Source organism: Pygocentrus nattereri, chromosome 1, assembly GCF_015220715.1.
Source record: "Pygocentrus nattereri isolate fPygNat1 chromosome 1, fPygNat1.pri, whole genome shotgun sequence".
Classification (NCBI taxonomy): Eukaryota; Metazoa; Chordata; class Actinopteri; order Characiformes; family Serrasalmidae; genus Pygocentrus; species Pygocentrus nattereri.
This window is the reverse complement of record NC_051211.1, coordinates 14,279,963-14,352,051: the sequence shown is the minus strand read 5'-3', so window position 1 is coordinate 14,352,051 and position 72,089 is coordinate 14,279,963. Positions and strand designations below refer to the sequence as shown.

The 72,089-nt window shown below is 39.0% G+C and overlaps 2 protein-coding genes across 2 annotated transcripts in view; one reads left to right on the top strand and one right to left on the bottom strand.

Annotated features, from left to right (window-relative positions):
- The first annotated feature begins 17,667 nt into the window (after positions 1-17,667).
- Positions 17,668-61,126, top strand: LOC108441280 (sphingosine kinase 1-like). The gene is made up of 6 exons (XM_017720718.2): positions 17,668-18,150; positions 42,414-42,563; positions 50,253-50,347; positions 51,930-52,045; positions 57,552-57,946; positions 58,327-61,126. Exons 1-6 carry the CDS (start codon positions 17,697-17,699, stop codon positions 58,752-58,754), a joined length of 1,638 nt encoding a protein of 545 aa, XP_017576207.2. The 5' UTR covers positions 17,668-17,696; the 3' UTR covers positions 58,755-61,126.
- Positions 61,127-66,733: 5,607 nt separating this feature from the next.
- The window catches only part of LOC108441279 (envoplakin-like), a 22,621-nt gene continuing 17,265 nt past the window's right edge, over positions 66,734-72,089 (bottom strand). Inside the window, 6 exon segments of the mRNA XM_017720716.2 lie at positions 66,734-68,884; positions 68,886-69,790; positions 69,793-70,504; positions 71,003-71,095; positions 71,177-71,281; positions 71,357-71,440. Coding sequence (XP_017576205.2) covers positions 67,016-68,884; positions 68,886-69,790; positions 69,793-70,504; positions 71,003-71,095; positions 71,177-71,281; positions 71,357-71,440 — 3,768 coding nt within the window. The 3' untranslated portion in view covers positions 66,734-67,015.

Genomic DNA, 72,089 nt, shown 5'->3' with positions numbered 1-72,089 from the left:
TTGGGGCATTTTTCTCACATTGTTTGGCTCCACTTGTCACCTTAAGGCACATATGTTAAACACAAGACCCGCAGGCCAGAACAGGCCTGCAGCACAATCCATCCAATCTGTGAAATTTGTGTAATTTTCTATTAATGTTAGCCCATTTCACAATGCTCCGCACTACACTCTCCATCCTAGTTGCATTTCAGCTGCAGTTCAACAATCATAAACGTTATAAACACTCAGCAGCTCAGAAACTGATCCCAAATAATGAACTTGCAGCAAAGAAAAGATGCCAGGCGTCTAATTCAAGCACATATACATTTTTATGTTGACGTTTTGGCATATTTTGAATAAACAATGGCCAGTTTGAGTAATAGCAAATGAATTAAAAACATATGCGCTCTGTGGCCTGCAGATTTTAACATTTTTTTAATGTGGCCCTTTTAGTGGTTCTCAGGCAAAAGGGTCACCATAACTCAGTACAAAGTTTTTCTGACTAATCACCATGATCCTATAATAAAACAATTCTATCCTGATGGGAGTGGTCTCTCCCAGGATGACAGTACCCCCATCCACAGGGCGTTCTCTGAATGGTATGAAGAGTGACAAGGTAAATCATATGCCATGGCCTTTACAGTCACCAGATCTCTACCCAACCGAAAATCTATGGAACAGTTTGGACAGACGTGTTCAGTGCTTTCCATTAAAAAATAAGGTAACAAAATATCTTTTGGAAAAATAGTGCTACATCCCTCCAGATGCTCATAGAATCTATGCCCAGTCATACTGAAACTGTTCTAACAGCTCATGGTGATCTGATACACTTCATGCTGTATTTTCCTTAATTTGTCACCCGTCTGTGAGTGCACAATTATAAATTGTAGAAGATATATTGTCATGTATAATTTATCTGCCTCCCTTTACCCAGTTCATCATCAGTGGTCAGTTTCTGACCACAGGGCAACTGTTGTACAGATATTTCAGCACAGATGTGACATAGTAATGGCAACCACTGTCAGAATCACTGTCATAGGACTTCTTTGCAAAATCTAGAAGTACGTCAGTTTGATCTGGGGCTCTAGCATTCAATCAGGTTTAAAGAGAACTCATATATATATATATATATATATATATATATATATATGTTCATACAATATTATGTTCCAGTAGATGTGGAGTGTCCTTTACTTACATAAAATATCAAGTGGTGTGTACTCTGACAATGCAGATCCATGCTGGTTGGATGCCCTGCACTTGTATTTGTGACTGTCTTCAATGCTGATATTTTTGATGCTGTAACTTTGACCAGTCCATACTTGTAAATCTTCAGTTCCACATCTCTTAAACCAGGTGTAGCTCTCCACAGGTGGATTTGCATCACTGCTGCAGGTCAGAGTCACTGAACCACCTTCAAGTATTCCATCAGATGGACTGCTAGACACGAAGACCATCTTTGGGCTATCTGCAAAAAATAAAATAATTAATTAATAAAATAAAAATAGAATTTTTACAGTGTTTTATTTACCATTGAATTTAGCTGACTAGCCAGTTTCTCAGGTCCACCTACTTTATGGGTATTATGTATACAGACAGGTAACAAATCAAAGGAAAAGCCTGATTAAATGAGGTAAGAAACGTAACAGGTGCAGATGCTTCCAGACAGATACTACAGACACCAAGACTGCTTTGAGCATCAGCTGCTGTTCTACCTTTCTAACAAAGTTGTTAGTTGCGGATGTGTTTTTATGTTGGCTGTGTGTTATTGTTTATTTTCTAATTCTATGAATGCCACTCAACATTCACCATAGTTTTCAGTCACTGAATTGTAATCAGCATTGTAGTAAATGCTGCATACTCAAGGAGTGATCTGAGGTAGGAAGGCACCCAGTCATGTCTAAATCGAGTGTTTGAAAAAAAGCGCTGCCTACAGAGGTTCCACAATTTGGCCATTACTTGAAAACAACATAGATGTATCCTTTGCTGCCTTAAATATCCCATAAACCTTTGTGACAGCACCAATGTGGTTAGGAAAAAAATACACCAGAACTGAGAGGCTGACAACTTAATTCCTTAACTAGAACTAGGCTGATTTGCTAGCTAACAGAAAGAGTTGGGATGGTATGGAAAATGCAAATAAAAAGAAAAACAGTGATTTCTAATATTTACTTTGACATGTATTTCAGTGCAGACAGTATGAATACAAGATGTTCATGTTTTGACTGATCAACATCATTTAATTTGTAAATATGCATACATTCTCGCCATTCCAGCCTGCAACATGTACCAAAAAGTGTGGGGACCAGGCAGTCTAGGTGAGTAATAAGGTAAAATAATTACATAATAATGTGATTTAAAACAGATGATGTCAACATGTGATTGTAATCACGGTTTGGAACAAAAGCTGCATCCAGGAAAGGCCTAGCCCTTTAGGAGTGAACAAGAGCTGAAGATCGCCAGTCTCATTGATATTAGACAATCTTTGTTATATTTTGGGTAGTCAAAGTTGCAAACTGACTCTTGTTACATCCCTCTCCTAAATACTGTAAAAATTGGCTCAAAAGTCACTGACATTGCAGATTTGGATAGGACTAAAGCCAAATCATGGCATCCTGTAATGATAAAGGCTGGGTGAACCAGTAATGCAGAAAGTTTTGTCAACACTGATCTGACACAGAACATCAAATATAAATAACCAATTATAAGAAGCATAAACAAAGTCAAGCAACAGAGGCCTAGTAAACAAAACAGTAGGCCATGGCAAAATTACAATAGATAAAAATTCCTAGTGTGACTTACTGTTTTGAAAGTCTGCAGCAGTTGGAGTCCTGCAGAGACGACGGCAGTACATAAGTGGGTGGAGAAATAAATACTCTGGTTACAGATACATGCTCCTAAATTATTTTATGTATGTTGGCCTCCTTTGACCATGAGTGAGAACTTCTTAAACTGTGTCAGAAAATTGGGCATTAGTGGAGCTATGGAACACTATAAAACACTTCATTTCCAGTTTTTGATTCACAGTTATAAACAAGAACAAGAACACCAAAAAATGGGGACTGTCCCTGGAAAACAGGTACATCTGGTCACCCTAACAAATAGACAACATAGTGACAATTATAACTGTGGGATGTATTTAACCATGTATCAGCCATATGTGTGATCCACATATTGTACAGTTAATATTACTTATGATTTCCAGAAACTTACATGCTGTCTTCCATTGTGCTGTATTCCATCATGAGCTGAGCTGTTTAAGTGGTCATGTTGGAGAAGACAAGAAAGCAGTTAGCTTACTTAGAACTTACTCTAACCAGTGAGAACACACCATATACGTGTGTCAACGTATACATCTTCTTGCTTTGATATGTCTACTCATATGCTTATGTTTATATATAAAACAGATGAATACATTGTTTTTTCATTGATATTGTTTCAGTAGATACTCACTCAGCATCATGATCAGAAAAAACAGAGAAAGAGGACGAACCATCATCACTGTGGCTTATATCTGTGTAAGGAAAGAAGCAAAAATGTCAGTCATTATTAATGTCAGTCATTAGCATAAACAAAAATACTGGTGTTCACCAGGATGCTGATTGGTTGCTGAGTTTGCTCTGCCTTCATGAAAATCTATATGAGTAGAGTTGAATTTAGTTATACCAATGTAGCTGTTTATATTAGAACTAGGATTGAAACATTCTATATTATTTGACAGTATTGTTGAAGATTTTTTTATTGTCAATATTGTCAACAATATATAATCTTTAACAAATATATTTATTCTTGTCAGTTACATTTTCAAAGTTATGTCCAAACTACAGAGATATGACAACTTAAAGAGCACAGCTGTTCACTTAATACTGTCATACCTCTTTGAGGAGACAGCTAAGGAAAAAGAACAATGGGCTTAATAAGTTAATAATTCATCATTTATACGTTTGTAAGTCTGACTAGGCTTTCCTCAAGAGCTCTGCAACCACTGGAAAAAATACTGAAGCAGCAGAACAGTAAGAAAACAGTAGCTTTCCCTCATTTGACTATGTACAACTAATTATCTTAAAATCCTGGAAATATATTCACACAGCCTTGAACTACCTGTGGCAAGCTAGCATGTTAAAATGTTAAACCATTAAATTATGCTATGCTAGCCTGAAGAGCTTACGTTAATATATAAATTATTGCATCACTTATTTTGTGCATTTCATAGCTTAAAGTGATGGGCAGGCTTAAACAATGTGTTACTTTTTTCCCATGGTAGTAAATTTACTTAGTATTTCAGTTTGTCAGCACATTAGCAAACATTTTATTGTTAGAGCTCTTCACATTTTTTAAGCCACATTTATACAGATTGAATATTAGTCAGTTAATTTCCATGGATGTTGGGCTATTACAATATTAATAAATCTAAACCATTTATAAAACACTACAACAATAACCAATTGAAAATACAAAAATACATTTTGTACACTAAAGATAATTTTGCATAAATTTTGGCTTTTACTGAAACCCTCCAGTTTCACTGCATTTGTTAATTCAGGAAAGAATACTATGACATTGCTGTGACATAAAGGCCTGTAAAATTAACGAATATTTATTATGCACTGTTCTGTGATTCACACCTTAAATGAGCTTGAGTGGAAAACCCCTTTTAACCTCATAATGGATTTCCATGAAAATTAAAAATAAATAAATAAATAAATAAATAGAGCAAAAAAAAAAAACATTTTTTACTTAGGAACCAAATAAAAAAGCTGTGCTCCCAGAAGATTTTAGCTTGGGCTTAAATATTGAGTTTAACTGCTTACAATCTAAAGCAATGCTAGGCTGAAAACAACAACCTGGGTTAACTGGCTACTCACTGCTGTATTATAATACATATTATTTAAGTATTATTAAGAATTGTAACTATTATGATGGGTTGTGACAGTTATCCAACTTTACTGTGGATGCTGGGTTGTTTTATTGTCAGCTGATCTATGTATAATAATGATGGTGATCTTAATGATTGTGACAATGGAAATTATAAATTCTAGCATATGATTTTATTAGTTACACCCTAAAAATGCTGGGGTATTTCTCTCTCTCTCACCCCTTTCCCAGCATTTGGGTTAGTGGTGTGAACCCGTTGTTGTTGTCATTTCTTTCCCACATATTTTTTAACACGCCCGTTGCCAGTAGCTACCTTTGTAGTTGGCTGGTTGTCTGAAAACAACAGCGAAATATATATATACACATGCACACATGTATATTTTGCTGTTGTCGGAGCAAAACCTTGTATCTCCATTATTCTCAATTTTCAGTTTTTGACATAAATTGAAAATGCATTTTGACCTTTATATTGTTTCATTTTCATGAAGCATGGCTTGCTTTACAAAGCTTGAACAAGGTATAATAAAAGATTTTTATTATAGGATTATATCCATTATTAAAAACAAAAAAGACAACAAATAACATTGTAAAAGTAACAAGTAACAGTGGCCTTTAGACAATTTAATATTATGAAACAATGTACAGGCAGAGTTAGGATGAAATGGAATCCACATAATGAAATTAAATATTTGTATTCAAGTTCCATTTTGTTAAGACAGAATTCAGAATATAGTTACCTTTTATTTTGGGCTCCTCTAAGCAGCTGCCTAGCATGGCTGCTGTGGTTGGACAAAGTTTGAGGCATATTTATAAAGCTTTGAAATTTGCACCACTTGGCCTTTCCTAATGATGACTGTGAACAAGCTAAAATCCTGGTATGAGTTATCTTAGGGCTCAAATCTCTTAGGGTGCCCAAACGTTTGCATGACTCTCCTTTCCTTTTTTCACCCTAAAATTGTACCAAACAAAAACAATACACTAATCTTTCTTATAATATTAAAAGAACATTTATTCTTTATGCTTTTTGGAAGTTTTATTCATGTAACTATTAGAAATAGTAACAGAAATATTAACCAGAGGTGTGCAAACATTTGCATGTGACTGTATATTTCTGTTCTATCTATATCCAATAATTGATTTTCTTTTATAATGTGTGCAACGTTTCCTCAAATGGTGCCGAAATCTCATTTGTTCTAATGCAAGTTCTGTAAGTAGCCAGTATCTATATCTGTTCATTAACAAGTGAAAAGTGTAGTGTTTCAAACCAAAATGATGTCTCTTACCTTAGTAAGACAAGTCCGCAACACCTAGATACCAAATCATGAGTTCCTGGAAGTACTATTCTTTGCATGCGTGTGGCTTACACCTTTATTTCTTGAGTCAGTCAGAATTGTACCATAATAGTCATTGTACCATAATAGAACAGTGTATGTCACATTAGGACAGCAGTTTCATATTATATGATAATTACAGCTACAGGCTGTAGCCACCTTTTCCCCTGTTTTCAGTGATCAGGATGGAGCAAGTGGATCATTCTTAGCACTGCAGTGACACTGATATGGTGGTGGCATGTTAGTGTGTGTTGCACTGGTATGAGTGGATCAGACAAAACAGTAATTAAAAAATTGTTAGGGCTAAAGTCATTATCGACAGTACCTACTCACACCCCTGAACTCAACTGATATTTTTTCCACACTAACAAAGCGATATGTAACGTTTGGGAGCGATGATGAGGCGGACGCATGTGCGAAGAGAAGCAAGATTTATTATGGGCCTATCCAAACTCGGGGTCAAAACAGTCCAGGGTCACAGAGCCAACACGGAGAAAAGGAAGGACAGACATAACGCAACGGAACACAGGATCAACAAACAACAGCGACCAGAATAACAAATACCAAACAAATCAAACAATTCAAACAAAGACCAGCGAGAGACTTGGGAAAACACAGGGCTTAAATACAGGGACAGGTAACGAGACACAGGTGGTAAACAAGAGGGTAACAGGTGAAAACAGTCAACGGCAGGGTCTGGAAACAAGGGAGCAGGACCGGCAAGGAAGCAAAATAAAAGCACATGGAGAAGACCAAAACCACATGGAGGACTGGGAGGGGCCAATCGTGACATGTTACATGAAAATGCTTTCTATTTAAACTGTGTGGATAAGAGCAATGCATTCAGAATCAGCCAGGTATCAACTCACTTTTTATTTTTTAGCATTTCTTTATTTGTTATTATTGTGCAGAATAATTAAATGTTGGGTGGCTGCTGTTTTAACAATGCTTTATACATAAAACCAATAAGTGGCACCTTCTTCCGATGCATAAATACAGTTAAATACAGTTGAATTCAATAGCGACTCATCCATATTTCTAATGTCAACTTTCCTCATGTAGCTGCGCCTTATGCTTATTCACTTATTCACTGACAATGTACATGCCAGTTGTGACAGCATATTTAAACTAAACCTACCATTCCCACCTGGAAAAACATGATATTTCTCTGGTAATAAGATGTAACGAGACGTAATGAGTCATGAGAAGTTGTGCATTACAGAGTTGTCAGGTAGCTAACACCAGTAGTGCGGGAGCAGGGAAAACATTGCAACTATGCAGTGCTTGGCCTATGTACTAGCTCCTGATAGAGTAATCAAAGCTTATTAAGGTTACTGTGTATAAAACCCAAGTCTGTACTAAAATGGGTTTCTACATTTATGAGAAGTCCAGTCTTTGTACTCACCATTTTCCATATCGCCCAGTGAACACACACTTTACGGGAATTCTGACTAAACTATGCGAGACTCTGATATTATGTGTTCGCCACTAGCTAAAACTGTTCAGACTAAAATAAACAGTGTGATTTACTCCTCACCCTATCACCCTATCATTTCCACCACTTGTATTTGCGATCTCATTCTTTCGGTCATTACCCATGGCTCATGACCACAGGTGAGGGTTGGCATGTAGACCGACCAATAAATAGAAAGCTTTGCTTTATGACTCCGCTCAGTCTTCACCACTACCGTGCACTACAGTGACCACATTACTGCTGCCGACTGTCCCAGCCTGCGGCCAATCTCACAATCCCTCTTCCCATCACTCATGAGCAAGACTCTGAGATACTTAAACTCCTCTACTTGGGGCAAGTCCTTTCCCCTTACCTGAAGTGGGCATGCCATCCTTTTCCAGGCTTTGAACAGAGCTGGACAAAATTTAATGGGAACAAACAACATGATTAGTTTTTATTCACTTTGCAATAGTCTATTATTTGTACAGTTGTAACAGTTGTATTTCTGCACATTTTTGATGGTAGGGAGCTTTTAAAGATTTTAAAGTGTTAGGGTCTGGGCTTAAGGGTTTTTATTTAGCTTAGTCATTACATATTCAACAGCTATCTAATTTTTGCATCTGTGTTATCAGTTTCTAAGTCACCTCCGGCTTTGTGGTCTGAGACTGTCCAAGATTAGGCAGTTATATACGTATGTATATGTATATGACTGCCCAGCGTCTGGGATAAACACCACACAAGTTTTTATAACTAATTCCACCAAATTCAAGTAGTATATTTTTAGAATTATTAGAAAATAATGACTTGTTTTGTTATTATTATTGTTGCTTAATACTAGTAATAACAATTTTTAGCATTTTAATTAATAGTAATAATTTACCAAAAAATCCTACATCATTTCATTAGTGACAGTGATAACTTGACAAAAATGAAAAATGAGACTATGTTCTGAGTTCTCTCTTGCGAGTGCTGTTTCTTTTGTTTCTGTGCTCGTGTGCTGATTCTCAACCTTCTTACCACTGACCAACAACATCAATTCAAGTGGGCAAAAACAGCAGCAATGAAAGCCGATTACAGCCAACAGTGCAGAACACACTACACACACTGCAGGTAAACATTAACTACCATCCAGCCGCCGACAATGTACATGCCAGTTGTGACAGCATATTTATATATATACTAAACTTACCATTCCCACCTGGAAAAACATGATATTTCTCTGGTAATAAGTTGTAACGAGACGTAATGAGTCATGAGAAGTTGTGCATTACAGAGTTGTCAGGTAGCTAACACCAGTAGTGCGGGAGCAGGGAAAACATTGCAACTGTGCAGTGCTTGGCCTATGTACTAGCTCCTGATAGGGTAATGAAAGCTTATTAAGCTTACTGTGTATAAAACCCAAGTCTGTACTAAACTGGGTTTCTACATTTATGAGAAGTATATTATTCTGCATAAAAAGCAGTTGAACTGGCTTGTTTAAGTGTTGAAATTGTCCCTGCAGAAATACTGGCATCATTTCATGTGTTTTGTGGTTAGGCCACACTCACCGCTCAAACATGAAACACTGAATTTAGAATCTGTCAGTCGGCTTGAGGTTTTTGTTCAAAGCAACTTTCATCTGCCTCCATAATTAACAGTGCCCAGACAAACACATGACAACTGGACAGTGAACTACCAAAAATTCACAATGCAAAAAGAACTGATACACTGACTCATTGATGATACAGAAAGAACCAAAAAAATTTAAGCTTTTAAGGACAGCATTTTCTGAGAAGGTCTAAAATAAATGTACTGGGTAAAGTCTGCTTTTGCAGTGCAGCTACCAAATGTTGCATTATGTCAGTGTCTACATACTAATGAAAGCAAATTTCTTAATTCTACTAGCAAAAGAAAGCATAATTAAGTTGAATAACATAGTGCTTAAAAGTGAGCCCTGTGGAACGCCATATGATAGTGAAAGACGGTTGGACCAAGTGCAACAGTCATGGCCACTTAGATACGATTGGAACCAGTCCAGCATGATTTCTGCAGTCAGTCAAGCAGTACCTCATAGTCAGTTATATCAAGATGCTGTTCTTGCTGACTTGCTGATTTTGATGATCTATGATCATTAAACAAGGTGTATAAAAATTTTAAAAATATATGATTACTGTAAAAGAGCCCTGGCTTTTCCACTAGGTGCTTGACCAGACGACTGAACAATTATGTCTAAACAGCAGGGGTTGAAAAAAATCACTTACATTTTGTATTCCTGGAAATGTAAATACCGTCAACAAAACCCATTGGCTAGTTCCAATATAGTACATACAAAGTGATACACTATCATAAATGCTAAACACACCCAGGTACTGAGAAACAGACAGACAATCAGCCTTACTTGCTGCCCCTGCAAAGGCTCAAGAGTGTTATGCAAATGAACTAGAGACCATACAGGGCAGAAACATATCAAAGGAAGAAGGTGTGAGGAAGAGGACAGAAAAAGAACAGCACAGATGTGGACAGACGTGCACGGACTGCAAATTATGTTATGGTGCAGAAATTAAGAATCTCATTGAATACAAGTCAGAAATTACAAATCTGAAAACAGCAAACATTACATGCATATTGTTAAGTTCTCATTTTAAGTCCAGTTTGCTTCTAATATCTACATTTCTGCTCTAATATCTGTCTCTGAGTAGTTACTTCCATCCAAAATTAAAACTCCCATTTAAACATGGCAGCTTTTGTGTCATTATTTCATTATATATATTTATATATATATATAAAGAATATAGTTAAGGTGTTCAGGACCACTGCTGCTTGTACTTATACAAATATGTTCAACAAATAAGGCAACAGTTTACTTGAACCCTGAAACATAACACTGACATAAACCTAGCAGATGTCATATGTTACCATCAGCTTTCATGATAGATTTTGTTCAGTTATATAACAGTGTACAGTGGGGAAAAAAGTGTTTAGTCAGTCACCAATTGTGCAAGTTCTCCCACTTAAAAAGATGAGAGGCCTGTAATTGACATCATAGGTAGACCTCAACTTTGAGAGACAAAATGAGGAAAAAAATTTTTGATTTTTAAAGAATTTATTTGCAAATAATGGTGGAAAATAAGAATTTGGTCACCTACAAACAAGCAAGATTTCTGGCTGTCACAGACCTGTAACTTCTTTAAGAGGCTTCTTTCTCCTCCACTCATTACCTGTATTAATGACACCTGTTTGACCTCGTTATCTGTATAAAAGACACCTGCCCACAACCTCAAACAGTCACACTCCAAACTCCACTATGGTGAAGACCAAAGAGCTGTTGAAGGACACCAGAAACAAGATTGTAGACCTGCACCAGGCTGGGAAGACTGAATCTGCAATAGGCAAGCAGCTTGGTGTGAAGAAATCTACTGTGGGAGCAATAATCAGAAAATGGAAGACTTACCAGACCACTGCTAATCTCCCTCGATTAGGGGCTACACGCAAGATCTCAGCCCATGGGGTCAAAATGATCACAAGAACGGTGAGCAGAAATCCCAGAACCACACGGGGGGGCCTAGTGAATGACCTGCAGAAAGCTGGGACCAACGTTACAAAGGCTACTGTCAGTAACACACTACGCCGCCAGGGACTCAGATCTTGCAGTGCCAGACGGGCACTTCAAACTTCAGACGAGCGTGTCTGAAGTTTGCAAGAGAGCATTTGGATGTTCCGGAAGAGTATTGGGAGAATGTCATACGGTCAGATGAAACCAAAGTAGAACTGTTTGGTACAAACACAACTCGTCGTGTTTGGAGGAGAGTGAAGGCTGAGTTGCATCCAAAGACCACCATACCAACTGTGAAGCATGTTTTTTTTTTTTTCCCTCATTTTGTCTCATAGTTGAGGTCTACCTATGATGTCAATTACAGGCCTCTCTCCTCTTTTTAAGTGGGAGAACTTGTACAATTGGTGACTGACTAAATACTTTTTCCCCCACTGTATAACAGTATAGCAGTTACTGGTTATTGTTAGAACAGATATGTTTGATGTCATGACTTTAACGTGGAGCGAGGAGGCCGACACACATGCTGAGATAAGTGACTTTTATTGAGGGCAAATCCAGGGTCATGGTCATGACAGTCCAGATTCATACAACCAACATGGAGAGATCAATAGGCAGACATGACAAAATACACTCACGAAAACACAAACCCAGACACTTCCAACAGGACATAGAAACAATTCAAACAATCAGTACATCTAACTTCAAACAAAGACCCGTGAAAAACAAAGGGCAAACACAGGGCTTAAATACGACACCAGGAAGACGAGGGACAGGTGAAAATAATCAGGGGTGGTGTCACAAAACAAGGGGGGCAGGACTAGGAATACCAAAACAAAGAAGCACATGGACTATCCAAAGGTAAACAAAAAGCACATGGGGGAGTGGGAGGAGCCAAGCGTGACAATGACAGTTTATTATCACATGATGATTTTTGCTAAGTGTACACTCATTAGGTATCATGACATCAAATATTATGGCATCTGTCATGAAAAAAACTCATGATAATAATGCTAATTTCTGCTAGCGTCTCAAAGGGATTCTAGTCGTTTGTTAGCACTAAGCTAATGGCAGTTCTACATTAAACATAGACTTCTGTTTCTATGGCATTGTAAGTTTCTAAGACATTCCATGTTTTACTTGAAGCTTGTGACAGACATATTAGCATATATTTAGGTTCAAAGTGACCTTTCAGTACACTGTTAGAAAAAAGATTGTGTGCAGGTACATTTTTTGTTCATCAAGTTAAGAGATAATTTTTTAATCCCACAAATGGGGAAATTCCACCTCTGCATTTAACCCATCCATGAAGTGAAACACCACATACACACTAGTGAACACACATACACTAGGGGTCAGTGAGCACACTTTCCCGGAGCAGTGGACAGTCCTATCCACGGCACCCGTGGAGCAATCAGGGGTTAGGTGTCTTGCTCAAGGACACCTCAGTCATGGACTGTCGGCACTGGGGATTGAACCGGCAACCTTCCGGTCACAGGGCCAGTTCCCTAACCTCCAGTCCACCCTAAGTGGTACATCAATGGTTTTAAAGTCCAATTAATGTTAAATAATTTATTTCCAGGTATAAAGAACATATTTTTACTTTTTCATAACCTAATGTTTTAGAACAGAACTATAAAATAAAAAGCCGGGAGATGTGCCAGGGAGTGTGGAGTCAATACAACTTAGAAAATACAATTTCTATGGATTATGGTACAGTTATGTTCCCTGGCTATAAGTAGCCTTGAGGGTACCACCCCAGTGACAGTTTAGTAACTTTTGTCTGAGAGTGTATAGAGGCTGACATAGAGCTGCTGCCACTGTTTTCAATTTTTTAACACCCCTTGTTGAGGCTGCCACTACTGTTCACACTCAGTGACATATATGAGACTTTCAGAAAGTCAAAGGTGATGTTTTTACTATGAAATTGTTCCCATTCTCACAAATCAAAACAGGTTTAGGAGATTTCTCTGTCACTTTGTCAATATAAATCCACAGCTCTCCCTCCACTGGGCTGTCGAGACCATAACCTGGTTCATCTCAACTCATGGTATAAACCCCTGGTTCAGAGACAGGCAGTGATCACAAGGACAGTGAGGAAGTGGTCACCTGAGGCTGTAGAATCACTGAGGGACTGTCTGGAGGATACACAAAGGGATGTCCTGTGTGAATCATATGGTGAGGACATTGATGCAGTAACATCATGCATCACTGACTACATCAATTTCTGTGTGGACTCTCTAGGACTGTCCAATGCTTTCCAAACAACAAACCCTGGGTCACCAGTGACTTAAAGTCTCTGTTGAATCAGAAGAAGAGAGCATTCATGGCAGGAGATAGGAAGTAACTGAAGAGGGTACAAAAGGAGCTTAAAACCTCAATTAAGAAGGCCAAAGAGGAGTAAAAGTCCAAGCTGGAAAACAATCTAGAGCTGAATAACACTCGTGATGTCTGGAGAGGCCTAAAAGACATCACTGGCTTCAACCAACGCAGCCCTATTCCAGCAGAGGGAAAGAGTAAATAGGCAAATGAGTTGAACCAGTTCTTTGTATGGTTTGACAATGGCTCGTCTTCTGCTCCATTGTGTCCTTCTCCTACACAGATTAACACTCCTACATACAAATATCTGGGTGTGCACTTGGACAACAAGCTGGACTGCAGCTGAAACACTCTCGCAGTGTACAAGAGAGGTCAAAGCCGTCTCTTCTTCCTGAGGAGGCTGAGGTGTTTTGGTGTGTGCACTAAGCTCCTGTGGACATTCTACCTGTCTGTTGTAGCTAATGCTCTATTCTATGCTGTTGTGTGCTGGGGCAGCAGCATTAATAAAAGCTCTCGGAACAAAATTAACTAACTTATTAGGAAGACTAACTTATTAGGAAGGCTCTGTTGTAGGAGTCAAGCTGGACTCTTTGGAGGCTGTAGCACAACAGAGGATGCTCAACAAGCTGCTAGCCAACTTGGACAACACCTCACATCCTCTGCATGCTACACTGGATGAACGGAGAAGCACATTCAGTGGCTGTCCGTTACACCTGCGCTGTGTTAAAGAGCGCCGTGTGAGATCTTTCTTACCTACTGCTATAAGGCTCTACAACAATTCTCCTTACTGGAGAGATGGTACGGATCTTTTGCTGTCTGAAATGTGCTGAACCACCTCACTGTATCTCCTCTTTGATTAATACCCACTGTGCAATATGTCACAACTATTACTGTTTTGACACTTTTCACTATGCACCTTTCACTACAATATTGATGCAACTCAGAGTTAGTCATGTCTATAATATGTGCTCTTAGACTACCTCATACCACTCAGTGCCTGCTGTCTTGTAAATACAGCGACTCTGTCTCATATGCCATGTAAATATTTAAATAGATATACTTTTATACTTCATTTTATTTCTCTTGTACTTTAACTTATGTCTAGAGGTATTTCTATTTTGTATTTTTCTGCATAGTTTATGTAAGTGTATGTGCAATTATATGTTTTGCTACTGAAACACTGCAATTTCCCTCCAGGATCAATAAAGTTCTATCTATCTATCTATCTATCTATCTATCTATCTATCTATCTATCTATCTATCTATCTATCTATCTATCTATCTATCTATATGCTGATGGGTAATCTTACTTTAGCACTTCTCTTCAGCTCTTGAAATCCTAATCAATAAGATAGCTCACTTAGTTATCTACCTACATACCACAAAGAAAAACAATTCTTGATTGGCTTGTTTTTCAAGGATGTTTCAAGAATGTAACTTTTTTTTCAATCTAAAATTTATCAATGAAAGAACAGTGCTTTAATGCAGCAAGTTCAAGTGTGGTCCTATTGAACTAAAATTAATGTAAAATATGCATCCATCCATCCATCCATTATCTTCCGCTTGTCCGGGGTTCGGGTCGCGGGGGCAGCATCCTAAGCAATGAAGCCCAGACCTCCCTTTCCCCAGCCACTTCCACCAGCTCTCCAAGGGGGATTCCGAGGCGCTCCCAGGCCAGCTGGGCGATATAGTCGCGCCAGCGTGTCCTGGGTCTTCCCCGGGGTCTCCTCCCAGGTGGACTCGCCTGTGACACCTCCCGAGGGAGGCGTCCAGGAGGCATCCTAACCAGATGCCCGAACCACCTCAGCTGGCTCCTCTCGACGTGAAGAAGCAGCGGCTCTACTCCGAGTCCCTCCCGGATGACTGAACTTCTCACCCTATCTCTAAGGGAGAGTCCAGACACCCTGCGGAGGAAACTCATTTCGGCCGCTTGTATTCGCGATCTTATTCTTTCGGTCATTACCCAAAGCTCATGACCATAGGTGAGGGTGGGAACGTAGATCGACTGGTAAATCGAGAGCCTTGCCTTATGGCTCAGCTCTTTCTTTACCACAACAGACCGGTAAAGAGCCCGCATCACTGCTGACCCAGCACCAATCCGCCTGTCAATCTCCCGCTCCCTTGTACCATCACTCGTGAACAAGACCCCGAGATACTTGAACTCCTCCACTTGAGGCAAGAGCCTATCCCCAACCGAGAGAGGGCTCTCCACCCTTTTCCGCCTGAGAACCATGGTCTCGGATTTAGAGACCAGTAAAATATGCATGCATAAGGAAATATAATAAAAATATACAGTATAAAATATACACATACATGTGTATTTTAGTTCTGAGAAATCATTAAAAGTGTTACCATTATCCTGAGCTATCCGTCTGGGTAGTGGTAACATTTAATTGGTAATTTAGACAGCCAATCAGCAGTCAAGATTGTGGAACAAACATGCTTTTTAGCTTGCTGATGCTGACAAGTCCTAAAGTTGACACTTCTGAGACATTACTTTATTGCTCCTGTTTGAAAGTTCCAGAATTGCCAGTCCTGAACATCAAGATTTCACAGGGCCCCTGGGGACTAGCGTTTTTGGAGGCCCCCACCAAGGCACTCTACAGATCACATATCAAACTCCAGTCCTCACAGGCCAAAACACTGCAGATTTCAGCACAATGCCTCAGTAAACATAGCTGATTCAATTATTGAGCTAATAAGGCCTTCATTAACTGAATTCAGAGTGTAATCTAATCTAATCTCTGCAGCTCTTTGGCCCAGAAGGTCCCCAGTTTGACATGCCTGATGTAGATCATCATTGTGCCTCTACCTACTGTCGACACCTCCCACCCCAAACACTGCATTCACAATGCCCACCCCTTTCATTGACTCTTTACTCTACTGCCATCTGGCAAAAGGAACTGTGTATGTCTGCTTGTCTGTCTGCCCTGCGATGGACTGGTGACCTGCTCAGCGTGTATCCTGCCTTCCACCCAATGACTGCTGGGATAGGCTCCAGCAAGCCCCCCCAACCCCCCCCCCCCCCCCCCAACCCCCGCGACCCTGAGGGAGAAGCGGCTTAGAAAATGTGTGTGTTTACCATTTATGCTGTTTTAGGTTATGTTACCCTTATTAGTCCCACAGCAGGGAGATTTCACCTCTGTACTTTAACACATCCATGCAGTAAAGAACCAACATACACACTAGTGAATACACACGGACTAGGGGTCAGTGAGCTCACTAAATATCACTTATTACATGTGTGGTTTATTTAATATAATGATTTTAATAAGGGTGCCAATAATTCTGGAGTTTATGTTGTCCCTAAGTGTTGCTGTTGTGTTGCACCACTGGTGTTAGGAACTTCTCATTATTTTAAATATAGTGACAGTGTCTGAAGGGCATTTATTTAATTGATTTAGTCTTTACATGTTTCACAGGTATTTGTTCATCTAATTTTTGCATTTGCAGTGGACTGTGTCCAGTCTTTAAGCTGCCTCCAGCCCCAATGCTCTGGCCCCACCAGCCAGACACTAATTCCTCCCTGCCAATGAACCAGAGGCGATACTTTTACTTTGTGTTTGCATCTTTAATAATAATAATAAGAAATTGTATAGGACATTTCATACTTAAATGCAGCTCAAAGTGCTTCACAGACGATTAAAAGCCAAAACAGTGTAAAAGTGTACATTTCAATAAGATCACATGAACATAAAAGTACACTCTTAAAAAAAGGTTCAAGGGTTCTTTAAGAAAGAAAATGGACACCATGAACACTCAAAGGATAATCAAAGGGTTCTTTGCATCATTGATGGAGACCGATGGAGAATGTGCTGTAGTTCAATACAAAACCTTTTTGAAAACGCTTCTTTACAGCACCAAAAACAGTTCTGCTATTGTTACAAGCGTGACATCGTAACAATAGAAGAACCCTTTTGTGTGCTGCATAGAATCCTTTCCAAAAAGGATTTTTCCCTCATGTCCACTCCTGTCCTTTAATTTCCAACCCCAAACTCCAAAAGCCAGTCCAGCAGTGTGCGCCTCTCCAGTGTGTCCTCCTGTGCCTCGGTGCCTTTCCCCAGTTCTGCCACTAGAGGGGGATGTTTCGGCTGTTTAGCCCCCGTCCCACAGCAGCTGCATTCACACTAATACACACACACACACACACACACACACACACACACTCACTTTTACACTCACTCACTCTCACTCTGCACCACCACGCGGGATGGCTGCACGCGCGCCACTGTCCCGCGAGCTGCGCGCGGAGTTCACGGACCCAGCGGACGAAGAGGTCAAGCTGGCCGTGACCTTGACGGACTCGAGCCTCACTGTGAGAAGAATCCCTCCGTCTTCATCCTCCTCATCATCATCACCATCATCATCTTCATCACCGTTATCGCCGTCGCTCGTGCTGAGTCTCGCTGACTGCGTGGGGTGTCGCGCGTACAGCGCGCGCGATGGAGACGGAGAAAACGAAGGCGCGCTCGTGTGCGCGTACTTCTACCCGCGTGCGCGGAGGCGATGGGCAGGAGGCATCGCGCCAGCGGCAGCGCGGCACCGCGTGGAGCAGAGACTCCGTGTCGCGAGCGGCGGAGACGCCGGAGCGGAGTTGCAGGAGGCGGAGCGCTGGGCGCGCGCAGTGACGCACAGAGCCGCGCGCCACACGGCACTTGCGCACGGTAAGGAGAAGCGGAGTAATAAACACGCAGTAAGTAGTTGTGTTTACTCAGTTCCGGGCATGTGAAGGGTTGTAGGCTGATTCTGGGTGTTTCTAAACGAAACAGTGAGAAAAGCAGAAGTTTGTACTTTTACATTCTAATATTCTTCTTATGTTGCACTTTATAAGAGGTAAGTTCATTTTACAGTTAATATTACACACAGCACGCTCGTAACTTCAAAGGGGAACCAGTTTTACAGATTTTCTGCATAAATTACAAAGTTGAGATGTAAACAAATTCATTCAGAGTGGTCTGATGTGAAACGGTTCATTACAGAGAAACTCACCAACTCTGATTTGTGTCCAGTGCTGGTGACAGGAACCATGGGTCAATATTGAGATTGAAAGCAAAAATGCAATTATAGCCATTTCATTTATGAAAATGACCAGTGTGTGTGTGTGTGTTTGTGTGTGTGTGTGTGTGTGTGTGTGTTTTGACGTTTTTTTATTCCAGTACTAAACAAAAACTAAGATGTACAATGAGAACACAGGTACAAATGAATGCTTTCCCCCCTGAACTCCCTCACTCCCTCCACCCCTACCCTCCCATACACCCACTCCCCACTCACCCAACCCCAGTTGGAAAACCGACACAACAAAATTAACACAAAAGATAAACATGATAAATCTATGATATAAATCTACAATGGTTTAGTATATGCATCCATAAACATACATACACACACTTGCCTGCCCTCATAGCCTTACTAACACATAAAAAGACCAGTGTGTTTTTATATGCAATGTTGGTGAGGGATAGTGGTAAAGCCTTCTTTGGTAACTGTTTGTCTTACAGCAATCACTCAAATGTCTGGTTCCTATCACCATCACTGTGAGCAATTCTCGCTTCTTTAGAGCTGGTGTGTTTTGTACATACTGCTTTATTTATATGGAAGTGTTGGAAGTTTGGTAGAATTCTCTTTAAAATAGTCTGTTCAAAGCTTGTAGCAGATAGTTGTATATATTCAGTTTATTCAGTTTACATCAGAGCAATTTTTATGGCTGTACTTTTCTATCTGGTAAAGTGTATAGTTTCCTCTGAGTTGGTGAGGAAACAAATAAGAACAGAAACATAACAGAAAATCTGGGACTAATTATTCAGTCATTAAACTATGATCCTGTAATGTAACCTCTTAAACTGGCTCAGATTGATGGACTTATTATTGATGGATGTATTTTACTCAGTATTTTCACATTTTAAAAAAAACATTTGCTTCTACTCAAATATATTTGTGAAGACAGGAACTTGCTGTGAAGAAACAATTAGTGACCATATAGGAAGCTACTTCAAAGGGACACTCAGGCTAAAATGAAAGCGGTAACTATTAATAGTAGAGATCCACTGTTAGAACTTTTTTCCCTCCAATACAAACTGATATCTGATCCTTAAGTACTGGCCAATAACAAGCACTACTGATGGATAATCTATCTAACCCAGGGGTCAGCAACTGCATGCAACTCTTTTACTGCTCTTTTGCGGCTCCATAGCAGAATTAGAATTTTTAATTCTAAAGAATACAGAATTTTTATGTAAAAATAAAATAATCCTCCTTTGCAGTAAAATAAACTGCTGCTGATCATTCTAACACAGTTTTAACAATAAATGGTCTTAAATGCTGGAGTTAATGCATAACTGCTAATTCACCCATTAACCTTGAAGATTGGCACACAGACATCTCCTCGATCGCCAATTTCTAGTCCGAATATTTCTGTTCTTCCTTAAATGGTGCCTGAGGTGCCAGAACTGTTGCACCATTATTAGGCTAGTGGGCTGTTATGCTAAAGGCTAAATCAGGGCTAAAGTCTACAGTTACAGTGAGAGTCTGGTGGTTGCTTCTGCTCTCTCAGTAACATTATCTAGACTATAAAAGACCACATAGTGGCAAATGAGTGATTACTGAAAGAGGCAAGTCAACCGTTCAAGACAGCGATTCTGTTAGCATGTTTTTCACAGAGAAAACTGCTGTTGCCACATGCAGATGTCAGAAATTTATTCATGGTGTCAGTCATAGCTATTGATAACCCCATCACCAATACCAACACTGCATTTACATGCCAGTATTGGCGCCAATACCGATACAGTATTGATATTGGTGCAAGACTAATTACTACATCTGTTGTAAACATGATTGCTCCAGTGGTGCCACAGTAGTAGAGTGAGATTTTCCCATTTGAAGACTTCATTCTTATGATGTATCTTGAAGTTGGGAAGAACTTTTAAAAACTACAAAGGCTTTGATGCAGATAAATGAGAACAGTTTGAATATTTCTCCTACTAATGCAGACGGAAGCCAGATAATGAAAATTATTGATAGGAAGCTGAATACCAGTTCTGTGATTAACCTCTACATCAGTAGCTACCCTAACTGACAGGATTTCTTTATTGGTGTGAAAAGTTCTCAGGGGTTGTCTGAAGTATGTAAATAATGCATGCTGGGTATTGCAGTGAGAGAACACTGATGGAAGAAAACACAAAAAGGATAAAACAATGAATTCTGTAAAACTGATGAGGCTGAAGGAGGCAACGCTGCTAGAATTTCAAGTACCATTTAGATGGAAGATGTGGACTGCCTTTCTGAATATGTTTAAAAGATAACACTTATGCTGACAGATGTTGGATGTAAAAAGTTTCACTGCAGTTCTATAAGTTACTCAGTACTTGAGGAGTTTTTTGGCTTTCCATTGTTTACTCAAGTTGGTTTTTAATGAGTCATTGTTTGATTGCAGTAACAGTCCTTTTATTGGTGTGTGGATTTATGTCATATTATATCAAATTACATATTAATGACATTTAGTGAACAAAAACTTTCAGAAATAGCCCTGTTTGCTTTGCGGTGTGGGAGCGAGATGGAGTTTGTAACACTGCTGCTGGCTTTTAAATTCTGTCGTGTAAGGGCCTCATTCTGAACTCTTGTGGGGACAGGCAGTCATAACTAATGAATGGACATAGGGAGATCGTTACGTCTTCTTAAAGCAAAAGTTCAACCAGAACACAAAAATATACAAGTTAAGCTTCTTGTCCAAGAAGGTCAAATGTTGAGACTTTACAGCAATTAGCTGTTAAGCAAAGTCAATTGAGAAGGTGACTGGTAGTTTATGCAACCTGTTTCTGAATGTTGTAGTAATGGTGGTGGAGCTTTTCAGCATTCCTCGCAGTTCAGCTTCTGTAAATTAACTTATATCTACAGTTCATTTCACAGGAGTTTTCCATAATGTTATTCCTGTTTCAATAGATACTTGTACGTTTGAAGGCATTTTACATGTTTTGTATTTTGACCATGTTGGGGTTTTTTGTTTAAGATAACTAGTTAAACCTTCAGTGTCACAATTAACAGATATCTGAATACTTACTGTCTTCGTAGTCTTGTAGACTCTTATATGGTACAAGGCTGTGATCCAAGCTTCTTAAACATTATTTTGATCAGAAACAGTAGGATATAAATTGTATTTCACACAGTCAGTGTTCTTTAACTATTGATGTTATTAACAATATGCTCAGAAAAGCACATTGTGATATAATTTTCGCAACATCGATGAAATATTGTCATTCTACCCAGCCCTAACATAACAGTGAGTTTTCAGTCATTTCTAAGTCTGAGACTGAGCAACTCAAAAAAGCGACTCAGCCCACCACCTATTTGGAGTGTTTGTCTATACCTTTACCCGGCCAAACTGAGGGCCTTCAGACAGCTGTGCACATTAAAATACATAAGAGCTGTATGTTACAGTATGAGTACTGTAAATAAACAGTACATTACTGGCTGTTGCTAAAATTGCTAAATTACTATAATTGTACATTTTTGTAATTGTACATTTTTACAGTTTAAATAAGTTGGTCAAATTGATTCCCAAATCCTATGGATTCTTTTTCGTAGACTCTAGACAATGTTTACATTTGAAAATATCTATGCTTTGAGGTTTGCTTCAGAATCATTTGCTCAATCGAATCGTGTTGCTTAAAGAGAAAAATAGAATAAAGTGGAATGGGAGTCAGATTTGTCCAGAAGAATCAGAGGGGTCACAGGTCTAGAGCAGGTCACAGGTCTCGAGCTGCAGGGCAGTCACTCATTGCATGGTCCAGTGAGCTGGAAGCAAAGGTGAATGGGTGGGAGTTCGCATAAGCTACTGCACCAGCGACACTTTCAAAACAGTTCAAACAGTGCCCTGTAAATGCCACTGCACAAGATAATGACATTCATAAGAAATTATATTGACTGAGTTCTGGTCTGGTTGTCAGCTGCACATTTATGTCTTGAATCTCCTGTTCTACCACACCCCAAAGGTGCTCTATTGGATTCAGATCTGACTGAAATACACTGTACACTCTGACATGCTCATGGAAGCAATTTGAGATGACTTGTGCTTTGTAACAAAGTGCATTATCATCCTGGAAGCAGCCATTAGAAGATGAGTAATTTATGGCCATTAAGGTATGTGCATGGTCAGCAATAGTACTCAAATAAGCTGTGGCATTCAAAAATTGCACGTTTGGTATTTGAGGGTTTTGTTGAGCCTGTCCCCAGTGTGGCCTCTGTTTCCTGTTATTGGCTAACAGAAGTGGTCTTCTGCTGTTGTAGCCCATCCACCTTAATATGCTGTGCTTTTAGAGATGCTTTTCTGATCACTGTTATGGTAAAGAATGGTTATTTGAAGTTAGTCTAGTCTAACAAGTCTAGTCATTCTCCTCTGACCTCTCTCATCAACAAGGCATTTTGAGTTACAAAACTGTTTTTTGTTTTTTTTTTCTGCACTGTTTTGTATGAATTCTATGATATTTAAATCACTCCTCAGAAAGACTACTGTTGGCGAATATTTGCTGCTGACTAGGAGGAGCTTTTTTAGGCTGGAACTGTCACTGAAGCGTTTTATTTGTGGCTTACAGCTCTACAGAGTGTGAGGTTCTGGAGTCTGGCCTCTCCTGCACAGCAGTCTGCCTCTGTCACACACACTGCCACCATATGCTTAATTCATAAGCTTGTTTTTTTGCATGCATGATCCGGGGCAGCCAATAATACACTATTTAAGAGCGTAGATGTATTTTAAATGAGTTTGCGTAAGGCAAAGTAAAGAATCTAGCCAGAACGCAATGCATAAATGGCTGTTTGCAGAGAAAGCAGATGGCTTTGGGGCACATGGACTCAGAGTTTCAGCCATATTCAGCGGTACCATCTGCACGGCCTGATGTTTGGGATTTGCTCACTGGCTGTCCACCAGTCACCCTAAAGGTCACTGTGCCCTGCTGTGCCTTCATGTAGCATTAGTTTGATTGGCTGTCTTCGTGCTGGCTTTGGTTCCATCTCTGGGTCAGTTTGCCCCCTGGTCTTCATTTGAGAGGGAAAACATGTATTTCTTCAACAACAACAAACATTAGGTATTGCAGACATGTTTGAAATCACTGGATAAACTAGCTAAATTGGAAAAAGCTCTTCAGTGACAAATCTCTACTCCAAGACAATATAATACAGTAATAAACCTACTTTAAGGGCCCACATAATCAAAAAAACTAATTTCCTTCACTTTTGTAATAAAATCGATTGCTGTAGTATTATTGTTAAAGGTCCATGCAGTCCATTTATAAAAATTAAGCTTTTTAATTGTTAATTTAATTGTTATTTGTGAGGTCACAAAGGCCAAATCATTTAATATATCCGCTGAATCAACCAACAGCATTTTAGCTCTGCCCCTTAGCGTGGACGATATGAGGATTGAGTACAGGGCAGCCAATCAGAACAGAAGTCATTTTGTATGTCTTAAAGGCACAATACCAAAAACAGCCTATTGAATTCTAAGGAATAAAGAAAGGTTGGATAATGGTGTGACAGATTTCAAATATCATTAGTGGGCCACAACGAAAACACCAAAAACATAAAAAATCTAGGATATGGTAACTTTAATGAACTTTTTGTCTGTATTTCCAATGGATTGTTACTTAGGGAACACTATTTTTAGAACTGTTCATAGATAATATGTGATGTACAATGATAATAATAGAGTTAATCAGACCCTGAACATAATGATGTTAAATAAAACAGAAAAGCTCAAATTAGAATGCTCAAAGACTTCTGGAATTCCAGTTCCATTTGGTGTGGAAGCTCAGTGTGAACTTGGAGTGCCTCTGTGGGCTGTTTTTAGAAGCTGGTGCTAAATGAGATGCTGCTTTTTTGCATAGCTGAGCCAGGTTCATCTTTATGGAGGAGGCTGTTGTGCAGCAGGCTGTGCAGATAGCCATCTAGAGTTTTGCTTGGAGAGCTTTGAAGGTGAACTCGAAAGGCCAAACTACTGCTATAAGCACAACACTCTCAGGGGAGGCTACAAGTGACTGTGTGAAAGGGGAGTGTTTGTGTGTTTGTGTGTGTGTGTGTGTGTGTGTGTGTGTGTGTGTGTGTGTGTGTGTGTGTGTGTGTGTGTGTGTGTGTGTGTGTGCGTGTGTGTGTGCGTTCATGGCATTCTGGGTTTACATTCGTCTGGTCTGAAAATTTGCATGTATGTATTGCCCTGAGTGTCTGGACAGTTGAAGGTGGGGTAAGGGTGGGCATCCTCCCAGAAACTGCAGTATTTATGTAAAAAGATAGATTTGCTTTTGATTCCGGAAATGTGATCACATAATTTGATAAAATAAAATACATTTAAATTAATTACATTTTTAATTTATGTTTGAAGTTTGAAAGTTTAAAGTATTGGGCAGTCAGTGAACACGATATGTAATGCTGTTTATGTGGGCAGTATTTATTTTTTTACAAAAAAGATAAGTAATCTACTTAAACGGTAAATGCATAATTACTCAATACAGTACTTAACCCACATTAACATTTGACTTAAATACCTTAATATTAGAACAGACATCAACAAATAAGCAATGCACTATGCTTTTATGTCTGAAAATGGTAACTTAACTTTTCCAAAGCTGTAACCAAACATGTATTCTTCTCACTAAGATAATAATAACTTTTTTTGTCTTGTTATAGTCTTATTTTTACATATATTTATTTTTGTTCTAGTCTATGTAGTATTTTTACAGGCAAAACACACTTACTGACTCATAACTGTCTTTTATTGTTATTTAAGTTCTTCTCTCATGGCCACACATTATGTATGCGCAAAGAATGTGTCTTATAATTTCCCCTTTTGAGGTAAACTGGGTTTTCACAAATCAAATTTTTTGTTCCACTTACACTGCTTTAACAAAACTATATATTTCCCATAGTCTCTCTGAGTCAAAAAAAGCTAGCCACCAAGCAAAAGCTCACCTAATATGCATAACCGAGCTATCAAGCCAGTTTATCTGTTGGTCTGTCTGCCTGTCGTTTGCTTGTTCACTCATTCATACACACACACACACACACACGTCTTCTAAGCCGCTTCTCCTTCTGGGTCACGGGGGTGCTGGAGCCTATCCCAGCTGTCATTGGGCGAAAGGCTCATTCATACATTCATTGTTTTTTTTTATTTGTGTATCTTCATTGGTGTAGCAGACTGAGAGTATTGGTTTGAAGCACGTCAATCAAATGGGGTCATTAGAATACTGGGACCCCTCCCAGACAGTTCTCAGACCTCAGCATTTTTTAAGCAGTATACAGTGCTTGTATACAGTGCTACAGTGTGAAAGTAAAGAAGCAAACTGGGATATGAAGGACACTGGGATATGTCCCAGCTCATCAACTACACTTTGGTTTAAGGAGAAAATTAAATAAAATAGTTATTCGCACCAAACTATTGCTTTGCACAGGTCAGGTAGTGCAGCATTTAGCTGCAGCCATAATGAAAAATAGGGAAATTCCAGAAAGACATAATACAAACTTGTGTGTTTGTGAATTTGTTTTCAAAGCCATTTGAAGGTCACTTGCCGGTCAGTCATTGCATTCGTCCGCTGTAGTGACACACACTGACATTTTATTTCTGACGTTGCTCATGCTTTCGGCTGTGTTAGCTCCTCTCTCAGCCTGCTGGGCTCCACTCCACAGGGACTTATGCTCCTCGGCCTTAAGGGCAACTCTGACAGGCTGACAGGCTTTAGCTCAGACTGCCAAGCAGCTCCCTTATGCTCAATGCTCATACCAATTAATATAGCACTGTAGTGGCCTAGTGCTCCACTGTCATTGGAGTACATACATATTTAGTAATATGTAGTTGAGTTATGATGAGCTAACAGAATGTCAACCAGTAAAATAGGCATTTAGTGAAGCTAGTAATAAAATTGTTTCTCTGTGCATACATTTTTTTTATCACGCTACACATTTATAAACCCCAGACAGGGTACAGTAGCTGGCCTCAGTGGCTGATGTCATTTTTATAAAACATATACCCACACAGCTAATCTGCTGAACCCTTGAAAGTGACACTAAGTACTGTCCACTCACACACATCAGTATTCTGAGCCCCTTATCAGGCATTTGCCCGGCCATGCAATTAACTGCCCAATTATTCAGTTAATGAATGTCCTGAAGATACGCTGCCCTCAGTGTTATGCAGCAGCTCAAGTTACTTCCACAGAATGCAGAAGAGAGCTCCACGGTTCACTCACTGCACACTACACTCTGCTCCGCTCACAAACTGATGAGTCATGTTCATTCAGACATGCAAAGATTTCAATGGATCTTCCGAATGATTTGTTGAAGATGCTGCAACACCCTCTCTGTCTAGCTTATTCACATCCGCCTGTCAAAACAAAGCCTAAATATAACAGTCTGTCTCTCTGTAATGGGAGGATGCTCAATTTTTGTGATTTTTATTTTCTTATTTATCTGACTGCCAACATGCTCATTTACTTAATGTAGATATCTTTTGTTTTTAGGTAAGGATGTGTAATATGTTGGATGTTGGTATATTATGGTACTTCATATATGCATTATAGGACAAACTTGTTGTAAAACCCAGTAAAGTAAAGTGATCATTTATTGGTATCCATATCGACTGCAATAAAGTGTGTTGTTACTTTCTGTTAAAGACCCAGACATTCTATATAGGTGCATCACATATTTTAAGTAAAAGATCAAATTAATTCAGCAAAAGTGATTTTCCCTCCATCATAAAAACTATACACTCGAGTATTATTTGTTTTTTAGTTATCAGTTGTCAAAAGCCTCTAAGGCACACCTGTTAATTAAAAACCTGGAATGTTTTTTTGTAATGTGTTTGAGACCATCAGTTGTGCGGAGGTAGGGTTGGTACACAGTTCTATAAAATGAATAGCCATGTTTAACTACTTTTAGAATCCATATAATGGCAAGAAGCGCTCAACTAAGTAAAGAGAAACAACAGCCCATCATTGTTTTAAGACACAAAGGACTTTGAATGTATTCTCAAAGGCAGTCATGACCCCCCCCCCACCCCCCCCCACCCCTTTTAAATACATTTCAGTCGGTGTGTTCAATATTTATTTATTTTTTGAGTGTGTGTCATTCCACTTTCTTCCATATAAATACTTATTTGTGTATGTATGTATGTATTCATGCATTAAATAAATTAAATTTATTAAATTAAATGAAACACAACAAAGAAACACATTCAGACACCTAACCTGGCTTGGCTGCTTGACTAATAGCTGCATTTGCCACTTTAATGATTCTGTCTTTTTGGACCATTTGAAGGTCAAATTGGCTTACACTGCCACTTTTCTTTCATTCTTGTCCTTCTTTCTGCCATTTCTCATTCAGTTTAACTTATAGTCACTCTTTCTGCCCTCTATGCACCACATACAAATCCTTGACACATGCAGGGGTTTGTATTTTTCCTGTCTGAATGGAGCAGTTAGGGGTTCTGAGTGAATTGGGCACTGAATCTTTTGAACACTTTTACTCTACCGGGCTTAGAGCAATCAGGCAGCGAAGCAGTGGAATTAATTACACAAAGCCTCACTAATCTGACATCAGCGTATGCATCTCAGCTCCAGCAACTACTTCTAGCCACCAGCATGACTGACACTTCTTATCGTGCTCTCTTTGAAGAGGAGGGAGGAGAAGATGAAGATCAGGCTGTGTATTGTGTCTTGTAGGATTTTCTTTGGACAAAATGTCCAGAAATGTACAGAGAATGTGAATCATTTTGATATTGGTACTAAAGATTAGATTTTTGCACTGTATAATTTACCATAGGCATTAAATATCATTGGGAGGTTCAGAAAAACAATGAAAAAATGAAAGATAAAAACCTCTGTGATGTGGATGAAGACAAATTTGTATTTGTCCTTAAAGTAGCCATGACATATTTGGGATCTGAAATTGCCTTTTGTTTTGTTTTACACTACAGCTATCAGGCTAATGTTGCTAAAAAAGTATTCAAAACTTATAGTCAGTAACAGACCAAAAGCAGTCATTGGCATAGTGCAAACCCTTGGTATAAAAATAAACTTGCTTTAGCAATCTGTTAACACCCCTTCCTGCCAAAATGATATCTTGTTGCTGTTCAAAATACCCACATTATCCAATGTGACGCCTCCAAAAAGATCTATCTATGCTTTATCAGTGGGATTTCCAAGCAGGTCAGAGTTGCATTGCAGCTGTATTGAATGCATTGTTTCTACAAAGTGCTACAGAAAATACCCCAACCAGAAACCTTGGATGAACGGTGAAGTTCTGTCCATGCTCCATGCTTGCCATGCTGCATTTCTTTTATGCAACTCTGAAGACTACAAAAGGACCAGATATGATATGCATAGATCTATCAGAGAGGCCCAGAGACAGCACAGGCTGAAGCTGGAGGGCTACTACACCACCGCTGACTCCCAGCACATGTGGCAAGGACTGCAGCACATCACCAACTACCAACAGACGAGCAGGGTGGTCACAACCACTCACACTACACCTCCTGATGAGCTGAATGAGTTCTATGCTTGCTTCGAGGCCCTCAACCCTGGCCAACTGAGAGGCTATGGCCAAGGACAGCACACAGAACACATTGCTCACTGTGACATCAGTGGATGGGTGCAGGACCTTGAAGAGAATAAACCCACGGAGAGCGGCCGACCCAGACAACATCCCCAGGCGTGCAGGGTTTGCTCATCAGAGCTGGCTGACGTGTTTGTGGACATATTCAATCTGCCCCTCGTGCAAGCTTTTGTGCCATCCCGCTTCAAGACCACCACCATTGTGCCACTCCCCGTTGTGACCTGCCTAAATGATTATCTCCCTGTTGCACTCATACCAATCATGATGAAGTGCTTTGAGAGAATAGTCATGACTCATATCCATATGACCATTCTAAACACTATAGATCCTTTCCAGTTTGCATACCATCAGAACCGGTCCACAGACGACACAGTGAACACTGCTCTTCACACAGCCCTCACACACCTGGAGGGAAAGGACACATATGTCAGAATGCTCTTTATTGACTACAGCTAAGCATTTAACATGGTCATCCCATATAAACTCTCCTCATCCCATATAAAGCTCCTCATGCTCGGACTGACACCCGCCCTCTGCAACTGGGTGCTGCACTTTCTAACAGACGGACCCCAGTCAATCAGAGTCAGAGTCCACATCCAGCACAAGAACAGTGGGCACATGGGTCCCCCAGGGCTGTGTTCTGAGCCCCCTTCTGTACACGTTCTTCGCATATGACTGCGTGGCCTCCCAGAACAACACCAGCATCATCAAATTTGCTGATGATACTACAGTCATTGGACTGATTACTTTTGGGGTTGAGAGAGTACAGGAAGGAGCTGGCTGAGCTGGTGGCCTGGTGTCATGACAACAATCTTTCCTTGAATGCAGACAAGACCAAGGAAATGATTGTTGATCCAAGGAGAAAGCGGGAGCTGCACACACCTCTGTACATTGATGAGACTGAGGTGGAGAGGGTGAAAACCTTCAAATTCCTTGGCATCCACATCAGTGAGGATCTCACCTGGGCTCACAACACATACCATCAGGGAAGTTCATCAGGAAGTCCCAGCAGCGACTGTACTTTCTGAGAAGGCTGAGGAAATTTGGCATGCCAGCCAGAATTCTCAGCACCTTCTACAATTACAATTGAGAGTGTTCTTTCCAGCTCCATCACGGTCTGGTATGGAAACTGCACTGCTCAGCACAGGAAGGCTCTCCAGCGTGTGATCAAAACTGCATAGTCCATCTCAGGAGCAGCCTTCCCCTCACTACAGGACATTTATCACACCAGGGTCATCAGGAGGGCCCACAACAATCAGGTGACAGTATACACCCCCAGCACAGACTCTTTACAATCCTAACTTCAGCAAGACGCTACAGGACTACAAGACTGACAAACAGTTTCTGTTCACAGGCCATCTGAACAGGTTTAACTTTTGGCCAGCTTTGCACTCAATAATTGCAACTTACATATACTGTACTGCTGCTGTCAGGACATTACTGTTTACATCTGTTACTTGCACAGAACACTACTGTTTACATCTATTACTTGCAACATGCACTTTATGAACCGTTGCTCTGCATACTTTCAACTTTGCACATAAAACTGTACTTTTTACTATTATTTTACTGTTGTTTTTAGTGTTATTCTTATATTTTCTTTTCTTTTTTTATTCTAAGATTATATTAAGATTATATTTGGTGAATGGAGGAACAGCAAAGTAAGAATTTTGTTGTACAGTGTATCTGCCTGTTTTGTGGGTTCTATATGACGCTCTTACACATGTAAGAACTTTCTGACATCAAACTTTTTTTTTTTGACCCTGACACTGTATGGCATTCTGTTACCTATAAAAATGGACAAAAGTACAAACAAATTTCAGGCATGCAAATGGCTACTACTTCTGTTTTTATACAATATAAGACTACAGCTTGTCATATTCTACTGAATTGCATTGTTATATCATAACAAGCATGGTAGCTTCTGGCTAGTGTGTTAGATTGGGGCCAACATTTTGACTTGAGGACAGAGTGTTAGATCAGAATGTGGAATGCCTGATAAACTGAGAACAGAAACATTAACATATCAACATTAACATATTAACATAAGGTTAATTTTAAGTCTTATTTTGCTGTATTGAAAAACACCAACATCAGATCATATCAAATCATATCAAAATTCTAATTCTGAATTGTGCATCATTATACCCCTTCAGATATCCAATGCAAACTGGTGGCTATAAGCTTCCTTTACTTGGTAGCTACATTAGCTCCAGTGCAAAACTAAATTGCAAAACTTCACACACAAAACATATCTTGGCTGACAGGCTACATTTGGGGTAAGTTGTGTACATTTGATTTTTAGCCAACTGTCACTTTAAGAGAAGTGTTTATGGCTTTTCAACAGATAAAAAGATTTGGTTTGGTCTGTTTACAGCACATCAGTCGCCTTGAAGGCCCCCGAGGTTGCGCACCAGGGGCTTAGTTACATATATCTGTTCACAAACACTGACACACAAAAACTTGTATATATTTATACTTGTACATTCACATAAATCTCTCATATACTGAAAAGTGATAAGTTGAATTTACAAAAATAAATAAACTGAAAGGCTGAATGATGTTGTTGTAATATATTTTAGACAACTGGAAAACATGCATTTAATTCTTTTTTTTTTTTCAGTGTACACTCAGAAGATAAAAGTCACTAAACTGTATCTAGCATTATTATACCATTTTCCATTACATATTTTTTGACTCCATACACATTTGTTTCCAGCCTTTTATTTCTTTGTTTTGTTTTAAAACATTAGGTTATGAAAAAGTACAAATACGTACCTTACCCCTGGGAAAAACTCACAGTTGGATCTTAAAACCATTGTACAACCCTGTTTCCAAAAATGTTGGGATGCAAAATGTAAATAAAAACAGAATGCAATTCTTTGCAAATCATTTAAAACCTTTTATTTATTTAAAAGTAGTATAACAGCAGCATATCAAATGTTAAAACTAAGAAATTTTATTGTTTCAAAAAATATATACCTATTTTAAATTTGATGCCAGCAACATGTTTCACTTTTGGGACAGGGATATGTTTAGTACTGTGTTGCATCACCTTTTCTTTTAACAACGCTGTAAGCATTTGGGAACTGTGAATGATTGCTGTAGTTTGGAAAGTGAAGCATTTCCCTTTATGCTTGATACAGGATTTCAGCTGCTCAACAGTTTGCAGTCTCCTTTGTCATATTTTTGTTTTATAATGTGCCACATGCTTTCAGTCGGTGACATGTCTGAACTTCAGGCAGGCCAGTTCAGCACACAGACTTGTTAACTACGGAGCCATGCTATTGTAATAAGTGCAGAATGTGGTTTGGCATTGCCTTGCTGAAATAAGCAAGGCCTTCCCTGAAAAAGATGTCATCTGGATGGCACCACATGTTGCTCCAAAACCTGTATATATCATTCAGAATTAATGGTGCCTTCACAAATGTGCATCACTCATGACGTGCACAAATGCAACCCCATACCATCATTGATGCTGGCTTTTGAACTGTGCACTGATAACAAAACAGATTTAACAGGTGTAACCTCGCTGCATGCATGGTCTCCAAAAAGAATTTCAAACTTTGACTCGTCAGACCACAGGACATTTTTCCATTTCATTTCAGTCCATTTTACATGAGCTCAGACCCAGAGAAGTTGGCAGTGTTTCTGGATCCTGTTTTTATATGTTTTCTTTGCATGGTACAGTTTTAACTTGCATTTGTGGATGCAGTGATAAACTGTGTTCACAGTCACTGGCTTTCAGAAGTGTTTCTGCGACCGTGCAGTGATTTCCACTACAGAATCATACCTGTTTTTAATGCAGTGCCACCTGAGGGCCCAAACATCACAGCCAGGCAGTATTGGTTTTTGACCTTGTCCCTGCAATACAGAGATTTCTCTGGACTCTCTGGATCTTTTAATGACATTATGTACCTTAGATGATGAAAAGCAAAAGTTCTTTGCTATTTTATGTTGAGAAATGTTATTCTTGAATTGCTGTGCTATTTGATTGTGCAGTCTTTCACAGAGTGGTGAAACCGGCTACATCTGAAATACTCAGCTTCTCTGGGATGCTGATTTTACACCTAGTTAACCTATCCATCCATCCATCCATTTTCTAAGCCGCTTCTCCGTCAGGGTCACGGGGGGGGTGCTGGAGCCTATCCCAGCAGTCTTCGGGCGGAAGGCAGGATACACCCTGGACAGGTCGCCAGTCCCCTAGTTAACCTATGTAGTTGTGAAATGTTCTACCAGGTGTTTTTTAGCATGCCATAACTTTACCCATCTTTTGTTGCCCCTGTCCCAACTTTTTTGAAACATGTTGTTGGCATCAAATCCACAATGGGTATATATTTTTCAAAAAACATTTCAGTTTTAACATTTTTGTATGATGTCTTTATACAATCTCCAATTTAATATAGGATTTAAATTATTTACATTCATTGTATTCAGATTTTATTTGTATTTTGCAGCATCCCAACTTTTTGGAAATGGGGTTGTATTACCTTTACCTAAACGAAAAATGTGCACAGCACCTTTTTTCTGACATACATTAGTGTACATCATGACAATTAGAGTTAAGCTTTCAGTTCAGTTCATTAAGGCTACTTTCTGTTAACACCCCTCAGAGATTCTAGTACTGTGTTAGCATTGTGCTTTGAATCTGATGGTGACAGTTTTGTTCTGGCATGGTTGTTAGGAGTTCCATTGTCTCTGTGTCTTTTAATCACTTAGTTTTGTTTCACTTATTTTCTTTTGACTTTCTCCTTCCGTATATGTGTAGATTAACTGATATCTTCTCAGAAAGATCTCCTGAAAAATGAATACTTTGCATTTATATAAAGGGAAATTAAATTGATATTTCACAATTTTGGCATTATTCAATCACTGAGATGTACATAAAGTGATTCAGAGTGATTTCATGTGAAATGGTTAATAATTGAGAAACTTACTGAATTAGATTTCTTTACAGTGGTGGTGATAGAAACCAGGAGTCATGATGTCTGCAACACAGATATAACCAGTTTATTTACTATCCAAAACAACTGGCAAACCTAGAAACCATTCCTAGACAGAAAAAATGAGTCCAGATTTGAACTCTATGGATAATATTTGGTTTCAGTTTAAAACTTCAAAACTTCAACATTTAAAGACATCAAATGGAAAAGCTATCCTATAACAAATTACTTCATCTATTTGTTTAATGGTTTGTTGTTAAGATCATTAAAAGCTTAATGGTTTGCCTTTTTGAGTCTGGCCTATTTTTTTGCCCAGCAGTGTACACGTCTTCAGAGTTGATGTAACTTTCAAACTTAGTTTTATAAATGTTGATAACGATAAATTATACCTGAAAACACATTTTGGGTACTATTTGGTCTTACAACACTCTGTATATACCCCTGTGTTTTTAACCAATTTTAAAATATATATTAGAAGCTTATCTCAAAAGTATTGTGAAAAATGGTCAGGTAACTTTCTGTGAGGAAGCATTCAGAGGTTAAACTCTTCAGAGGTTTGGTTCCTATGCCCACCACTGTGAACGATTCTGACTGATGCCAGACATTTCAGACATGCACAGTGACCCAGAACTTTTCCAGACGTGACCCGGAAGAGCTGTATGTATGAAAACAAATATCCAAATTGGTTGTACCAGATATTACCCAGACTTTATCCCGCCAGCCCCCTAGTACAAAGTCCGGATAATGTCCGAGTGAACCATAAAATCCCCAGCTGTACCCTACATGGGTGAACTCTAGATTCCCTGGACATTTTCCAGAGTTCATGTGCAAAAACGGCTTGTCTAAGCTTGTTTAAAATGTAACTTTGTTTACATATTAATGATTGAATTATGGCTGTTTTCTAGTAGATTAATAATAAATAAAGGGTTGTCTCTGATTTTTGTACACACTCATATATGCAAAAGTTCACATACACACACATATACACACATTCTGCAGCTGTGAAGTGACTGTGTAGTAATGATGCTGAGCTGGCTTTAAGGTTACACCTGGCTCTCAGCTCAACCTTGCTGGTGTGAAAACACACACATAGGACCTTTAACACTCTCTGCTCATGCACTAAAGTACATACTCAAAAATGCACAAACACAGTAATGCGAGTGAAGCAGAGTAAAAATAGAAAACTAATCCCTCCAGGAATTCATTTGATTCCAAGTCATAAGAGTGTTTGCGACTGGAAGCAGGCTTTGCTGGGAAAACCACTGAGCTGGAATCCAGGTTTATCCCTACAACCAGAGAATCCAGCATATAACATTGGCTTTTGCTGTTTGGATTACCACTTCCAATGCACTGAAATAAAATCAGTGGAGTTTCAACCAGTCAAATTTTGTTTATGTTAAAGTCCAAAAGTATTCAGACATTTTTCTAATTAGTGACTCCTCCTACCTTTAATGTGCACCCATTACTGATAGAGGTGTTCAGTTCCACACACACAGCTTGTGTACGGTCAATAGAAAGGCATTGCTAATAGAATGGGATGCTCTAGAGCAGCTGCACATGAGCCTAAGGTCACCATGTCCAATGCCAATCTGTCAGCTAGAGGGTATAAAACAGCGCGGGGCTGTGGAGCAGTGGAACGGCATTCTCTGGAGTGGCAGAGGGATGAGTTGGAGTGTTGTTATTGTTGTTCGGCAATGATCATACAACTCAATGTTCCCACATCTAGTGTAAATCCTTCCAAGAATATATATATATATATATAAATATATGTGTGTATGTGTGTGTGTGTGTGTGTGTATGTGTGCGTGTGTGTATATACATATATATTATTGCTGTCAGAATAAAACCTTGTATCTCCATTTTTGGATTTTTTCATTTTTCAGTTTGTGACATAATTTGAAAGTATCTGTTACTCTTTACATTGTTTGTAAATTTTAGGATGAATGGCCTAAAAGAAATTACCCAGAATGACATGGGAAAAAGCCTGGTTCAATTGACTTACATTGAAAGTGAAGTATGTTTTTTCCTTCTCCTGTAAAGAGAAGTTTATATATATATATATATATATATATATATATATATATATATATATATATATATATATATATATATATATTATAAATATATATATATATGTGTGTGTGTGTATGTGTGTGTATATATGAGGTTCTTTTTTCTTTGTTTTTATTAGATCACTTTGCTTTGTTGTTGATACACAGTATCAAGTGCATCTTGTTCTAGAACTGTGCCGTTCATTTGCTTCCTTGCACACACTGTAGTTAAAATGCAGTGATATTTAAGGTGAGAGGAAACTTGCAAATTAATTGCTAATTAGAGTTCGTTAGCGCTGACTAGGCTTTTGTTGCAGTGCTGGAGTACACACGTCCATAGCAGGCTCTAATGAGAGATGCTTGGTGTTCAGGTCTGTTTAGACTCAACTCTGCAAGGCTGCTGCCTTAGAATGAACTTTAATTAGCAGGTTTCTCTGAATGAGAGTAATATGATTACTACTGTGCCTCTCTGAGGTTTCTCTTAATCTGAGTAAAGCATGTTTTAAAGCAATCTTAGTTCATTTGTGTTTTTTTATGCAGTTCACTTCACTGTAAAACAGGCCACTCACATACATAATTTTCAGTTTTCCTTACACAGTGAGCACTATGGATAAAATAATCACATTCATTTATATAAAGATGGTAGAGGTCAGTATTGAAATGATATTGTTTTTCAAAATGTGGTGAATTTTGATGTATATACATAATAGATTTTGATTATTGAAATATTATTAAATATTAAAATGTACTCACATATATTTAGCCTACATATGCATTTCAATATTTGGCAAATATGCAAAGCATTGTCATATGTTTGAACACAGTATACATACCAGTACCATTACTATATCTACAACAAACAGCCTATAGCTTAGCCCAAATACATTACTATAACAGCCTGTTAGCTTGGTCCAAAAAGTATACCTTTATAACAAAATAACAGTCCAAAAACACATAAAATACCCATTACCCAGACCCCAAAACACTGCCACATCAACAACAAAAAAGCCTGTTAGCCTAGTCCGAGGTACCAAAGTTCCATACAGAGCATATTAGATTGACCCAAAATCTCTCAGGTATCTGACTTCTGTTCATAAGAGAAAGATATCCTTGCATCCATTTCAGCTTTGAGCTGTGTCCAGAAATGAGACACACTCATACTCAACCACACAGACACAGACACACACGACTATAATTATCTTCCAGAGGAGTTGTGCCACTCTAGAGAGGAGGCTGTTGATCAATGGCACCTTTTTTCAGTGCCAAAAATCTGTAACTGTGAACTGTAACTGTTCAAACACACTCCCATATACACACACACACACACACACACACACACATACACACACATACACACATATATATATATATATATATATATATATATATATATATATATACATATATATATACACGCAGAGTATCTCACACCCCACACATTTCTGCAAATATTTTATATCTTTTCATGGGACAACACTACAGAAATGAAATTTGGATATAACTTAAAGTAGTCAGTGTACAGCTTGTATAGCAGTATAGATTTACTGTCCTCTGAAAAGAACTCAACACATATATAACACATATATAAATATAACATGTATAAACCAATGTTTGTGAAATCAAGGATATTGATAGTTTGTCAAAAGTATTTACTCTTCACAAAGGATTTGCACTAGATGTGGGAACATTGCTGAGTTGTATGATTAGTGCTAAACAACAATAACAGCACTCCAACTCATCCCTCAGGATGAAGGTGCTTGTCGCTGCAGAGAACGCCGTTCCACTGCTCCACAGCCCAGCGCTGCAGAGTTTTATACCCTCTAGCTGACAGATTGGCATTGGACATGGTGACCTTAGGCTCATGTGCAGCTGCTCTAGAGCATCCCATTCTATTAGCAATGCCTTTCTATTGACCGTACACAAGCTGTGTGTGTGGAACTGAACACCTCTATCAGTAATGGGTGCACATTAAAGGTAGGAGGAGTCACTAATTAGAAAAATGTCTGAATACTTTTGGACATTAACATAAACAAAATTTGACTGGTTGAAACTCCACTGATTTTATTTCAGTGCATTAGAAGTGGTAATCCAAACAGCAAAAGCCAATGTTATATGCTGGATTCTCTGGTTGTAGGGATAAACCTGGATTCCAGCTCAGTGGTTTTCCCAGCAAAGCCTGCTTCCAGTTGCAAACACTCTTATGACTTGGAATCAAATGAATTCCTGGAGGGATTAGTTTTCTATTTTTACTCTGCTTCACTCGCATTACTGTGTTTGTGCATTTTTGAGTATGTACTTTAGTGCATGAGCAGAGAGTGTTAAAGGTCCTATGTGTGTGTTTTCACACCAGCAAGGCTGAGCTGAGAGCCAGGTGTAACCTTAAAGCCAGCTCAGCATCATTACTGCACAGCTTCGTTTGTACCTTCACAGCTGCAGAACATGTGTATGTATGTGAGCTTTTGCATATATGAGTGTGTACAAAAATCAGAGACCAGCCTTTATTTTTTTGGCTAACAGGCTGTTAGTTATAGACATAGTAATGTTTTTGAATGTGAGTTTTTCAAAGCATGGTAATTGTCCACGGTTTTAATAATAAATCAAATTTGAAGCAATAATCCTAACCATTGGGAACCGATAACCATTTCATAGGTGTAGGTGCAGTAACATTTTTGAGCTATTCTAACAGTTTCTTTTGTAGACAAAGTGATAAATACTTATGCAGAAGCATAAAACATTCATAAAACTATATGCATTTTGTTTTACTTTGTGCCTAATGTATATCTGATGTCCTTCTTTGTCTTTAATGGCATTACATGGATTAAAATTGATGGAGTAATCTTTTTTTCCTTAATCTTTGTTTTGTTTTTTTAAGCAGAACATCAGAAACCAGCTCATCTAAACATGCAAATCAGATTAAGTTTTAAAAAAAGAGCATGTTAAGCTCAAATCTGATTTGAGCATTACAGTGGGTAGTCTACAAGCAGCCATAGAGACCACTATCCATGTGCACTAATGGAAGCTGTACCCAGATCAGGTTTCCTGCTCTCAAATTCTACATAAATGCAAGTACAGGACTACATCGTCTTTGGTTTGAAGGAATGCAGGTCAAGAGCTGCTTGTGATTGAAAACAGGGCTTGATACAAGAAGATGGGTTTAGGCCCTTTGTCAAATGACTGTACACTAGACCTTCTTGACAGCGAATCAAAGAAGAGTGAAAAGAAGTGAGAAAGAAGTCAAGGGCCCCTCTGGACCTGCACTTCATCATCCCAAAACAGCACAATTGCTCTCTCTTTAACTCACTGGGTCTCTCTCCTGTCTGATCCCAGCGTCTGATCTGTCTGTTCCATGTCAGTTTGATCTCTAGTGGATGTCTCCACGAGGGGTTTAAGGGTTGAGTTCAGCCTCTGTGCAGCAAAGTGTTACCTGTCATCGAGTGGCCAGGTCCCACAGCTAAATATGTCTACAGGAAACAAGACTGTCTCTCCTGCCGTATTCGCAGGTTGTCTACTTTTCAGTTGATGTTTTCTTATGTGTCAGGGAAGAAGCAAACTTAAGGGCTCATTTCAAAAAGCAGGAATTGGGAATTGTCCAGCAAGGATGTCCCGCAGGGGTGTCCTACTATTGACCTTGCTTATCTTTTGGTTTAAAGGAATACATTTGCATTTACTTGATGTACAGTTCTGTGCAAAAGTCAGAGACCACCTTTTTTTGCTTTCCAGTCAAAACCATTAAGTACAAGTTAATAATTTTTCAGTGTTAGAAAAAAACAAGAAACATATGTTTAACAGAAAAATACACAGAAGCTAAACTAAATATAACTAAACATAATGATTTTTTTAGTATTTAGTGCATCTACGCTTTGCCTTTAAAACAGCTTCTATTCTTTTTAGGAGACTTCCTTTCAGTCTTTCAAAGAAATTTATACCAGTATTTCTCACAATCCAAATAATCAAACACATTCAGGGATGTCGAGGTCTGGACTTCAGAAAAACAGCGGCTTCTTTCTTTGATTTGCATCTTTTTCTTTTCTATCTGTTTCCTTTTCTCTGTAAGGGCTTGATAGACACATCCATTCAGACTCATAGTGTTGAGTTGTCTTCTCACAGAGGAAAGATGGACAAAAACATCTGTGGATTGATTCAGATCTGAAGTAAGAGTGGAGCTTAGTTTTCTTTTTCTCTCTCAAAGATGAAAGCTTTAAATAATGTTTATTTGCTGGTGACAGTGTTGGTGGTCGACCAAGTCCTGCACAGTTGTTAGGATATTTTTATTGTGTCTTTAAAATTTTTAGTAACAGGAAACTATTGTTTGTAAAATAAGTCCAAGGGTAGATTTGTTTTCCACAAATTTATGGTGATTAGTTACCAGTGGATAGTACAAAGTCTTAGGGAAAGCAAAAGTAAGCAGAACTGCTTGTTTACTATGTTTAAAAGTTGGAAAAAACTTTATAAGAACAGCTTTTGTATGTCATTCTGTTATATCTGTCTCATCCTGACACCTGTACCGCTTTGGGGCAGTTGTGGGCTGGAGGTTAGGGATCTGGCCCTGTGACCGGAAAGTTGCCGGTTTGATCCCCAGGGCCGACAGTCCATGACTGAGGTGTCCTTGAGCAAGACGCCTAACCCCCAACTGCTCCCCGGGCGCCGTGGATAGGGCTGCCCACCGCTCCAGGCAAGTGTGCTCACTGCCCCCTAGTGTGTGTGTTCACTAGTGTGTATGTGGTGTTTCACTTCACGGATGGGTTAAATGCGGAGGTGGAATTTCCCTGGTTGTGGGATCAAAAAAGTATCACTTAAGCGTAATGGTTTTGAATTTGCATTCTTTTATTTTTAAACAGTTATGCATGTAATTTGGTAATAGATCAATGGCCTTTGAGTCATAAAGTTTCAAGTCATCATGTTTTCTGTTATGTACTGGAAAAATGGATTGTTAATCACCTGTACAATACAGATGCCATAGAATGAGATCAGGACTTAAAAAACACTGGTATATTCCTTTTATTTTTTTGGATAACTGAGAAATGTATACCCCCCCCCCCCCCCCCCCCCCCAACCACCCACCACCACCAATTCCACTGAAGGGAAGAGTGCTTTTGTTTCAATACTACTTACCCACAAAACTTTCCTGGCAGATATATGAGAATGTACACGTATCAGTGTGAGAGCTGTGTTATTTAAATATCTACTCACCACGGTTCTTTTTTCACTCTTCATTGAAGTGTGATCCGCACCTTCCACGTCGCCAGCCTCCATCTGTCCATACACTGCAGGAGCTTGTTGAAAGAGAGGGATTCCGCTGGGCAAGAGGGAATAAAAAGATGTTCTTGAAGTCTCCTTAAAAAATTCTCACAGACTCGTTAACAGATTCAGAGAGGAAGATGGTGGAAAATTACTTTGAGTTAACAGACCAAAAAAGGACTAATGACATAAGTGTCTCTCTCTTTCTCTCTCTCTCTATCTCTCTCTCTCTCTCTCTCTCTTTTGCTCTCTCTGTTAACTGAACTCAAGTGAAAAACACTTTAGTGGTATGACTATATTACATTACAATAGTAAGTTATAACCTATAGTTTTGTCAAACATATATCAGCCTATTAATCACACACACACACACACACACACGCGCGCGCGCACACACACACACACACACACACATACACACACACACACACACACACACTGTGGTCTCTGATTTTGCACAGTAAACTATTTGCCATACTGTTACATGTTCACTGTTACTTGTGCTATTGCTGGTGGAGGTGGCATCATTCAGATTCCACTTCTCTATGTAGGGTGGTTGTCCGTGGAAAAGTGGAGGTGTGAAAAAGAATGAACTTTACCAAATCCTGTAACAAATCTAGCTTGAAACTCACATTTGTGATCGTAGCATGATAATCTACTTTTAGATGTTTGTATTATGTGAATTATTTCATTTTATTGCTTAGTAGTTTTCAAAAAGATCGATATCAATATCGATACTCAAGGTTTCAATATTGGTATCAAATAGTGGCATCACTGTTTTTATTGTCATTCCAGTGGAGTGAAATTACATTCCCCATGGAACAAGGTGCAACATGGAACAAAATAGACGGTACAAAATGTGAACATGCAGACATAAGTGTGCAAAAAATGTAAACTAGAAACAATACAATAAATACAGAAAGATATTGGTCAGCCAATGCAGCATTTCAGCCTTATTTTCAATTCTCTGTTACGTAAAATTCAGCAGGGATTTTTCTATGAACGTATCTCTCCTTTCTGTCAGAAAGGAGAAAGTGAATCTCTTGTCTTCACCTACTTTCTCTAACTCTCACTTTGTGTCTGTTTCTCTTGCCATCTGCTCATCCTCAGGTGGACAGTACAGTCAGGTGTGTAGAGCGCGACGGTTGATGGTGCTGGTGAATCCTCTGAGTGGGAAGGGTCAGGCTATGGCTCTTTACACTGGACCTATACAGCGCATGCTGACTGAGGCTGCTGTCCCACACACACTGATCACCACAGGTCAGTCGTTCTCTCTCACATATACACACAAACCATACCAACACAAATTTTGCTGTGTATGTCAGGCGTGTAAGGGGATTCCCAGATGTCTGACTTTTAAAGAACTCTCCAATGGCAGTGATTACAAAATGTGGCTGTTATGAAAAAAGGCACACAAGACTGATTAAACTTTCCTTTGATTAGCATTTTCACTGGACGCTATAGCCATGGTAACATCTGTGTGTGTGCTGCTGCCAGTCAAGCAAAAAGGCGCAAAAGGATGCTTTTTTATGTAAAGACGTTTTAACATTTGCATTCCTCCACTGATTCTGCTGATGGTGAGAATGTAGTTGAGCTGGTTCCAGTTCCTATAAGCTATTTTTCAAGGTAAAGATAGTACAAGGAACAGGACACCTCTTAGGCACCAGAATGTAACTTCTGTACCATTTAAGGTGGAACAGAAGATGGGCAAATAAGAAGCCAGCTGTAGTTTTGCCCATGGTATGCTGGTATGCCTATGGTATACGTTGTTGTAGTCATGAATGTTAGGTGGTCAAATCTAAAATAAGTAAATGTGTGCTGTTTTTAATATTCAAAAGAGTCCCTCTGATTGTGGCAATGGGTGTGTAATTTCTAAAGCCGTAACCAGGCCCCCCATAAAAGGAAACTCTGGCTGCTCCACTGGTGTACATGATAGATAACTGGAGCTGGTTGCTCACCTGTCTGCTAAAATGAGCTATACTGCTTGTTTCTGAGTCTTTATTTAAAAAGCCCAGTCTGAATAGGGCAGTCATTTCTTATTTTTGGAGATGGGTTTGACAGCTAATTGTAAACAGGAGGTAAGCGAGCACCTACATTGCTTAAGCTACCTGAAGTTATTTATTTACTCAATTAGGGACGCCCTGAAGTGGAGAAAACAAACACACCCCAGATCTGTCAGGAAGCAGTGAGCATGCACTGCAGGAGAACACTCTCTTCACCATCAACAGTCGGAGGCTCACAGGGAGTTATATATAGAAGCAGTATTTTTAGGCCTTTGCCTCTTTTAGATCTCGCAATATTTGGGAACACGGCCATAGAAAGTTAGGGAATGTGAATCAGAGAGATTTCTCTGTTGGCATGGCACTGACAAAAAACGAAGGGCTTGTTTGTCTTACAAAGTAGAAAGATGTTGACATTAATTGCAACTGCATTTTAGGTTGATGACTCTATGTTGAGTGTACTCCATATGGAAAAGCATGGCATACATAAGCAATTTGTTTCTTATAGTGTGTCATCCACACTTAGCAAAACATGAACTGGATTGTTGTTATATGGACAATTTATTGGATTATTTAAACCTTAGAAGTACAGCAATATTATAGTTTTTTATTATATACTTATTTAAATTATATACCTTTTTCAACTGAAATATTTGATTAATTCAGGTTTGGGTTCATGTCTTTCAATGTAAAAAAAAGCAAAAACATACAATTTTTTTCTTTCCACAAAACAAGACTGAATGAAAAATATTAACTTTTTTATCAAATCCAAAAAATACATGCAAAGTACCTATTTTTCTATTTAGGAACACATGCAGTATTGAAACTGCACTTTCAAAAGAATTGATCTTGTTGTTCAAAAGGGCTATGAGTGAACAACACAAAACAAAATGTAAGAAGATGTTCTTCGCCGTGGTGACATATAGGATGACTGATGTGCTGATTAATGTGTTATACTGGGGTGTACGTCCCAGCTGCTTGATGTGTTACTAGCCAAGTGCTAATCAAGACATTTGGCAGTATCTGAATATTAGAGTCCCGCGACCCTGAGGGTGAATCGGCTTAGAAAATGTGTGTGTGTGTGTTTGTGTGTGAATATTAGAGTTAGCAGTGTAAAATCAGGGTTGGGGCTAAATTGGAGAAGAGCACAGGAGCATGGCTGGGAGCTTCAGACCTGACAAGAACAGTTATTTTGAGTGAGATAAAGCGCTCATCTAGACATGATTTATAGTGAAATAAATTCAGCATCGATTATCGTCATGAAGGAGGCGTTGAGGCAGGATGTAAACTCGAGTTTATTTCAGTGAAACTAAGCACTGGGAGTAACAATGAAACAAACAAACAGATTAAATGAAAACAGCACAGCAAACACAAGACCTGACAAAGAAACACTGCAGTAGGAGGGTTATACACACAAGCAGACAAGACTAGAAACAGCCAGAAACAGTAACTAGTGAAATAGTGGCAAACCATGACCTTCAATTTGGGTCATAAATGTCAAAACTCAGTTAAAACCCTTCACTATTATAATGCTAACCTCTAGCAGTATTGTTATGGAATTCTAGTAGTATGTTAGCGTTAAGGTAACAGCAAATTGCATAACCATTTTTAGTAGTTCTAAATTAAACACAGATATTTGAAGCTTCCGTATTCTGCTTGAAGTTTTACTTTGTGACAGTTTCACACTGACTCTTTCAGTAGAGAGGCCTGCTACAGAGCTGCTGACACTGTTTTTCTTTCCTAACAACCCACTGATGAGGCTGACACTGGTATTCAGAGTCACTGATGTATCTAGAACTCCCAGAAGTCCTAGAATAAATTTTTTTCTCACAAAATACTTATATATATTATATATAAAATAGTTAATCCTAAACAGTTTTAGGACTTTGTTTATGTAATGAAGTTGTCCTAACAAATACAAAGCTTCCTTGGCTATAGCTACTGATACCACAGAAAAAAAACAGTTCCTGATTGGCCAAGTTCTGTATGATGCATTACTTTAAAAACAGGGACTTTTAATTAAGGTAATAAGTGTTTTTTTTAATGAATGGAATTAATAATTTGTTGCTGTTTTGCATATGTGTGAATTTGACTCGCTAAGATGTTGCCATGAGATTCAATGTCCAACTGTACGTCTTTTTTTGTGCAGTAATGAATCATGCTTGGCTCCTCCCATTCCCCCATGTGCTTTTTGTTTACCTTTTGATCTTCCATGTGTGTTTGTTTTGGTTCAGTCCAACCCCCTTGTTGTCTGACATCTCCCATGATTGTTACCACCTGTTTCCCACCTGTCCCTCATCTTGCCTCTGTTATATAAGCCCTGTGTTTGCCCTGGTCTGTGTTGGTCTTTGTTTGATATGTTTGATTATGTTGGTCTTTGGTCATGTCTGTTCCTCCTGCTCTCTGTATCGGCTGTTTGAACCTGGACCGTTTTGACCATGACTCTGGATTTACACATAATAAATCTCGCTTGTCTCTGCACATGCATCCACCTCAACATCGTTACATAATGGTTATGGAATATGTTTAAATGGACATGATTTACAAATCATAAACAGACAGGATTTTCATCTACACATGTGACCAAACATGTCAGCATTTTTAACTGTGTTTAATTTTACTGATTTTGGATATCAAGAATGCTGCCGTATTGCTGCTTGTTTTCTTTCGGTACAGCCATGTTTGTAAAAAGATGTAAGTTGTTTTCATAGCAGGGGGCTCTTACTCCTTTCCATTCACCCCTTATCGCTCATTAGTAGCTCAACACAGAATCACAAAGCGACTACAATCTATATTCCTGGAACATCCCCACTGGTATCCTATTGAACCACAGGAGTAAATGTAATGAGATTAAAAGTGATTTTGGACTATTTCTATTGGTGCCTTCCACATGAGATTCTGACACAATGTGAAGGACAGTTGTTGTGGTCAAATAATACAGAAAAAAAAAATTGGAAAAATGGAGATGCATGTTTTCTTTGGACAACAACAATGTATTATTACTTTCCAGCCATACTGAACAGACAGTATTCCAGAAATAAGAGTGTGGTGATACTGTGCCAAGAGCAGAATCTGTACCAGTCTTTACCAGGAGTTTTTGAAGGTGATACTGTTTGTTGTTCCCTCGGCTGCAGGGTGCGGTGCTGCCATTATGGCATTAGATCATGAGCAGAGGAATGCAGAGGAGCAGTCTTTTTCGCTCTCTTCCTCTTTCGCTCTCTGTTCCATCTTTCTGTGTGTGTGTGTGTGGTCTAAGGTGCAGTCAGCCAGCCCCAGTGGAGAAGTTTGGAGATGGGAGCTTATTTTTATGATAGAGAGAGGCAATATATCTGAAGACATTTAGGGGTGTGTCTTGTTGGGTGTGTGTGATATATGAGATGGACTCATTGTCTATCACACAGAGAGAATGCTGACTCAGCTCGCTCCTTCTGTAGCTGAAACTGCAGATCCATCTCTCTCTCGTGCTCTCTATCTATTACCCTCTCTCTGCCTCACCTCACTCTAAGGTCACCACCCTGTCTTCAGAGGCACACCGCTGTGAGGAGCCAAAGGGGTGTCTATGGTATGTGTGCAGCACTTAATGTAGACGCTGTGCACCCTTTTCAGTAAAAACATCACAGCCTGAAAATATAACTGTTCATTTTATTTGTTTATTTTTTACCTTATCAGACCATTAATCCTGCCAATGGGACAAAATTCAACAGCACTAGAGATAGCAACTGACAGGCAAAGACTTGACAAAAAATACTGGGCTAACTAGCAACTCTAAAGGCATCACTAAAGGTAGTGGGCCGACTAGCAACTCTAAAGATATCCCTAAAGATATAGGGTCAACTAGCATCTCTAAACACTTTAGACACCTGACATCCTTAAAGATAGTGGGCTAATTTGCAACTTTGAAGACAACACTGAAGTTAATGGGCTAACTAGCAACTCTAAAGACATGATAAGAGATAGCATGCTACATAGCAAATCTAAAGACATCCTTAAAGATAGTGGGCTAATTAGCAACTCTGAGGAATTCACTAGAGATATTAGGCTAACTGGCAAGTCTAAAGACATTGCTAACAGTGAGTTAACTAGCAACTCTAAAGACATCCGTAACAGTAGTGGGTAACTAGCAACTCTAGCACATCCCTAATGATAGCGGGTTCAATAGCAACTCTAAAGATATACATTCCTAAAGATAGTGGGCTTGATAGCAACTGTAATGATTTTAGACACTGTGCTAATTAGTGACTCTAAAGACTTGACTAGAGACACCGCGATAACTATAGACATCCCTAAAGATAATGGGCTAATGCGCTCAATGATATTGTGCTAACTCTAAAGACATCCCTAGATATACTGGACTAAGTAGGAAGCATTCCCTCTGAATAATGTTCCAGTGACCAACAAATGACAGATATGTTTCACCATATTTCTCTCAGATCAAACAAAGAAGCTTCTTATGTTCTCAGAAAAATGGACTGACCACTCCAAACTCCAAACTTCAAAATCACAGACTGTGTTTGGGATAACTCATGAGAAGAGGAAAATGCAAACTTCTAAGACTTCATTTTGGACGTGTGGAAAAACACCCCTGCAGATTTCTTTGAGAAACTTCAACTAAGCCTCCTTTTGCTTTTTATTCTTGATGCTGAAAAATAAATAACTTTTACTTGTAACTTTAATGACCATTTTGACTGGACATTAAATAAAAAGGGTCTCTGACTTTTGTATAGTACTGTATGTGAAATAACACGTTTCTTCTCACATTTGCACACTCGCACATGCTCACACCAGTGCAGGCTTGCTCATGGAGTTTGATGGGTTAATCTAGTAAGACAGATATGCCTAAATAATTACGCAGCACTGAAGCAGCCAGCTGCAGGAACACAGCCAGCATGCTGACCCATATTCTACTGCCTGCACTACACACACACACACACACACACGCACAACAAAGACACATATGCATGCACATACATATAGAAAAAAGCATATATATATATATATATATATATATATATATATATATATATATATATATATATATATGATGTGTGTGTATATGTATGTGTATCGTAATACCCACAAGGCAACATATGTATAATTTATATATTTAAAATAGAATATATATCTGCTCTACTTATCATTTGCCATATAGAATATGCCATAGTTGAACTACACTATCTAAGATTTAGGGATTTGGAGATGAAAATGTGTAATTGCATGCGACGTGTACAAGAGAATTTTGTAAAACTGAGACCCCTTCCCCGAGTAGAGTGATTGGTGATGTGTCCCCCAAGGATGTAAGTATATTATTTACTGTTGTCATCATATCTTCATCAGTGTAATGTTGATTTTACATTTGAGACCCGAACATCAAGCTGTACCACATTTTTGAGCCTGTGTGTCTTATATTAATGTGTAAAGAGGTATGACTCCCACAGAATCCAACGTAATGCCTCTTTTAAAGGTGCCGTAGAATGCATTTGTGCTTTAAATTATCCATTGATGTTTACATAGAAGGCATGTGTTTTTGTCAGGGTGAAAAAAGCCCAGATGTGGTTTTATATGCCCATTTACAACTCTATGATTTGGCTTTAGAATAAAACAAGCTGTTTCCCCTGTTTTGATGGGCTCTGGTCCAAGTCGCTGGTTCATAGCGAGCAACATATTAAAAGCACAATACAGGGTATCCAATAAGAATGGAGGTCATTTACATATATCAGTCTTGAAGGCACAATTACATGAACAGCCTATTTAAATCTAAGGGATGAAGATAGGCTGTCATATAAAAATTACTTTTACAGGTTTTGGTAAATAAAACCTCACAAATGTTATAAAATGCAAGAAAATAGGTGATAAATGTAGAAAATTGGCCCATTTAAAACAATCCAGTTGGTCTGAGCAGGATGGCAGTATTGTTATCCTTAAATTCCACTGTGTGAGTGTAAATCTAGACCAAAGTCGATTACTGTTGGTGCTTTTTGGATGGAGCTCATTCCCTCTCGGGAGCAGCTTTAAATGCCCTTGACTCCTGGTTCAGTAATGCAGCTACAAAATCCTGACAGACAGCTCCGCTTATCCAATGACTGAGAAACACTGAGTCAATGGGATTATCCAATAAAGCAGAATTAAATTAAACCTGTCTAAACTCCCACCATCACTGCCTCCACATACCGGCTGTGCGTAACCAGTGCTTTTGGAAGGTTTTAAGCAGATGGATGGAGTGATGGGGCTTGTTTTACAGGTCCAAACTGATGAAAAGAAACTCAATCCTTCTGATCGCTAATCCACTTCATCTGTCTTTTCACTGAGGGTACTGAGAGGAATCCATTCCTGCTGCTATTCTCTCTCACTTTTTCTCTTTATCTGGCGACCTCTTTCCTTCTTTCTTTCTCTCTCAATTTTTCACTTCTCTCTTTCACACTATTTCTCCTATCACTCCTTTTTCTATTTTTCCTTTTCTCTCTCTCCCTTTTTCTCCTTTCTCTTTTTCTATCTCTCTGTTTTCTCTTTTACACCTTTACTTTCTGTTCACTCTCTTTCCTTGTTTCACTCTCTTTCTCTCTCCCTCTCTTGCTGTTTCTCTCTCGCTCTGTCCTTTCCTCCTTATTCCTGTTTAATATTAGCTCTTTCTCTCCTGCTTTCTTTGTCTTACAGAGCCGTGCTGGTGGCATCATGTATGAATTAAAATAATGTGTGGCCATGATATGAATAAGGCATGGGAACAAGATAATTAAGATGTGGCCAGAAACCTAATTATCTGGTTCCCTTGCCTTACTAAATCATGGCTGTGCATTAGGATCCCGTTCGCACACGTTAACACCACGTGGCCATGCTTTATTATTATTTATATGGGATACCACCAGCAGAGCTCTGTGCTCTCTCTCTCTCTCTCTCACTCTCTCTCTCTCTCTCTCTCTCTCTCCTTCTAATATTTCTATGTCTCTCTCCTCAGAGCATCAGAATCATGCGCGTGAGTTGGTGCGGAAGGCTGACCTCTCTCAGTGGAGCGCCATCGTCATTCTGTCAGGAGACGGACTGCTGTTTGAGGTCTGTGAATGAACATAATGTTTAAGTTTGAAATCAGTGTTTTCAATGATAAAAATACACTGTGGCTCCAGATAAGTGTAAAAAAGTATTCTAATTTGCTTCTCCTGTGCAACTGCCCAGGACATTAAATGATGGACAGAGCTGTAGATGATTCAAAACTGACTAAGAAAGCTGTATTTCATCAAGAATGAAGTTAAAATGTATATCCAGACTGACTCGTGTTTAAGTAATGATTGCATGTCATGGCAGATAACTTGACCAAAAATATTAGGGATGCAGTTTTTGGCTGGAAAATGTTCAATGTTTTAACCAAAACAGAAGAAAGGCAGAATTTGGCAACAGAAAAAAAAGAATTAGGTCTACAACAAAGTGTAAAAGTGTATAAAGACATTATAAATACTTAATACTTAAAACAGAAATAGTTCAAAAAAATGCTGTTTCTTTTGTTTTCTGTCCTGCATTGCTCGGCATGCTCAAACAGTCTGAGTAGTAGCAGATAAACAGTGAAAACGATGGTGGCAAGGGATTATTTCAAGGTTTTTACAGAGGACGTTGAACAAGTAAAAGGGGGTGCAAAATAGGCCTGGTGCCAGAATTAAATCATGAGTGAGCCAAACAAAACCATGGCTGCTAATATATCTCACCACAACATACAGAACATTCGTAGAACAGCCAGTACAGAGTGCTGCATTCAAACCCTACTATGTTAATCTGTGTAGCCTTTTATGCCAGGTGTGTGTGGCCTGCAGTGCACGCAAGGCAGCTATGTAACAGAAGTGGATTTAGTGGAGTATGATGATTGGTCGGTAGTGTATTACCCCACTAAATCAGCCCCTGATGCTAGACCTAGTATAAAAACTAGGACTTCTACACTACAAGTTTGAAAACAAGACATCATGCTCAATACACAGAATAGGACTACAGCAAAACAACGGAAGCAGAAAGAACATCCCTGCTAACATGCTAGCGTCATCAGTTGGCTCAGTTTATTAAATGACAAACAATTCACAAACATCAGTGCCAAAGTGCAAATTGTAACCAAAAAAATGGAATTGATTGCATTGGATGACCAGCCATTCTCTGTCAAAGCTGTTGGATATTAGAGGCACATAATGTAACCTAAGTTTATTTCTCTGTATCTCTCTTTATATTTCTTTTATTTATTCCCATCTTTTCCAGTTTTCAGTCTCAGCATGTCCCAAATATCATTTTCAGCTTTGGCCAAGTATTTTCCTAAAAAAATATTGTTTTGGTAATTGGTAATTTAATAATAATAATAATAATAACATAATATTAAAAATATAATATAATATTATAATAATAATAATAATATTTAATAATAATAATAATAATAATAATAATTACAATATATTATTTAGCATTTAACTTCTTAAACTACTTAAAGTATTGAACAAAACATCTAAAATGTGTCTGGTTTATAATATTTGAATCTACACTGTTTCATTTATTATTGCATAAAAATAATAAAAAGTACTAAAAAAGTTAGTACTAAAAGTGCTTTATAACTTTGGAATGCAAGCGTGTATGTGTGAGTATGCATGTTGGTTTGTGTGTCATGCAGGTGATCAATGGATTGATGGAGAGAGAGGACTGGGAGGAGGCTATCCGCACCCCGCTGGGCATTCTGCCAGGAGGCTCAGGAAACGCACTGGCTGCATCAGTGCACCATTACACACAGTGAGTACACTGCAAGACTTTATACCTCAGCATAAGAAAAGACCTTAATTGCTGCGTACAAGCTTGTGGTATGAAATTCAGAATCGCATTTTTAATTATGTAACGTGAAATTATCTGCACTGACAGATGACTTTACATCATTTCTTTGAACAAGCAAAATTGCTTTTTCTTTTTTAGTGCACTATTTCTGTTTATTTGCTCAGTTTAAAAATGATAACGTGCTTTAACCTTTCTACAGGCCACATTTTGTGTTCTATTTTTATCCTTTATAGATACTGTATTTATTTATGTTAAATTCAGCAAATAGACAGTAATTGTTCTTTGAAATCTGCAGAAGTGTGTTCTCTGTAGAGCAAGGGTCTTCAAAATATTAGCTCATAAAATTGGCACTTTCTGTGTGCTACTGTGTTTTCTGTCACTGTGGAAAAGATGAACAAGTCATTTATTCAATTGGTCAGAGGAATTTGGATCAGTAAACATTTATGACAAATAATTGCCTAAGAAGAACAATAAACTGTCTAATGTATTAAGTATGTTCCTACTCAGGCATTTACTTGTTAAAAAATATAGTTTGTTAGTCAAACTAAACAAAAATTTAGTTTCAGTAGACAAAAAAAATGTAAGTTGATCTTCTTTTATTATAAGGGTTAAAAATTACATTATCATCTATTTGATTTGGAAAGCAGACAGTTACAGCTCTCATTGGACACCCACCTTTTGAATGTAGCTTATGAAATATGAAAGTTATGAAGAATATGACGAAGTGCATTTTGGAAGCACCGGTGGTTTCAGGGAGTTTAAGAGGTTACACCGAAGCCAGGGGCCAATTAAAGTCTGTCTGAGGGCTGCATTTAGCCCTGGGGCTGGACTGTGGACACCCCATGCTGTAGAGGATGTGTGAACTTATTTTCAACTAGAAAATCAACAGAACATGTAATTTGACCAGGGAGGCCCAAACTTTTGCATGCAACTGCAAAATGTGCATGGGACATATTATTACACACACACACACACACACACACACACACACACACACACACACACACACACACACACACACACACACACACACACACACACACACACATATATATTGGTTTTGGTTAAATACCAAAAGGACTAAGATCTTGAAAAGGCCAGTGGAAATGTCCAGTCTGAAATTTCTCTGTGGTATATAGGTAGATTAGGTCAAGCAATCTCTCCTATTGGTTAAGCCTTTCTGGAGCTGAACTGACGGTCTTACATGTCTCATTAACAACACACATAATTAGAAGGTGGAATCAATCCATTATGTTCTGATTTTACAGTAGGTGGGACAAGTTTTATGAGAATAAGCCAGTGGTTTTCAAACTGTCAGTCAAGAAACTACTTTGATTCTGCACTGCTGCTCATAAAGTGCCTCTGGATTATCAGTGTGGACTCATAAGAGCTAAGCGCAGCAAGCACGGTCACGCATGTTTGAAATGCAGTAATTGAGTGTTGTGCAAATGTCGCCACACTCAAAGCTTCAGATCTATGATTGCTTTTTACCCCAAGCTACATGCATGCAAATCATACAAAATACTTCAAAAACATTTAGCTTGCAGCAGCAGTTCTGCTACAAAAAAGCTTGTTTTAGCCTAATTAATCAATCATGGTCAGAGCACAGAGATGGCTATCCTCCTAAACTAGTCGGTTCACTTCATGAAATATGTAGTGGGTCAAAAGAAAAACAATCTCTGTACATGTGGGACCTGGAGCGAAAAGATTGGGAACCTCTGGCTCAAGACTTTCTGTAAGTCCTACAGCACAATCACATCACTGACTGTAAATATTAATCTTAAGCTAACCAATGGGCTTAAATGGATAACAGTGCCAGGGCTCTTTACTAAATGGTCACTGTAAAACTTCAACATAGATGACCGGCAGTGCACACAAGGCAGCTATGTAACAAAAATGGGTTTAGTTGAGCATGATGATTGGTCGGTGGGGCATTACCCCACTAAATGACCCCCTGATGCTAGGCCTGGTATAAATACTAGGACTTCTACACTACAAGTTTGAAAACAAGACATCATGCTCCATAAACAGAATAGGACTACAGCAAAACAACAGAAGCAGAAAAAGTGTCCCTGCTAACATGCTAGCGTCATCAGTAGGCTCAGTTTATTAAATGACAAACAATTCAAAAACATCAGTGCCAAAGTGTAACTTAAAAATTGGATTGAGTGGTTTGTCAGTTGTTGGAAATGGATAACGTTGATAGGGCTCTTTGCTGAAAGAGTCACTGTAAAACTGCAGTGACCGCAGGCATTCCCTATCATCCGAATAACCACGGCCCCTTGTGGTTGAAACCAACCCGGTCAAAGTGCTGACACTGAAGCACTTCTTCATCTGTGGCTTCAGGTCATCCACAGAACAAATGGCAATCTGTGGCTAGTCACAGTTATTTCACTGTAGTGAAACACTAAGGAAATCCTAATTTAATGTTACCCTATAATAAAAGGGTTAAGATAACAAACAGCTTGCTAGCACTGGCTGCAGCCAGCTGGTTTTCCCTTCGTTTGTTGAAAAATAGGTACAAAGTCAAAGAGCTTCACATGCCTGTTCCCCTGCAGTGATTTTAATGTCATAATTGTCATAATAATTCAAATTGAAAGTGTCTAAATGGTGCTTTAAAGTCATGATAATAAAACTGTAGGGAGTTTAATCATAATATGATAATATGACACCTCCTGTCACTGGGTCGAGTTGAAAGGACACTGAGCAACCCCTATATGACATAACTGTTTGCCTGACTGACCATACGATTTGGGCTCCTAATAGCTTTAATAAAAAGAATATACTAATTTTATGCAATTAAATTGTCAGAGACCTCAGAAGTTGTTTCTACCAACAAATTGACAGGGCTGATTTTACCCAAAAAGGGACGGGGGCATTACGTAAGGCCAAAGTACCCACATGTGCTGCTTTCATCTATACAGATAAGCCATAAGCCATGAGAGGGCATGCATTCTTGTGATTGTTTCACAGAGAAGGGTGTTGTTAGGCACAATGCAAAGCAGAGTGCCTAAAACCCTCTTCCCCACGAATGGTTTGTCTCAGACTTTAACCAAAAAACACATTTTGTTGATTTGTTATTAATACTGCTGTTATCTAATTATCAACCAATCTCTACTGCATAATCACCATAAAATTAATGTTATAATGTTGATGTCATTTCCTTGTGGACTCCCGAATCCCCATTAATCCGGCCAGTATTTGGCCAGGGGCCAGTGCACAGCTAGCTGTGTGGACATGTGCTGACGTGCCTAGTGCGGTAATAGGCTCATTTCTATGCATGGGACACAGGAAATTAAGCACCGTCTCGGACAGCAGCACAGCTATTCATCACCACAATGGCCCATTGGGAAGGATTTAACATAACTCATATGAGATAGCAGAGGCAGCAGAGAGGAGTTGTGAGTTTCGCTTGATGACAGGCAGCTTAACAGTGTGAAGTCCTTTTCGTAGATGTGTGTGTATGTGTAGGTGTTTGTTTTTATACATTGTCAGAACAAAAAATACTCCTCACTTTGTAAAAACAAAAAAAAAAACCTACAGAACCAAGAAAAAACTTTGACTTAGTTAAAAATAAAATTTCGTCATTAAAAGTAAAGTCATCTCTAAAATTTTGGTTGCCTGGGTTAAGATTATGTTCAGATTCAGGCTTAAATTTATATTACAGGTAGATACTTATAGGTACCCCCTCATCAAACTACATGTTTTATAGATTTGCTAAATGAAAATAAGTTAACATAGGGAACAAGCTTAAATGAGGCATTTTCTGCTCATTTTTGTTTAGTTTCTGTTCATTTGTTCATAAACAAATGAAAAAAATAAACTGTTTAACATATCAGGAAAAAACATTTGAATGCAAGTAAATATTAAATTCCTAAATTCCAGCTAACATTTTAGCACTTATTTTTTCAGGGTTTTTTTTTTAAGTTAACACTTTAGTTTTTAGCATTTTTTCATTTCTTTTAGTGAAATTAGAAGTTTTGGACTTATGGAATTTTTGACATTTTTTTCATGTTTTACATTTTAATATCACTTTCAAAATTCAGTGTGTAAACTTATGACTTGTCAGTGTGTAACATTATGAATTATCAATAATGTAACTCTGTAATGTAAACTGCAGTGAAGTAAATGTTTTTGTGCTTAAATGAAAATTGTTATGATTTTATATGTGTAGAACTGTTCAAAGCTGTGTTTGCTGTTCATGTACTGGCTCACACTTTTGAGTTTTGCTCAGAAATAGCTAAAAGTATAACTGCTAAACAGTCATTACCAAAACATTTGATAAAAAAATGTTTCAGTAGTGTTATGATTGTTTTGGTACACACAACATGGACAATGGTATGGTAATAAAATAAGGTATAGGGTGTTAAGTTGTAAGAACCAGTGTGGCTGTAGGTTTTCATTCCAAACAAGCAGGAGCCCACCAGATTCCACCTGTTCAATCTGTTGGTCTCAGTCTTCAGCCAGTTGGTCCTGTGATCTCCTGCTGTGTTGGAATGAAAACTTTTGGAATAAAAACCCTTTGTAGTTAAGATTGGACACCACTGGTCACTCAAAGCATGAGAATTTTAATCTCATTTAAAAGTTAAAAATTGTTTTCGGATTTGTCTTCAAACCAACTTGAAAAATTATCTATATATTAAATACAGATAAGATATATGTGTTACCCCACATATAAAAAAATGTGTATATGCACGCACAGCTGTAGTTATGAAGCCAGCATACAAAATAGATCTTTTCATTTTTCAATGTCAGTAGTATTTGTGTTTTGGGATTATTATCTCTTAATCCTTACCAGGGGAATTGGAGTTAGTATTGTAAATCTGATAATCCCTTAATCCTACACATATGATTGAAAATTCAATGATACATATATGTATGTAAAGTGTGTGTATGCGCCTTTCAAAGATTCAGTCATTAGATAGCAGTGTTCAAAGTAGAAATCATCACTTTTTATCCACTTAGCATCACTAAATTTCAGCTGTTGCTCCTATAGGATATGTACTGTTAAATTCATTGTGTATTTACATCCCATGCTAAATTAATAGTACTGGAAGCTTTATCTTAAATAGTGACATTAGACATTTGGAAGTTGTAACTGACTTTACTGCTGCATGTCATAGTTTTAGATTGAATTCTTCAGTTTTTTAATATTTAAGAATGCCTAACTCAACATAAAGCATTGCTACACTGGATATGTTTAGCATAGTTTCAGGCATTTTATTCCATAGGCAATTTGTGATTGCAGGCATGCATTCATTTGTGTTCTCCTGCTGTTGTGGGTTTGTGCCAGTTTCTTCCCTTTCAATGAGTCATGCAAAAGCTCTAACAACTCCTCCTTGTGGAGAAGCTTAAACCTGCAATCTGAATGATGTGTGATTGTCATTCAAATGGCCAGACAGGTGTGTGTTTGTGTGTCTCTGCATTAAATGTGTATGTGTGTGCATGTGTGTATTGTTTATCTCAGGGCAGATGGAGTGTTTGGCGAGGATCTGCTGCTGAGCTGTGGTTTCGTGCTGTGTAAGGGTCTGGTGTGTCCTCTGGACCTGCTCTCTGTACGCCTCTCCTCGGGCCACCGTCTCTTCTCTTTCCTCTCTCTTGCCTGGGGCTTTGTGGCAGATGTGGACATTGAGAGCGAGAAGTATCGTCCCGTAGGGGCAGTGCGCTTCCTGGTGGGCGCCCTAGTGCGTCTGGCATCTTTACGAACCTACCAGGGCAGGCTGGCTTTCCTGCTAGCCACAGAAGAGTCCAGCTCAGTCACAGCGCACTCTCCCCCTTCGCTTCCTGCTTCTTCCTACTGCTCCTCTTTACCACGTGTGTCAAACACACAGCAGCATCACAGTTCTGAACGTCCAGCCACAAGTAAGAATGTTGAAATCAATAATGGTAATATTGTATGTGCTAATCTTGGTAACACTTTACGTGAATCCTGCCGCATAATGCTGACATTATCATGCTTTACGTGCTGATGACATAACTGATTTTGTTTAGTATATAACAATGTCATATTATTTATAGCAGCCATGGCAGAGGCCATGCTAATTTTTGCTGTATACTCTATATTAATGGACATAATCTGTCATGACATACATGTGATATCTTCTATGTCGTGTTTATGCTTATGTCAAGGCAACCAAAATAAAATTCTCAAGGCCATTTTCGACCATATTTCACTTCTCTGTAAGTTTATCATCAGGAATAATTTTGAGAACATAACCAACTCCATAAAATTGCCCTTCCAGTCACAGGAGCTGACCTGAAGGAACATGGGCCTGTTGATGACCTCATGACCCCTCTTGGAGCACCTGTACCCACAGACTGGACTGTAGTGGAGGAACGTGACTTCGTCCTGGTTCTGGCCACCTGCCACTCCCACCTGGCTGAGGACCTGATGGTGGCGCCGGATGCCCAACCGGGTGACGGCCACATTCACCTATTCTACGTGACGGCAGGTGTGTCACGGCCGGCCCTGCTCAGGCTCTTCCTTGCTATGGAGAAGGGGGCACATCTGGCATGTGACTGCCCACACCTGGTGTACCGCCGGGTCAAGGCATTGAGGCTGGACCCAGTCACGCGGCCCGGAGTCATCACTGTGGACGGGGAACAGGTGGAGTATGGCCCTGTCCAGGCACAGGTGCACAAAGGATATGCAAGGCTGATCTCAGGTTGACCTTTGAACTAGGATTGGGTTAAAAAAGATAATCAAACTCAAACTTATGTTAGCGATAATGCGCCTTTAAGGTTCTTTTGATAAAATGATTATGTTGTTCCAATCCTGAAATCAATACAAGCAGCAAAGGCTTGAACTTTGAACAATCTCTACTGGTGATGTGGAACTTTTGCTGGCTAGACAAGAAGGGAGACATCTAGCCATTCACTCATGACAGCAGAAATAAGCAACACAGTTAGCATAGTGAACTAGCTAGCTGTTTTCAGTGTTGAAATTATGGAAAGTACAAAAGAGAGTTTGAAAAACATGTAACTACAGGACATTTTGGAAAAAATCATTATGACAGTAAGTTTGTATACTACATCTTCATATTTCTTCAGGGTTAAAGGTTTAGGTGAAAAAGGCATCACCATCATTTTATCACCTGATGGCTGATAAACGTATATGCCAGTTGAAGTAGGCAGCACAAACCAGATGGACTACTTAGATTGTGGACTCATTCAGGCTGTTGAATGCCCTGGCACCTGAGCTGGACTGAATCCCACATCAGGTTAGGCTTATGACAAGGAAAGCTTTGACTCAAAGAAACACATGGGTTCAGTCCCTTTTCAACGCTGTGTAGAAGTGCCAAAGTTACTCACTAGACTGCGCATTTCAGTCATTCTTTTTTTATTTAACATTAAGAAACGTTCTATGTTTTTATCTGACTCATTTTATCCCTTTCTTGAATTCTAGTTTCAGGACAAGATGGTTTTGCTGGTTTAGCTGTGGAGTGTGGATTTGTGTGGTCCTATAGGAGTGCATTATGCACTGAGCTGTCTGAATGAATAAGTGTGACATGCACTAACAGAGCAGAAGCTGTGTGTGTGCGTTGGTCCCGAGAGAAGCACACACCATGTGGCTCGTGTGTGGAGGAGAAAACTTGCTCTATGACGGTGTTACTCACCAGACCTTCTGTTCGCATAATTTTACCAAGGGGAATAGGCCTTTCCCACATTAACAACTCTGAATGTTTTCTGATACATGCAATGCTGGGTATCATGCTGACTGTTATCTAATGCTCAACTCATTCTTAAGTTTGGTGTAACAACTAGGCCTTGGTGATAAGGCAATGTAATTGCACACTGGCAATGCTTGACAACTAAAGATGATAATCAGTGTGTGGGGAAAGAGAACTGGTGGAGAACTAGTGAGGACATGTTTAAATTTAAACAGCTTGCTAAATAATATTACACAATATGTACATGCAATATTTTATACTCCTTTACTGCTAAAACAAAAGATTATTATTAGGCATTACTAAGCCATTCAGGCTACAGTACAAATTCCTCACTATACTTGGAACAATTACAGGGAGGAGCAAAAGATCAGACACAGGTGAAGGGCATGCCAAAGGGGCGGAGCAAGGGAGGAGCAGGAAAACCAAAACAAACAGAAGCACAAGGCCAGAGATGAGGGAAGATAAACAAACGGGAAAAACAGACAAAAACAAGGGCAAGGCAAGACGGTATGTCAACCCCAGAGTGTGATACACCATCTTAGAAGAACTTTCAGCATTTTGCATTTAGATAATGTCCCAATGGTTCAGATTAATAGTAAAATTAAGTATATAAACTTCATAGTTTCCCACTGGAATGTATAACTACACTAGCTGGTGCCCACAAGAGAGTCCACAGTGAACGAGATTGATGAAATAAACAGCTAAAATCAAAAGATTGAATGTTCCTAGCTATTTATGCAGGAGTAGTAGGATATGTTCCATTACAAAATCTATGAAAACCACAAGCATACTTCAGTTTTTCTACAACAAGTAGATTTTGTGTAGTAGGGCACCAGCATTTTTACTAAATGTTGACTGGTTGGTGAGCTGACCAGCTCATTGGCTGAATAAATTGGTTTGCCCTCACTGACGTCATGATCATAAGGCCCTGTTAGCAAGTCCTATAACTGGAGCTCAGAAGTGCTTAAAATAATATTTGATGCAGTTCTGTGTTGAGAAAACGAGTGCATTCTTCTATATAAAAAGTGATTAACCATTTAAAAACCACAATTTTGCTACACAAAAGCTACACAGGATCTCATTCATTTTGGACTCACTTGAGAGCGCCCTCTAGTGTCTGACAATCGCAGATTTTTGAGTGACAGTTGGTGTTTTGATGTGTGAAAAACAAAAGCAGTTGTGAAACCTTTATTTCATATTAACAGTGCATACATGGCTAATGCTAGCACCATAAGGGTTTACTCCATTACCAAAGCCTGTTTATTCAACTGTGTAATCTGAGAGAATGATGTACTTAACTGTTGTTTTATGATTCGCCTTTTTTTATGTGCATTGCTTCCATGGATTTTAAAACACTTTCTAATTAACCCCATTCATTTTTTCTCTCCTCAATGAGTCTTTTCATACATTACAGAGATGCAAAGCGGTCTAACGTGTTTCTGTCCTCAGCCGCTAATGCTCCTTCTCTCTCTCTTACTTTATCTGTCTCTCCCACAGCGTGTGAATATTGTATATGGAGGTTTGATTTAATGCAGGAGAACATGTTAACACTGTCAAAGCCATTAAGCATCACTGGGACTTTCATGGAGGGCTGTAAGTGGTGCAGTGGTTGGATGGGACTAGCAGGCCTTTTCCAGATTGGGAAATCTAGACACAGCACAGTGTGAAATTCAGCAGCAATTCTAGAAGTTATTGCTATGAGCACAAGTGTTTTCACACTATTTGAGATCCATAGCACAAACTCTGCTCATACGGCAGCCTGTTTTATCCATTCACCTTATTTACATGGCAGCTATTTCACATTACATGTGGGGTAATTGACCTCCCAGCCTCAGGCCTCAAATGTGTACTGTAGTGAGTTTGGACAAGAAAAATCAACATGAGAAACTGATGCACACAATGTACTTTTATTAGTAAGTTTGGTTACAGTGTATTGTTAATTTCAAATTGTATTTATTATGTATGTGTGTGGGCGGCACGGTGGCGTAGTGGGTAGCGCTGTCGCCACACAGCAAGGAGGGCCTGGGTTCCATTCACCGACCGGGTGACCGGGGTCCTCTCTGTGTGGAGTTTGCATGTTCTCCCCGTGTCTGCGTGGGTTTCCTCCAGGTTCCCTGGTTTCCTCCCACAGTCCAAAGACATGCAGTCAGGCCAACTGGACATACTAAATTGCCCGTAGGTGTGAGTGTGTGAGTGACTGTCTGTCTGCCCTGCGATGGACTGGCGACCTGTCCAGGGTGTATCCTGCCTTCCGCCCGAAGACTGCTGGGATAGGCTCCAGCACCCCCCCGCGACCCTGATGGAGAAGTGGCTTAGAAAATGGATGGATGGATGTATGTGTGTGAAAGTTCACACTCTTAGTATAGATGGGGTGCATTTGCTCATCATGTAATCGAGCAAACATTAGCATGGTGGCAAAATCTGTGTTGTTGTTGCCAATCTGCCCAGTTTCAGTTAGCTACAACATAATCCAGTCTGTTAGCATAGCATTTTACATTAGAAATCAGAAATGTTTACATCTGGGTTGAGTCTTGAGTTTCTTGAGTGCGAGTCAAGATGCTTCCATGTCACAATAGAAGCACTTACGATTGACCGGGGAAGATCTAGCAAGGAAGAAATTTTGCAAACTGAGAAAGGTGACATCCTGTAACAGTGCCACGTTTAAAGTCACTGAGCTCTTCAGTATGACGCATTCTACTTGTCTATGGATACTGCATGCCTATGTGCTTGATTTTATTAATGAGTGTAGCTGAAAGACCTGTACTCAGTAATTAAGGTGCCCACTCCATATTCATCTGGCCATATAGTGGAATAACTCATATATTTTATTATGTCTTATAAGAATGCTTAACAGCTAAATTAGCTACTGTGTTAGCATTCTTGCTATACATGCTAGCCAACCATTTAAAGGTTTTTCTTGCTTCTTACCTTTGAACACTGCATCTATACCTGTAGTGCTTCATTCTGTCCATCAGACAGAAGGTTTTACTGTAACAAAAATCCTTGTTATTCAAAGTTGTATCAAACCAGAGACATTATAAATGAAAGGATTGGTCATGGTTAAAATATGAAAGGGAAAGCTCATAACACTCAACATGGCGTCATCTGTCTATAGAGAAAGTCTCAGCCTTCAGACGCCCTAAACTCAATCAGCTTTCTGGATACACCGCAAACGGACAGTGGTCGATGATGTTATGGCTGTAGCTTTGATAGCCCCATCATTGTGGAGATCTGTGCAAGCGTAGTAGCCAGAACAACCTGAAAAATCACGTTTTGTGTGTTACTGAGCCAAGCGCTATTTTATGAGGCTGAGATGGCTGCTGAACATATGTGAACAGACTTTCCTATAAGGGCTTTGATCAAACCTGATGCTACAAGCTGTGGGAAAACAAAACAGTAATGACTGGGAGTGACCATAGCACACCTGTCACACTCATAAGATTGGAAACTAAAGGTTTCAACTATTACTGCATTGCATTAGTGCATTAAGGCTGGCAGTCCTAATTGAATCCACTTTGTTCATGTATTTTTCTCAAGTTTTTTATTTAAGGTGAGTCAGTCTGTGCGTCAACATGTGACTTGTGAAACCAGAGTCAGAGTCTCCATCCCTGCTGGAAAATACGTAGCCTGTCTAACCAAATTTCTGTAAAGCTTGTCCAATCTCACAACGGTTGCTACAAAAGCACACATTTGTAGAAGTAATAAGAAACTGGTGCAAAATAAATGACGTTTAAATTTTGAAAGCACTGAAAATCAAGTCTGTGGAGACTTTAACCTAAAGCTGTTTACTAACTAATTACCCTGTCCCTACGCTGTGTTTGAGGTAATAAGCCATGTTGGTAGGATAAATTACAAGGTGGGCATTGGGGGAGTGGGAATGGGTGCACTGCTCTTTCTTGCCTCTGCATAGGATTTATGATTGTGCTTTTCTTTCTTTTTTCTTTCGTCTCTTTTTTCAGCTGTAATCACTCAGGTGCTCTTGTGTTTCAGCTATCATTGAGAAATGGACACAAGGTATATAGAAAATTGTTCAAGAAAAGGAATATTTTTTACCAAAACTGCTGTAGAAAAACATTGTGGAACAGTAGGCCATCAGCTATCAATAGTGTGTGTATGTGGGTGTGCAATAAATTCTAATACATGTTTTAGGCAAATTGGGAAGAATTTATGCACTGGAAGTCTGATTAAAGCAGCAAATACTTAAAGGGCTATAATTACATTCAAGCTGGTTCCTTATCAGAGGTGGGCAGTAATAGCTACATTTACTCACTTATATGTAATCATGTATAAATGTGATAAAAATATACTTTCTTGAGTATTTTTCAAATGGTAATACTTCTACTTCTCTACTGCTCTAAATCTAGGCTAAATCTGAAACACATCTGACACTGAAATTTAGTCCCATACTAGACTTAATCCAAACCGTTTAATCAAGGACAAGGCTTTGTCCATAAAACTGACCCTATGTTTTGCTGATGGCCACATTTGTTCTGCTTTTATTTTAAACCAAAAGTGCATCAAAAAGAGAAGAACAGAGCCCAGCAAACTTCAGCTCCTACACTGATGAATGCTGGATGTATTAAAAGTTCTGCACAGTTCTATAAGTTTATCTGTATTTAAGTGTATTGTGGAAAGATACCTTTACTTGAGTCATCATTTCACACAAGTAACAATATTTTTATGTGCGAATGGTGAGTTTAGGGCCTCTGATCTTTGTGTTTATACATGTTAATTAAACTACTGTACACTGTTAGAAATAAAGGTGCTGTGCAGGTGTAAATGTACCCCAACAATGTAAATGTACCCTCAAAGGTACAGCAATGGTTCTAAAGTCCAATTATGTACCTTAAATAAACTGGAGATGAGACGGTGTGTGTGGAGTCAATACAACTTAGAAAATAAAATTTGAATGGATTATGGTTCAATTGTATTGTACTGAAATGTACCTTTTAACCCCAGCAGTACGCAAGAGGGTTACTGTCCCAGTGACAGTTTTGTACCTTTATTTCTGAGAGTGTACATTATCAGAAAAAATGAATTACCAGAAATACAACACTGTACAAAAGTCTTCAGCCAGCTAGAATATTTGTTAAGCCAACTATGTGGGCATTTAGTGTTTAATTCAAATTTCATCTTGGTCAGTGTGTTCGCTGAACCATTAACGAAAACAATTTAAACATGTTTTCATGAATGATATAGTGCAGAGTACTGCACTGCTGTTCTTTGTTTGTCCGGTCTGTGATGTGAACTGTGAAAACTTTCATAAAGCAGCCTGAACAGGCCAAAAAACATGGTTCCTCATTCACCAATGTCTTCCCAACTCTTCTCGTAAATGTGTTCTTGAGCAAAAAGTCTTTGTCAGATTCATGACACGTTCTTAAACAAGTATGTGTAGATTCTGTTCTTACCACAGAACAAATTCCAAGTAAGAAAACATTGGTGAATGTCAGAATCTGCATAAGCGTGTTTTAAGAAGAAATTTCTTCTTGGAAATGTTTGTTGAATGAGTCCCGTTGTGTTCATAATTCATACAGGTTGTAATATTAATCCAAAACTGGTTACACATAGGACTCATATGGAACTGTGGTGGGGAAATCGTATAGTAGCCTGCAAATTCTAGTATTTTTACCGCTAATAACAGTCTTGTAAGATCACATGCTGTAAAACACAAAGAGAAATTAAAGAGGAATTCTACAGATTTTTCAAAATTTCAATGAGGTGTAAACATCATTCAGAGTGATTTTGTTTTAAAATGAATACAAATACAGTGGTTTTATATCCTATCCAAATCACTAGTGAACCTACCTCCTCTTCTGAGGTTTTATCTGGAACACTGATAACAGTGAAATAGTGCTATGCTCTAATCTGTCATAAAACAACATCTCAGACATCACACATGTTTACAACCATGTTGTTTCTGTGAAGGAGCTTTTAAATGCTTCGGATGTCTGGTTCTTATCACCACCATTGTGTTCAACTAGAAAGGAGCATTTCACATTAAATCACCCTGAAATAGTAGATTGTGCAGACATTTTGGGAATGACTGTGTGCAGTGGCAACATGCTTAAGCTGTAAAATCCCATGGAATCAGTTGTATCAGTCTGATATCAGAAGTTATTTGCTTTTGCTTTGCAGTGAGGTTCATAACATGCATAACATAACAGCGATCATTCAAATGGATTAAAGATCATTTAAAGACTCTTATTTTACAGTAGTATGACTCTTAACTAGAGCACAGTTGTACCAACTGCTCCTCAAAGCACACAATATATGTATATTTGAAGCACACAGACAAATTTTTCTAAACAGCTTTTATTTGCATGACTGAAATCCTGCCCTTTGAAGCTGTGTCCAAATCAATTTTAATCAAATTTAATGAACAGCACCGCCTATAAGATCCCAAGCCATGAAGCAGCAGTTTATAAGACTTTGGTGCCACCTTATGGGCAAACAGGTGTGTCTGTAAAACTCTGTGAAAAGCCACTGTTTTTTAATGTAATGACACAAGGAGAAGTAAGGCCGTTATGTGTGAATATGTGGGTGCTAAGTCTTTTTTTTTAATCCTGAGGCCACTCAGATCATGATGAGTAAATTAGAAAGGTAAAACTGTGTTAAATCAGAAGGGCTTTGTTTTGATGTGCAGGTGTGAAATGAATTGACAAATACTGTTATCTGATACTCATGTTGTGTGTTTAATTGAGAGGACTATGTAAAATATATTTATATTTTTCTATATGCTGGGTTGTAAATTTTGTTATGACTGACAATGCTATAGAAGATGTAAAATATAATAAAATCTAATAGAAATACAAAAGAAAATGTAGCTGATTTGTTGCAAACAGGCCAACAAAACACAGACAAAATTTTCCTACAGCATTGTGCAAAGAACCCTTCATGCCACCTTTTGAGAGCCATGCACATTAGGCTTTTTGTTTCAAATTGAAAGCAATAAAGCATGAGACGTTAAAGGACACAGCTATATGGAGAATAGATGCACCAGCTTTTATTGTAAACTTTTATGAATTTAGATATAATACAATGGCATAGAATTTGAAAGAATGGGAAACAACAACACAAAATGGAGAAATACATAATGAAATACATTATGTGATATACATAAAAAGGTATACATTTTTCCAAATATGCATCATCTCAACACCAGTACCCTCACTAAACAGAGAGAAATAAAAGAAGTAACCCAAAAACACTTTTTCATTTTCCTCTAAATTATTCTTTTTCTGAAGAGAAACATTGCTTTCCCCTAGTGAATTAAGCTGGAAGAGTACTGGGACCTGGAGTATGAGGGAGAATCAACTGAATCAGTAGATGCCACTGGGAGCAAGAGGAGTCCAGTAGTGGAATCTTTCTTGCACAGTGCCATGGCTTCTTTGTAGGTGACTTTCTTCTTTGTGATGGGGTCAACCAAATCCTTTAGGTGTCTTAAATCATCTTCAAGCTCACTTGCTACAGATTTCTCAAGCAACTTCAGGCTGATGGCATTCTGTAAGCTAATTCTCCCAGCTTTGTTTGGGTCTACAAGGCCACCTGTGACAAGTTGTGCTTCCATGTACCGTCTAGCATTCTCAGCTGTTATCCAGCCTTTTTGAGCTGCCTCCCCTACTGATAGACGCCCTTTGGTTACAGGATCCTCAACACCTGTGAAGGCCTTTTGAGCATTAAGGAGCTTTTGCATTTGACCTGGGTCAATTAAGCCACGTTCTGCTGCCTTGTGAATTGAGTAACGTTCTTTCTTGTTGATGTCCACAATTCCTCCCGTGGCTGCTTGAGCTTCTAGAAGCTTCAGAGCCGTCTCTAGATCAAGCAGTTTACGAGTCATAGCACTTCGCACAGACATGCGGCTGTTTGTTGTCATGTCCAGAACACCAGAGATTGGGAATAACTCGTCTCCAGTGGTGATCACAGAGGTTGTGTTTAAGTATCCATTGCTTGAGTGGAAAGGCCGCTGAGTCAGTGTAGAAGAGCTGTAGCTATTCAGCATAGATGTTGATGAGGATTTTACTGGTGAGGATGGAATTATGTTTGAACTGGTGTAAGAAGTCATCTTCGTTTCTCCTGCAACCATCAGTGCAAACTCTGAGATGGTAATTTTGCCCTCCTTGTACTGCTGCACATCATACTGGGTCAATCGTCCATTCTTCAATGCCTCTCGGATGGAGTACTTCTTCCCACTCTTGCGATCTTGTAGGACAGTAGTCTCACCATCAGGCCCAGTATTTGTGATTTCTTCCCAGCTGCATTCAAGCGTCTGTAAGTGTAAATATTGGGCCCGATCAATAAGACCTTCCACATAGGCATCGTAAGGAGACATATCTTTCCCAGTCTCTGGATCCAGAATAGTGATTTTGGTAGATTTGGTGGTTTCTCTGGTGTGTTTATCTGAATGATCCTCCTTTTTCAAGACATTCTGCAACTCAATAATGGTGGCCTCCCTTTGGTGTATTCTTTCTTTCTCTGCCAGGATGTCCTTCTCCAGACTCTGTATCTCAGACTCCAGCTTGATGATTCTCTGTTTGTACATTTGGGACCTTTCACTCTGTAGTTTGGACTCATGCTGGAATGTTACAGTGATTTCATGCCTTTCAGTTTCCAGCCTCTTCAACTCTCGGAGAAGGTCATCCCTCTCTTTAAGCAATGCATCCCTAGTAAAGGTAAGGGTGGTCTCTTCTTTGGAGACAGTCAGCACTGTTGTCTGAATACGGCTCAGTTTCGTTTGGATGTGTTGGACTTCATCCTCTTGGTTTCGCCTGGCACTCTTGATTTGTGCTACTTGGTCTCTTAGCCGTTCTCTTTCAGCCTCCACAGATTGATCCTTCTCAACCCGGATCACCTCCTTATAGATCGTTCTCTCTACAGATTTCTCCTTTACCAGGATGTCTACCTGGACCTTGAGGTTTCGGGTGTCCCGTTGAAGGATGGTAATCTGGTTGCTCTCATTCTCTAACTCAATCCGAAGGCCATTCATTAGCTTGTCCAAATTGGGATCTCTCTCTACTTTCACAACCTCCTCAATTATTATCTTCTCTTCAATGGGAGGAGGGCAAGTCTCAAGCTCATGGATCCGAGTCCTGATTCGCCTAAGCTCTGTCTCAACAGTAATCTTTTTCTGGCCTATCATCCATCCTGTGCCAGACTCTTTCCTTCTCCGAAACAAGGGCCCTCAGCTTCTGTACGTCTACCTCCACCACCCAACGTGACTTGGATTCCTCACTGAGTTTCTTAGTTAGCTTCTCATGCTCAAGAATCTGTTTCGGGTCCTTCTGGAGATGTACAACTTCCTGGTACACAATCTTCTCCTCAGGTTTCTGTCTCTCCAGTATGATATACTTTTGGTGTAGATCAAAAACATTTTCTTCTACAATGCGACGGCGCTGAACCTCTTCATGTACTTCTTTCCTCAGTCTTTCAGCCTCTTTCTCCAGCAAAGGATCATTTTCATATCTTACCATTTCCTTAGTGACAATCTTTGTTTCTATCCTTGATCGCTCAACCTTCCACTCATCTCTCTCTATGCGTAGAATTCTCATTTGCTCCACTATAGAGGAATAAGTGGCACGAATGCGGGTCAGCTGTTCAGTCAACCTTGCTATTTCCCGAATCATTTCTGGACTCCTTTCTTCTTTAACAATTTCATGAGTCGTTTCCTTCACTTCCACTTTGGGTTTCTGTGAACGCAGGGTCTTAACGTCTACCATGAGTATGTTTACCTCATTCTCAATTTCAACACGTCTTCTTCCCAATTCTTGAAGTTCTTTCCTCAGGCGCCTCAGTTCTATCTCAGTGTCAGGGTCAACCCTGTAGATTTCATTTATAATCTCCTTGACTTCAATCTTGGGCTTCAGTGTCTCTACTTGAATATAATGGAGCTGAAGACTATTAACCTCCTTTATCAAGATGCTGCTTTCTTGCATCACTTCCTCCAGGCTTGTTCGAAGAATCTTACACTCTTTTAGGAGCTCTGGGTCTTGCTCCACCCTCTTTAGCTCCTTTATGACAATCTTGGGTTGCACAGTGGGATAATTCTCTCCAGTGTATTGATCTGGCTTCGTATTTCAAAGATTTCATCATTCAGGGTCTTACATCTAAAACCCTCACTTGAGATTTCATCCTTGAACAGAATGATAGCTTTTAGCATTTCAGGATCTTTCTCTAGTTTCACAACCTCCTTCTTCACCACTCTTTCCTTAATCGTTGGTTTCTTTCGCTCCAAGAAAGTGATCTCAGTAGTCATTTTCACTACTTCAGTCTCACGCACTTTGATTTCTTCCCTTATCCTCCGGATCTCTTCACGGATCCTAGCAGCTTCCTTATCTAGTTGGGGATCTCTTTCATACTCAGTAAAAACCTTGGTCACAAGCTTCGGCTGGATGTTAGTCACCTCATGTTCCACACGAACAATCTTCTGATTGATGCTTTCAATCTCTGTATGGGTTCCAGAGCGTTTGTAGACTTCTTCATTTATCTTTTGCTTTAGTATTTCAAGATCAGCCTCCAGTTTGGGATCACGGTAGTACTGCAAAATCTCTTTCTCTTCCACTCTTTCCACGCCTCTTCGGCTTTTAAGTGACAACATCCTCTTCCTGAAAGTGTCTAGTTCAGTCTCAGCATGAATACGTCGAGAGATTTCTTCAGCCAGCTCCTTCTTCATGGTTTCCACCGCCTCAAACTCCCTCTGCTGGCTCTGTAGCTGTAAATGCTGGTGTACTACTACTCGGCTTACAATCTCTTCATTCTGTTCAGTGGGACAGCACAACAGAAGAGGAGTATTGTTGGTGAATATATTGTATTTGATAACAATTTATTTGAATACTCCCTGGTAGATGTTTAACCCTATTAAATCCCAGGCTTATTACTTACTAAGCCATATTATCCATAATAATAATGTCAATCATAATTGGCATCTAATTATTGTTAAGCTGAATATTCGCCAAACATCACTTTAACTTCCTCTAAATTTTAAATGTTATTCAAGCCCAGCCTAAATCTAAACAATCAATCAAACTAACTGTAAGCCTAATTCACCAAAGAAATGAACAAATGCAGAAGTGTTGACTATACAATTTCTATTCCTAAGATTACCCAATTTGATTGACACAGAACAATGTAAAATATCTTGACATGTAATCTATGCTAGGCTTTGCTATTTTCTTATATTAAGTGTCTGGACAGCACTGTCAAATCTGGCCCCAGGCCTGGTTATCCTGCTTCTGTCCATAAGTCTATACCTCACCTTGTTATTGACGTTCTTGGCATATCTCATTTGGTCAAGAAGCTGAACATTTTCTGCCAGCACTTCATTGTACCGTTTGACAACATCTCTTTCCTGGAAGAACAAAAAAAAAAAACTCTGTTACCCTGACATAAAGCAGAACCAGTTAGGAAAATCAACCGTTTTGTAACATACCTTGGTCTGTACAGCGCTGGCAAGAGTAAAGGAGTAATGTTTTTGTATATCGGTCTCAGCATTACCCATAATGCTGCGGTACTTATAAGAGATAACTTCATATTCCTATTAACACAGACAGAAGGAAATTATTTTTGAAGTCCCAGCAAAGATATAGTCTGAAAAAAAGAAAAGTCTTACCTTAAGGATGTCCTGCAGTTCACGAGAAAGGTTCACAATTCGGTCCACATCATCTGACTTCCTCTTGAGCTCTTCAACTGTCCGCTGCAATCAGAAAAATTATGTGTTCTTCATTATTTACTTTCAGAACAACATGTGATTTTAAGTATGCTACAGAGGTGTAGCACATATGTAGTTAGGAGTCTTGCCCAAGGACTCTTAGCAGTAAGGTGTGGTCTGCCGAACAGGGAATTGAACCCCAATCTACAGTAGGAGGTCATTATTTTCTGTTCCTTACTTACACATAATCTGTTATTTGAGGCATTCTATGGAAACATAAATTTCCTTAAATGTGTCCCTAGTGTTTACAAATATATTACACTTGAAAAAACAAGCTACAATTTATTATATTTTAAAATAAAGGAATAAGTCACTTTAACAATTACACCTTCTTGAGTCATCAGTTTAGCAATATTGGTTTTTAAATCAGTTATATAGAATTCCAAGCCCCACAGAAGTGCTCGTCCTCACAGTCATAAGTAAAGGGTGAGTGCCATATTTTGAGATAAAAAACAAGTTTTTCTACTTTTCTATTTTAACTGCAATAATCTAAACATGATTATGAAATATATGATTTAATGACACAAAGAAAACAAATGTCAAATAAATATAATAAAATATATAATTAAAGTCATGGTCCTCAGGAGTCGTGTCACTGGTGTTACAGCATAGCAAAAAATCTCTTATTTTGAAA

Bases quoted from the DNA above. Each gene is read 5' to 3' on its own strand.
- LOC108441280 (XM_017720718.2), top strand. From the start codon at position 17,697: ATGGCTGCACGCGCGCCACTGTCCCGCGAGCTGCGCGCGGAGTTCACG. The intron at 50,348-51,929 runs GTCTGTGAATGA...TGTGTCATGCAG, and splicing joins GAGACGGACTGCTGTTTGAG to GTGATCAATGGATTGATGGA. The intron at 57,947-58,326 runs GTAAGAATGTTG...TTGCCCTTCCAG, and splicing joins TTCTGAACGTCCAGCCACAA to TCACAGGAGCTGACCTGAAG.